The sequence below is a fragment of the Notolepis coatsorum genome, assembly GCF_963971535.1.
Source record: "Notolepis coatsorum genome assembly, chromosome: 12".
NCBI classification, from domain to species: domain Eukaryota; kingdom Metazoa; phylum Chordata; class Actinopteri; order Aulopiformes; family Paralepididae; genus Notolepis; species Notolepis coatsorum.
Genome location: NC_140176.1, coordinates 97,412,392 through 97,484,480, shown reverse-complemented (window position 1 = coordinate 97,484,480; position 72,089 = coordinate 97,412,392). Strand labels below are relative to the sequence as shown.

General features: G+C 44.9%; 1 protein-coding gene across 1 annotated transcript; it reads right to left on the bottom strand.

Moving 5' to 3' along the window:
* Positions 1 to 43,338: 43,338 nt before the first annotated feature.
* LOC311237982 (Y-box-binding protein 1-like) lies at positions 43,339 to 44,130 on the bottom strand (the record flags this gene model as incomplete). Its single annotated transcript, XM_084325953.1, has 1 exon — positions 43,339 to 44,130. The coding sequence occupies exon 1, from the start codon at positions 44,113 to 44,115 to the stop codon at positions 43,339 to 43,341; it is 777 nt and encodes a 258-aa protein (XP_084182079.1). The 5' UTR covers positions 44,116 to 44,130.
* Between the last annotated feature and the right edge of the window lie 27,959 nt (positions 44,131 to 72,089).

Below are 72,089 nucleotides of genomic sequence, written 5' to 3'. Positions count from 1 at the left end.
TGATGGTGTAACAGTCACCTGTAATGAACCTGAGACAGTTATCAGTGATGGTGTAACAGTCACCTGTAATGAACTGAGACAGTTATCAGTGATGGTGTAACAGTCACCTGTAATGAGACAGTTATCAGTGATGGTGTAACAGTCACCTGTAATGAGACAGTTATCAGTGACGGTGTAACAGTCACCTGTAATGAGACAGTTATCAGTGACGGTGTAACAGTCACCTGTAATAAGACAGTTATCAGTGATGGTGTAACAGTCACCTGTAATGAACCTGAGACAGTTATCAGTGATGGTGTAACAGTCACCTGTAATGAGACAGTTATCAGTGATGGTGTAACAGTCACCTGTAATGAGACAGTTATCAGTGACGGTGTAACAGTCACCTGTAATGAGACAGTTATCAGTGACGGTGTAACAGTCACCTGTAATAAGACAGTTATCAGTGATGGTGTAACAGTCACCTGTAATGAACTGAGACAGTTATCAGTGATGGTGTAACAGTCACCTGTAATGAACCACAGTTATCAGTGACGGTGTAACAGTCACCTGTAATGAAGGTGAGACAGTTATCAGTGATGGTGTAACAGTCACCTGTAATGAGACAGTTATCAGTGATGGTGTAACAGTCACCTGTAATGAGACAGTTACCAGTGATGGTGTAACAGTCACCTGTAATGAGACAGTTAGCAGTGATGGTGTAACAGTCACCTGTAATGAACCTGAGACAGTTATCAGTGATGGTGTAACAGTCACCTGTAATGAGACAGTTATCAGTGACGGTGTAACAGTCACCTGTAATGAGACAGTTATCAGTGATGGTGTAACAGTCACCTGTAATGAACCACAGTTATCAGTGATGGTGTAACAGTCACCTGTAATGAGACAGTTATCAGTGATGGTGTAACAGTCACCTGTAATGAGACAGTTATCAGTGATGGTGTAACAGTCACCTGTAATGAGACAGTTAGCAGTGATGGTGTAACAGTCACCTGTAATGAACTGAGACAGTTATCAGTGATGGTGTAACAGTCACCTGTAATGAGACAGTTATCAGTGATGGTGTAACAGTCACCTGTAATGAGACAGTTATCAGTGATGGTGTAACAGTCACCTGTAATGAGACAGTTATCAGTGACGGTGTAACAGTCACCTGTAATGAGACAGTTATCAGTGACGGTGTAACAGTCACCTGTAATGAGACAGTTATCAGTGATGGTGTAACAGTCACCTGTAATGAGACAGTTATCAGTGATGGTGTAACAGTCACCTGTAATGAGACAGTTATCAGTGATGGTGTAACAGTCACCTGTAATGAGACAGTTATCAGTGATGGTGTAACAGTCACCTGTAATGAGACAGTTATCAGTGATGGTGTAACAGTCACCTGTAATGAGACAGTTATCAGTGATGGTGTAACAGTCACCTGTAATGAGACAGTTATCAGTGATGGTGTAACAGTCACCTGTAATGAGACAGTTATCAGTGATGGTGTAACAGTCACCTGTAATGAACCGCAGTTCTGTATCACACTTAGCTCACGCTCAGCGTTTCATGCATATATCTCGCTTCAGCATATATACACTGAATAATTTCACAAATGTACCTTTAATACCCGCATTCATCTGGCCACACCCCCATCCGCTTACCTATATAAGCAGGGATGGTGCCACACACTCATCTCCTTCTCAAATTTCATCACAAGCAACGTGTTGCTCATATGCCCACTTGACGTGGAGAAAAATATTGGCTGGAAAAGCAATGTTTACGAGGAGAGGAAGAACAAGGAGATACGTTGACATCATATCTTTATTTTCTCTCTCACTATTTTCGAGAAAATACGGCGATATTGTCTTCGTCACTGGAGTATCTGGAAGATGGTGATCATTCTAAAACCCTCCACCGGTTTTCGTATTGGGAGCACGCCGCTGCATGCTTCTCAACTGCAGTTCCTTGCTGTGTTGGTTGGGGTGAAACCTTTCAGGCCACAGCTGAACTGTGTGACGCGCCGCTGTTGTGAGGAGCGGTGGGTTTCAGGTTGGGTGAGTACTGTTGCTGGCAGGCTTCACTTGTCTGTTAGTGCTATGGGGGCTAATTGACAATGTTTATGAAAACCGGCCCCAGGCTAGGGTCCTTTGTTCAGCCGCCTAGGCGACAGAAGACCTTGGTCTGAAGACCATTGTAGTTTTAACTAGTGGGCCGCGACCATTAACACTGGTGATCCCTGTGTTTTCTGGACGAGTGGGTATCTCTCTGTCCCGTGTTAAGCCCCATCTTTCATATCCAAATGAGAGTATTCCTTCACGAGGAGATATGTGCATAAGATGTTCGATAGCAGAAGATCTATGTTCAAGTCAGCTACACAGGCCAGTTTGGTATTGTGCTGATTCCGTCGGGTGTTGGTAAAATCACCGTTGTAAAGCTGTGTTGACATCTTGTTTCTCTTTTCTCTTAAAAAGTGAGGAGGGTTTCAGAACGGCGGCCTGTCTGGGTGAGTGTTATATCATTGTGTACAAGTTCAGGTGATAGCTGCTTAGCTTACGGTTAGCCAGTCAGCTGTTAGCTGCGGCGTTAGCCTGCTGGGATCACTGCGTGGCCTACAGAGGAAACGTTAGCTTGCTGCTATCGGACAAGGCCAGCGCGAGGTAGCTCCGGCTACTCGCGCGCCGCCGTGAGCTCCCCTCTGGTCGCGTGTGCCGTTCGCTCGGCGTCTCGCGAGCAGGGGCAGTAGCGACCGACGGTTGGAGCGGCCGTTAGCTTAATGCTACTCTGTTGAACGTGCTTTGATTATAACATGTTTTACACTCTTGACTACGACGTCATCTTTGACAGGGGATGTTCGTCGATCCTGCCCTGAGCCAGGACGGCAAGGATTGCGTCAACAAAGGGACCGTTGCGACGGGTAGAGCGGCGACGCTGCCCAGATCGAACAACGCAGGATGGCTGTGTTTCTACGGTGTCTTGAGACTGCACTTCGCTGATCTACGCTCCGGGTAGGACAAGGTTTGGCCAGACCTTATACGCGTCTTTCTGGCTTTACCTTCTATATGTTTTGTAAATAACGCTGTTTTCCATTACCGCCATACCAACCTGAACACGCCCGATCTCGTCCGATCTCGGAAGCTAAGCAGGTTCGGCCCTGGTTAGTACTTGGATGGGAGACCACCTGGGAATACCAGGTGCAGTAAGAAAACGTGTGTTGCTGCAATACATTTGGGATACGACGCGAGTTTTGTGTGAACTGTCTTGTCACTGGTAAATAGCTTCTCCGGGCAAATCGGGTTGTTGTTACAGATGTGAAAATGATCTGGTTGTTGTGTGAGAAACATCATGTGTGTTGTTATGTACCGTGTACTCACAACTAAGGGGTAACTATGCTTAGTGACAAATGAGTAAAGAATTTTCTTTTCTCAGCCTGTGATGACAATGAACAGTGTGTTCACATATTAACAGGTTTTCCTGTTTTTACTGGCCGTATTAAGGGTAAAGCAGGAGGATTGTGTTTTCCCCCCGGTTCCCTGGGACTTTTTCATCCTCCTATCAGACATGTTGTTGCACTACATTGTGTCTTTTGTGTGGTAGGGATGCGATGTAACCCTTAGCTTGATTGCTGAGGTTGTGCTAAAACTGCTGGAGAAACTTTATTTTCCTAAAAGAAAAGATTGTTTGGTCGCTGTCGTGTGTGCTTAGCAAGGCCTGTGGCCGATACTAATCGAGAATTATGTATTCTCTCATTATGAAAAACGGCGTTCCTCTGTAGAGTGTTTTTGCCATTTTTTGTAGGTGATGATGGGTTGTGTGCAGTGATGCCGGTAACGTGTTACTAAGTAACGCGTTATTGTAATCTGATTACTTTCCCCCGAAAATAGTAATCTAACGCGTTAATCTTTAAAAGCCAGTAATCTGATTGCAGTTACTTGTCCAAGTGGCTGTGCGTTACTATTTCGTTACTATCTCATCATAAATTCATAATGCAGGCGGAATGCAGTATTTTATTTCGTTTTCGACAGTCAAAAATACATTTTGAGCTGTTTTTCTTATTTGGGAGTGACGTGGTGTGGCAGTGAAAGGGTTACACAAGAATGTGTCCCGCGGCGTGACTGGACTCTCTGTCTGTGAGTGACTCTGCTTTGGCCCAATCACATTCCCCATCCACAGTCTGCGAATCAGAGGCAGAGTAGGGCGGGTCTTCACAGCACGTCATGTGACATATGCGCCAATCGTGTGACAGCAGGGCTCCGTTGTTAGAGCCTCGTCTGCATTCGTCTGAGAATTCCACCCCAAAACGCTTGTCTAAACGAAGTGAAACCGCAAGAAGACTTTTGCGGTTTCTGTTCAGACTTCCACCCCAAAACGCTCGTCTAAACGTAGCCTCAGTCAAAATACTGTCTACCGCTAAAAACAGCACATCCAATTGCATTGAAAGCATCTGGAATCACAACACTAGCCGACGCTTCGACTAGGTACAGGAGGACTCGGAGGCCAGCCAAACAGCAAAAGAGAGAGATTGTTTCTTTCCCTATTGATTAATGTATATTTGATGGTGGCAGAGCAAAAGCTCTTATTTGCCAGATTTACAGTTAATTTACATGTTAAAGAGAGACTGATTGTATGTTTATAGAGAGACATTTATAAAAACAATTTAATAGTTACAGTTGATATAATTGAATAGTTCAGCCTGCATTTGTTAGATGTGAATGGATACACTGGTTTTGTAAAACCACTGGCTGGCTGCTCTAATGCTGTGAGCATCATAGACTGTTGCTTTACCATACTTGATGGTACAGAAGCTGAAGCACTAGTTTAACAATTTACGTTATGTTCAGAGAAACAAGTTAAAAACAATTTATGCACTTTCAATAAAGCGTTTAAAAAAAACTGTTGGGGGAACGACGACGACTTCGTAACCTAGTTACTTTCAAAGTAACTAAGTTACTCTGATAATCAAGTAATCAGTAAAGTAACTTGGATTACTTTTTAAAGGAGTAATCAGTAATCGGATTACTTTTACAAGTAATCTGTGGCATCACTGGTTGTGTGTGTCATGTGACCTACAACTGGGTTGGACTGGCCACAGAAGCACATGTGTATGTTGGACCGGGGCTCTTAGAGAGCCCTCTCTATTCTGTGTTTTTTCCTTAGTAAAAATCAGATAGCAGGTTAGCTCATGCGCTGTGTGAAGCTGTCAAACGCTTCATAGAGCTGACTATGACTGTGTCATATTCTCTTTTTGTCATTACATCGTATCATGGGTGTGGGGTCGTAAAGGGGTGAACTGGTAACCTTTCCTCTCCCCCTTGTTTCTGTCGGTCAGGGGTACACCCCCTGTCCTTCAAGGTTCCTGTCACGTTGCGGTTCGGCACGTTACGGGGTGGGGGGGGGGGTGGGGGGGGAGGGAGTTTCCTGGTCCCACGGCCTGGTATATTGGGCGTGTGCACCGCAGAAATCCCCCCGCCATAGAGTACGTCACCGTGCGCGTCTCTGTTGGTAGGACTTCCGTGTGCTGTTCAGGTCCATGTGATGGATCTGTTTCGGGGGGGTGGTCAGGGCTCCTCCTCACCAAGCGCCTATTCGGGCCTTCTGTGAGTTCGGACTCCTCCTTCCATGTGAGGGAGCCTCCATCAGAGTACAGAGCCTTCCTCCTCAGATGGTCAAAGTGAGTGGACCCTCTAGAAGGTGTCCTATTCTATTGTGTATGTATTCGATTCAATTCGATTATTGAGTGTGTATGGGTTCAGTGCCTCTTCCCCGGAGAGCCCTAAAACCAATTTTTTACATGGCTCAAGGTGCAATATATTCTTTTCAATCTGTACAGCTCGCGTGGGAAGTCTCTCTGGGGATCCCCGTCTCCTTCCTATGGGAGGGTGGTGGGATGTAAAAATGTGATTTTTTTTTACCCCCGGCTGTGTAGACTGGGATACATACTGTTGGTGCTTCCTTCTTTTCTATTCAAAAAGTGTTGGAGTTAGGAAGTGTCACACCCCTCTTGTCGTTCCCCTGGGCGCCTTGGGGATTCAATGACAGGTCTAAATAGCCTGTTCATTGATGGGGGTGTGTCCCGACGCACGTATAGTGCTAGCTCGCTGTAAACAGGCGACTGACTGGCACGCCTTGGTTGCTTGAGGTTAAAACGGCGTTTTTATAAAGCAACTGAGATGGGGGTTTTTCCTCTTCCGACGACCACATCCCACGACCTGGGTTGGTTATCGACTGATTCTCGTTCATGTCTGGGGGATGATGACGGAATGGATCTGAACATATGTAGAGGGGTCTCACGCCCTGGGGGTGGGCCACCAAGCGCGGTTCGCCCGAACGTCTGGGTGGCGCCTTCTTTTCATGTTAAGATCGACACGCATATCTGCCCTTTCTCCTGGAGTAGGCATGTCGGTGTGGTTAGGGCACGGGACTGGTTCTGGTCACGCTGGTCCGGATCAGTTGAACCCGTTGTCCGCCGGGGATGCAGATCTGCTGTTCTGGTACCCTGAGGGACTTGGGCTTTTTTCAGGGGGAAAAATGCCAGGTCGGTCCGGGTGTCACAGGGTTAAGCGCTATGGAGACCCTGGTTGGGTACGTTTTTACTCAGCACTGTCGTAATGGCTTACGGCCATGCCAACCTGTACACGCTCGATCTCGTCGGATCTCGGCCGCTACACAGGTTGGTCCTGGTTAGTACTTGGTTGGGAGACCGCCTGGGAATACCAAGTACGGTGTGCTTAGGGGCTGGTTCTCCATTCTTTTTCGCTCCTCTCTCACGCATGGCAAAGAGGGGCCTGTTGGGGTGGTCTTTGACCTCCTCTGGTGACCCTGTGCTTCCCGTATCGCCAGGCCCGGTCCGAAGTAATGTTTCGTCGACCCGTAGGCCTGGGTTAACCCTTTTTTGAAAACTGAAACACTTGTACTGCGGTATAGCCGGTGTATACCCGCAGGTGTGTTTTGGAGTTTTTTCTTGAGGGGTTATAGGAACAACCACCGCATTGGGTAACGCCAAGGTGGTTGATTCCCTGGTGTGTTGGAGCAGTGTCAACTCCCGGGTTCACCGTTTGAGGGTGCCCCTGCACGTTCATGACGTCTGCCAATCGTGTCAGCCTTCTCTGCCTCAACCCCTCTGGGTGGGTTTTTTTTAAATGGAGGCTTGGTCATGCAACACCGCCAGCTTACGCTCCTTCCGCCGGGGCGGCTGTGTTCAGCTGTCCCCTCTGGCGCCTGTCTCGTCCGCAGTCTCCAGGCTAGGGTTAATAGCCTGTTGCCTGGTTTTTCCCTGGTGCGCTGCCTGCTTCCGTTGGTTAACCTTTTTTGTGTGCTTACGGCCATGCTGACTGCCTGTTGCAGGGTCAGTGTGCCAGGCGGTGTACTATTGGGGGGACGGGGCCCGCTCGGCTGAGGGGCCTTTGTCCGAATACGCTGGCGATGTGGGGGGCGGGGCACTACGTGCCCACCTGGTGGGGTCTTGATGCTGGCATCATGGACTTCTCCGGGCCCCCGTTCCAGGGGGTCCAGTCCCTTGGTGGGTCTGGGTCTTCCTTCGCGCTCCGCTGCTACGGCCTTGCCACGGGGTTGGGTTTGCCCTTGACCCCGTGATTCTGGGGGCAGTAACGAGGTTGTTTCGTGGGGTCAAGCCACGGTCAGCTCACCCTGTGCGTTGAGTTGCTTGAGTGCCTCTTCGCACGGTCGGGTCCGTCGCCCTCCCGGTAAACCTCTAATAGGGGCGGTGTCCTCCATTAGGGGGGTTGGGGGGGTTCGGCCCTCCCTGGTCTGATGGTTGTGGGGGGCCTCAGCAGGGTACATTTGTCGAGCTTCTAGCTCCCGCTCAGCTCCTATTATGCATGAAACGCTGAGCGTGAGCTAAGTGTGATACAGAACGTTAGGTTATGACTATAACCAAGTTCTGTTAACACTTAGTGAACGCTCAGCGTCTAGACGCTGCTGCAGGCCCTTGATTTTTCATTGTGATGAAATTTGTTGGGAAGGAGATGAGTGTGTGGCACCATCCCTGCTTATATAGGTAAGCGGATGGGGGTGTGGCCAGATGAATGCGGGCATTAAAGGTACATTTGTGAAATTATTCAGTGTATATATGCTGAAGCGAGATATATGCATGAAACGCTGAGCGTTCACTAAGTGTTAACAGAACTTGGTTATAGTCATAACCTAACGTTAGCAGTGACGGTGTAACAGTCACCTGTAATGAAGGTGAGACAGTTATCAGTGATGGTGTAACAGTCACCTGTAATGAGACAGTTATCAGTGATGGTGTAACAGTCACCTGTAATGAGACAGTTATCAGTGATGGTGTAACAGTCACCTGTAATGAGACAGTTATCAGTGATGGTGTAACAGTCACCTGTAATGAACCTGAGACTGTCATGGGGGGGGGGGGGGAAGAACCCAAGAGCAGAACACAAGGCACAGGAGAATGAAGCGGTTTAGTTGATTTAATAAAAACCCAGGGAATGACAAGGGAGCAGGTAGTGAACAGCTGGGAGTGAGAGGAAACAAACGTGTGTCCATGCGGTCCCGGGGAGGTGCAGGCTGGTGAGGCCCGTAGGTGGGGGGTGAGATCCTACACACAGGAGAACTAGGGTCAATATGGAGTACTGAGCCCACGGATAACACTAGGAGTAACACAGTAATTGTGTATCAGGTTACTAGAGGTCGAGAGAAGAGTCCTCCTACCAAGGGAGGTGAAAACAACACTCGGACCAGGAGTGACCTCTTATCCTGGCTCTGTGATGATGTGATGGTTCTCAGGTGTGCAGGCCTCTTATCCTGGCTCTGTGATGACGTGATGGTTCTCAGGTGTGCAGGCCTCTTATCCTGGCTCTGTGATGATGTGATGGTTCTCAGGTGTGCAGACCTCTTATCCTGGCTCTGTGATGACGTGATGGTTCTCAGGTGTGCAGGCCTCTTATCCTGGCTCTGTGATGACGTGATGGTTCTCAGGTGTGCAGGCCTCTTATCCTGGCTCTGTGATGACGTGATGGTTCTCAGGTGTGCAGGCCTCTTATCCTGGCTCCGTGATGACGTGATGGTTCTCAGGTGTGCAGGCCTCTTATCCTGGCTCTGTGATGATGTGATGAGTCTCAGGTGTGCAGGCCTCTTATCCTGGCTCTGTGATGACGTGATGGTTCTCAGGTGTGCAGGCCTCTTATCCTGGCTCTGTGATGACGTGATGGTTCTCAGGTGTGCAGGCCTCTTATCCTGGCTCTGTGATGATGTGATGGTTCTCAGGTGTGCAGGCCTCTTATCCTGGCTCTGTGATGATGTGATGGTTCTCAGGTATGCAGGCCTCTTATCCTGGCTCTGTGATGATGTGATGGTTCTCAGGTGTGCAGGCCTCTTATCCTGGCTCTGTGATGATGTGATGGTTCTCAGGTGTGCAGGCCTCTTATCCTGGCTCTGTGATGACGTGATGGTTCTCAGGTGTGCAGGCCTCTTATCCTGGCTCTGTGATGACGTGATGGTTCTCAGGTGTGCAGGCCTCTTATCCTGGCTCTGTGATGATGTGATGGTTCTCAGGTATGCAGGCCTCTTATCCTGGCTCTGTGATGATGTGATGGTTCTCAGGTGTGCAGGCCTCTTATCCTGGCTCTGTGATGACGTGATGGTTCTCAGGTGTGCAGGCCTCTTATCCTGGCTCTGTGATGACGTGATGGTTCTCAGGTGTGCAGGCCTCTTATCCTGGCTCCGTGATGATGTGATGGTTCTCAGGTGTGCAGGCCTCTTATCCTGGCTCTGTGATGACGTGATGGTTCTCAGGTGTGCAGGCCTCTTATCCTGGCTCCGTGATGACGTGATGGTTCTCAGGTGTGCAGGCCTCTTATCCTGGCTCCGTGATGATGTGATGGTTCTCAGGTGTGCAGGCCTCTTATCCTGGCTCTGTGATGACGTGATGGTTCTCAGGTGTGCAGGCCTCTTATCCTGGCTCTGTGATGATGTGATGGTTCTCAGGTGTGCAGGCCTCTTATCCTGGCTCTGTGATGACGTGATGGTTCTCAGGTGTGCAGGCCTCTTATCCTGGCTCTGTGATGACGTGAGGGTTCTCAGGTGTGCAGGCCTCTTATCCTGGCTCTGTGATGACGTGATGGTTCTCAGGTGTGCAGGCCTCTTATCCTGGCTCTGTGATGACGTGATGGTTCTCAGGTGTGCAGGCCTCTTATCCTGGCTCTGTGATGACGTGATGGTTCTCAGGTGTGCAGGCCTCTTATCCTGGCTCTGTGATGATGTGATGAGTCTCAGGTGTGCAGGCCTCTTATCCTGGCTCTGTGATGACGTGATGGTTCTCAGGTGTGCAGGCCTCTTATCCTGGCTCTGTGATGACGTGATGGTTCTCAGGTGTGCAGGCCTCTTATCCTGGCTCTGTGATGACATGATGGTTCTCAGGTGTGTAGGCTGGCCCAGGTAGGCAGAGTGATGGTGAGGCGGGAACAGGGAGAGACCCATATAAGGCCGTGGAGACCTGCTGACAGACAGGGGAGAGAAAGGCCCTGGCTGTGGCTGTAACAGAGACAGTTATCAGTGATGGTGTAACAGCCACCTGTAATGAACCTGAGACACTTCATCATGAACCCTGCAACGTTAAAAAAAGGAGGAATCTGTTTATTTTAGGGCTGTCAGTTACCGCGTTAATTAGATTATATTTATTACACAGCAAATTATCGTGTTATGAAAATGAACTCAAAATTTATTAAAAAAATATATTAATATTCTTTTTAATATTTTTTTTATCTCATTCATTCCATAAGAACGTAGAATACACATGTACAGACAGAAATACTGTGTCTGTTACTAGGCTTGAGTAAATTGTAATTAACCAAATGAGATCAATAAAAAATCTTTTTTGATCTTTGACTGTGAATAACACCATGCTAAAATTGACCAGACCTGAAAAATCTAAGCAAATGAATAAATGGAAGATGATTAAACAGAAGGATTTGTAGATACAGTACTGAATTCTGCCATCTGGACACATGCCATTTGAAATATGATTATAGAATATAGAATAGCAGGCCTAAAATGGTTATGCGATTAAAATGTGATTAATTTGATTAATTAATTACAAATCCTGTAATTAATTAGATTACTTTTTTTAATCGCCTGACAGCACTGACAGCACCCCGTCTCTGTCTCTCTGAGTGGATGTAGTGATATTTAGCCTTTATTTTATTATCATATCAGCACTCGTTTTCCTATGTTTTCTTGTTGTTGTTTTTAGCTCTATTTATTTAATACATTTTTCTTTTCTTATGTACCTTAGTTACTATTGCTACCAATATGTATGTATATGTATGTATATGTGTTTCATTTCATGTATATATGCTAGGTTTTAGTGAGTCGTTCCATATTTTCATTGGGGAAAGTCTGGGAGTTTAGACATGTGAGTCTATATTTCAATATAGAATATTCGTTGACAGCCCTACAAGTACAATTAGTTACTGCACTACATCACCCCTGAGTGGAACATGGAAAGCCAAACTGTCCCCCACTGTACCGAAAACCCGTACCGAACCTTGACTTCAAAACCGAGGTACGTATCGTACCGTGGTTTTTGTGTACCATTACACCCCTAGTTTGTATAGATAGAATATACGTTGTGTATGATGTTTAGTCTATAGTTTAGTTTATAGTTTTGTGGGGTGTCAGGAGAACCCAAGAGCAGAACACAAGGCACAGGAGAATGAGGTGGTTTAGGTTATTTAATGGAAAACTCAGGGAAATGACAAGGAAGGCAGGTAGTGAATTGCTGGGAGTGAGAGGGGACAAGTGGGCGACGTGTGTCCATGCGGTCCCGGGAAGGTGCAGGCTGGTGATGGCTGAAACTAGTTTTAGTTTATAGTCTCTAATGTATAGCTTATTTATACAGTTAGCATAGCATAGTTTGTACAGATAGAATATACATTGTGTATTATGATTAGTTTTATAGTTTAGTTTATATTCTATTTATAGCTTATTTAGTTCATAGTTGAAGTTTATATTTATAGTTATAGCTTATAGTTATAGTTTGTATAGATAAATATGTTGTGTACTATGTTTACCCCTCGAAAATGAGATGGTTCATATCAAGGGGTTTATCCTTTCAATAGATACATTTAAAATATTTACAAATCTACTACGGTTCAGGAGCTGGGAAAAACAAGCATCTCACGTTTTCTTTCCTGAATGTACGTACATATAAAAAAGCGGTGACAATAAAATGATCTGAATCTGAACTTATCTTTTCCTGATCCTCCAATCACAACTGTTGCAGTCGTCAGTTGGTCACAGTTGCGCCCGTCAAAATCTAAATGTTGCAGGATGTACTGTACATCCAGGTGACATCACAGGTTTGAGGATACTCTGTCTGTTATAGGGAGGTGGGAAAAAATAAATTGCCGAATTTTATTTCAACCAAAAATGCTTAAACAACAATGTTAGTGATAGAAGGGAACAAATTTTGTGCAAAAATGGAAAGCTTTCCAATGTTCATTACAATAGCCGATAATACATTTTCCCAATGATAAATCCCCATAGGGGAGAGTGGGGTAAGTTGTGCCAAGGGGCAAGTAGTGCCACCCCTGTTATCTAGAAAACCATAGAAGAAGTTGGTCATGTGACAACATATTTTTGAAGAGGCATCCATTTCACTCAACCTGCAGAGAAGGGAGACACCTGGCTTGAGAGGTAAGCACATTTAAGTTCAAAAATTTTTTTTTTGCCCTCCAAAGTAAAATTTGTATGATCAAGGTTTTTTGATTGCTGTGTTTGAACAATTATAGACAACTTTGAAAACAGTTCACACATGTTTTAGTGCTTTAGTAAGCTACACCATGAGTCTATACAGTTAGCATGATGCTAGCTCAAAACAGCTGAGGGATGCATTTTTTTCAAAATGGTAGGCTTGGGGTGATTTGTGCCAAAGGGCCTGGGTTAAGTTGTGCCAGGTGTTCTGTTTGTTAAGTTGCCCCAACTTATAATTATTAACTATATATATGACTTTATTGTATTTTATTGTTATTGTACATTGTATTCTTACATTTGATCACTAAAACTATGTGATATTCTTAATTTTAGACCAAAATCCATCATGCCACGCAGATATACAAACGGAAGACAGACAGGGTTTCAACTCCTCTTGAGAAGTTGGAAAGAGCAGTGAAAGAGGTGCAACAGGGGAAGACTATACGTCAGGTTGGAAAGGAGATGAAGATCTGCAGGATGCTTTTACCGCTTTTGAGATTAAAATGATCTGTTTTACGTAAAATTATCAATGGCACAATTTACCCCAGTGTATTCTCTCTAATGTCACAACTTACCCCGCACCAGGGGCAAGTTGTGCCACAAAACCACTTTTTTCTAAAGCTATATTTCTGAAACAGTTTATTTAAGATCCAAAGTGATTGTTCCCAGGGATGCACAACATCCTAAACTATATGTACATATTTTAGTTGGGGGCATTACTGTAATCCCCTTGCTTTAAAGGCACTTTAAGTAAAAAATTGGCACTACTCACACCACTCTCCCCTACGGGTGGACCTCGCGGGCGGACCAAAGTGACGTCAGACTACACCTCCCTATAGCTTTAGGACAGAGGTGTATGTTCACATTATTGACTAAACTGTCCTGGGGCACAGAAATACTGTGAATTATTAAAATGGGTAGCATTCCTCTTTAAGTGAATGAAACAGGTCTTGAAATATTTAAAAGTGCAAGTGTACACGGCCTCGGTCACAACGTGATTCCCTGCCATCCCTGTGCCTTAAGTTCCTTCCAACAGAAACCATGACACTGTACATACTTCTTGCACAATTGTACATTGTCCTACATTCTATTCCACTGTATTTCTATTCTAATTTAGTGTATATATATATATTAGTTTATTTAGTGTAAAAATACTCTACTACATCCTGCACAATTGTACAGCCCTGTCCTATATTCAATTTTATTCCACTGGTTTGTGACGTTATAGATGTTTGTGATGTCATAGAGGTTTGTGATGTAATTTTATTTTCTTCAGCCAACGTTCGTTGACAATGAACTAGGGCTGACGTTGATTAGTCGAATAGTCGACTAATCGATCGAAAGGAGCCGTAGTCGACTGCCAACCTCTTAGTCGAATGCAAAAATATTTTTTTAAATCATTCTTTCCAAAAGCAAAGAGGCCTAGAAGCGTGGCTAACGCTAAGGGTGCACATACCAGCGTGGCTAACGCTAAGGGTGCACATACCAGCGTGGCTAACGCTAAGGGCGCACATACCTAACTGCCTAAGAAAACGGGCACAGAGGCACTGAAAGAGGATTTCACACAATAGACATATCAAGATGTATCCATCAGTGGACCAATTGAGGACAAGAAGCCTTCAGTCGACTCCTTCAGACACCCCCCACATCCCAAATATATTTTTTTGCATTCAGGGGGGTAGTCGACTATCTGCACATTTCGGCCAATCAAAGTGGATTATACAAATCCTTAGTCTGGGACAGGCCTACAGTGAACTAAACAGCTGTTCCTGTAACATCAGCTGAAGGAGGCCGGTCAAGTCCAGAGTCCAAACCCCCCCCCCCCCCCACCCACCCACCTACCCACCAACCCCCTCCTAATGTACAGTTTCCTCCCCCTCTAATGTATATAGTTTCTGTTAGGATCTCTGGTAAACAGTATATCTTGTATGTCGTAAATGTATCAGTACTGTATCTGTATGTCATGTACAGTATGTCATAAATGTCATGATATATATCTGTATATCATGTATGTCATAAATGTCATGATGAATTGAAAATGGGGGATTCTGAGGTAACCAAGACCAAAGTCTTTCTCTGGTCTGCATCCCCTTAACAATTGTGTGTATTGAGCCATACTGTATTGTACCCATTCTGAAATCTGTTAATAAAGTTTTTAATCAATTCAATCAATCAAGTCCCATTTGGTGGCCGGCTGACCTCATTTTAGCCGTGTATGGATGTGTTGGCCGCACGCCGCTCCGCCGCTGATGTAACTCCACGGCAACCGCGGCATTCAGGCTCCACACGCGCCAGGCCGACCGGGCGGTTATTTTAAGGCTCGACGGAGTGAAAACTGTCTCCGCGGCGACCGGCACTCATGTCTCACCTCCTCCTGTCTCACCTCCTCCTGTCTCACCTCCTCCTGTCTCACCTCCTCATGTCTCACCTCCTCCTGTCTCACCTCCTCCTGTCTCACCTCCTCATCTGTCTCACCTCCTCCTGTCTCACCTCCTCATGTCTCACCTCCTCCTGTCTCACCTCCTCCTGTCTCACCTCCTCATCTGTCTCACCTCCTCCTGTCTCACCTCCTCATGTCTCACCTCCTCATCTGTCTCACCTCCTCACCTGTCTCACCTCCTCATGTCTCACCTCCTCATGTCTCACCTCCTCATCTGTCTCACCTCCTCCTGTCTCACCTCGTCCTGTCTCACCTCCTCACCTGTCTCACATCCTCACCTGTCTCACATCCTCACCTGTCTCACCTCCTCACCTGTCTCACCTCCTCACCTGTCTCACCTCCTCACCTGTCTCACCTCCTCCTGTCTCACCTCCTCATCTGTCTCACCTCCTCTTGCCTCACCTCCTCACCTGTCTCACCTCCTCCTGTCTCACCTCCTCATGTCTCACCTCCTCATGTCTCACCTCCTCCTGTCTCACCTCCTCACCTGTCTCACCTCCTCACCTGTCTCACCTCCTCACCTGTCTCACCTCCTCCTGTCTCACCTCCTCCTGTCTCACCTCCTCCTGTCTCACCTCCTCCTGTCTCACCTCCTCATGTCTCACCTCCTCCTGTCTCACCTCATCACCTGTCTCACCTCCTCCTGTCTCACCTCCTCATGTCTCACCTCCTCACCTGTCTCACCTCCTCATGTCTCACCTCCTCACCTGTCTCACCTCCTCATGTCTCACCTCCTCCTGTCTCACCTCCTCACCTGTCTCACCTCCTCACCTGTCTCACCTCCTCACCTGTCTCACCTCCTCATGTCTCACCTCCTCACCTGTCTCACCTCCTCTCTGTCTCACCTCCTCTCTGTCTCACCTCCTCACCTGTCTCACCTCCTCACCTGTCTCACCTCCTCTCTGTCTCACCTCCTCACCTGTCTCACCTCATCACCTGTCTCACCTCCTCATGTCTCACCTCCTCCTGTCTCACCTCCTCCTGTATCACCTCCTCATGTCTCACCTCCTCACCTGTCTCACCTCCTCCTGTCTCACCTCCTCATGTCTCACCTCCTCCTGTCTCACCTCCTCACCTGTCTCACCTCCTCCTGTCTCACCTCCTCACCTGTCTCACCTCCTCCTGTCTCACCTCCTCACCTGTCTCACCTCCTCATGTCTCACCTCCTCCTGTCTCACCTCCTCCTGTCTCACCTCCTCACCTGTCTCACCTCCTCCTGTCTCACCTCCTCCTGTCTCACCTCCTCATGTCTCACCTCCTCCTGTCTCACCTCCTCATGTCTCACCTCCTCCTGTCTCACCTCCTCACCTGTCTCACCTCCTCACCTGTCTCACCTCCTCATGTCTCACCTCCTCACCTGTCTCACCTCCTCACCTGTCTCACCTCCTCACCTGTCTCACCTCCTCCTGTCTCACCTCCTCACCTGTCTCACCTCCTCATGTCTCACCTCCTCACCTGTCTCACCTCCTCATGTCTCACCTCCTCACCTGTCTCACCTCCTCATGTCTCACCTCCTCCTGTCGCACATCCTCATGTCTCACCTCCTCCTGTCTCACCTCCTCATGTCTCACCTCCTCCTGTCTCACCTCCTCACCTGTCTCACCTCCTCATGTCTCACCTCCTCATGTCTCACCTCCTCCTGTCTCACCTCCTCACCTGTCTCACCTCCTCATGTCTCACCTCCTCATGTCTCACCTCCTCACCTGTCTCACCTCCTCACCTGTCTCACCTCCTCATGTCTCACCTCCTCCTGTCTCACCTCCTCCTGTCTCACCTCCTCCTGTCTCACCTCCTCCTGTCTCACCTCCTCACCTGTCTCACCTCCTCACCTGTCTCACATCCTCCTGTCTCACCTCCTCCTGTCTCACCTCCTCCTGTCTCACCTCCTCATGTCTCACCTCCTCCTGTCTCACCTCCTCACCTGTCTCACCTCCTCACCTGTCTCACCTCCTCATGTCTCACCTCCTCCTGTCTCACCTCCTCACCTGTCTCACCTCCTCCTGTCTCACCTCCTCCTGTCTCACCTCCTCCTGTCTCGCCTCCTCCTGTCTCACCTCCTCACCTGTCTCACCTCCTCCTGTTTCACCTCCTCCTGTCTCACCTCCTCATGTCTCACCTCCTCCTGTCTCACCTCCTCACCTGTCTCACCTCCTCACCTGTCTCACCTCCTCACCTGTCTCACCTCCTCCTGTCTCACCTCCTCACATGTCTCACCTCCTCATGTCTCACCTCCTCACCTGTCTCACCTCCTCCTGTCTCACCTCCTCACCTGTCTCACCTCCTCCTGTATCACCTCCTCACCTGTCTCACCTCCTCACCTGTCTCACCTCCTCACCTGTCTCACCTCCTCACCTGTCTCACCTCCTCCTGTCTCACCTCCTCCTGTCTCACCTCCTCATGTCTCACCTCCTCCTGTCTCACCTCCTCACCTGTCTCACCTCCTCATGTCTCACCTCCTCCTGTCTCACCTCCTCACCTGTCTCACCTCCTCACCTGTCTCACCTCCTCCTGTCTCACCTCCTCACCTGTCTCACCTCCTCATGTCTCACCTCCTCATGTCTCACCTCCTCACCTGTCTCACCTCCTCATGTCTCACCTCCTCACCTGTCTCACCTCCTCATGTCTCACCTCCTCCTGTCTCACATCCTCATGTCTCACCTCCTCCTGTCTCACCTCCTCATGTCTCACCTCCTCCTGTCTCACCTCCTCACCTGTCTCACCTCCTCCTGTCTCACCTCCTCATGTCTCACCTCCTCCTGTCTCACCTCCTCACCTGTCTCACCTCCTCATGTCTCACCTCCTCCTGTCTCACCTCCTCACCTGTCTCACCTCCTCATGTCTCACCTCCTCCTGTCTCACCTCCTCACCTGTCTCACCTCCTCCTGTCTCACCTCCTCCTGTCTCACCTCCTCCTGTCTCACCTCCTCCTGTCTCACCTCCTCACCTGTCTCACCTCCTCATGTCTCACCTCCTCATGTCTCACCTCCTCACCTGTCTCACCTCCTCATGTCTCACCTCCTCCTGTCTCACCTCCTCCTGTCTCACCTCCTCATGTCTCACCTCCTCCTGTCTCACCTCCTCACCTGTCTCACCTCCTCATGTCTCACCTCCTCCTGTCTCACCTCCTCACCTGTCTCACCTCCTCCTGTCTCACCTCCTCCTGTCTCACCTCCTCACCTGTCTCACCTCCTCCTGTTTCACCTCCTCCTGTCTCACCTCCTCATGTCTCACCTCCTCCTGTCTCACCTCCTCACCTGTCTCACATCCTCCTGTCTCACCTCCTCACCTGTCTCACCTCATCACCTGTCTCACCTCCTCATGGCTCACCTCCTCACCTGTCTCACCTCCTCATGTCTCACCTCCTCACCTGTCTCACATCCTCCTGTCTCACCTCCTCATGTCTCACCTCCTCATGTCTCACCTCCTCACCTGTCTCACCTCCTCACCTGTCTCACCTCCTCATGTCTCACCTCCTCCTGTCTCACCTCCTCATGTCTCACCCCCTCACCTGTCTCACCTCCTCACCTGTCTCACCTCCTCACCTGTATCACCTCCTCCTGTCTCACCTCCTCCTGTCTCACCTCATCACCTGTCTCACCTCCTCCTGTCTCACCTCCTCACCTGTATCACCTCCTCACCTGTCTCACCTCCTCACCTGTCTCACCTCCTCCTGTCTCACCTCCTCACCTGTATCACCTCCTCACCTGTCTCACCTCCTCATGTCTCACCTCCTCACCTGTCTCACCTCCTCATGTCTCACCTCCTCACCTGTATCACCTCCTCCTGTCTCACCTCCTCACCTGTATCACCTCCTCCTGTCTCACCTCCTCCTGTCTCACCTCCTCCTGTCTCACCTCCTCCTGTCTCACCTCCTCACCTGTATCACCTCCTCCTGTCTCACCTCCTCCTGTCTCACCTCCTCACCTGTATCACCTCCTCCTGTCTCACCTCCCCACGCAGCTCTCGCCAACAGGCCCCTGGAGTTCCACGAACGGCAGGCAGACAGAGAGGTTTATAACGTGTGTCTAGGTGTCAGTCTGTGGGAATCACTGTGTGTGTCTTCATTTGTGAGCTGTGCATTTAGCCTTATTTGTGAAAAGTGTGTGTGTGTCTGTGTGTGTGTGTGTGTGTGTGTGTGCGTGCGTGCGTGCGTGCGTGTGTGTGTGTTAATGTGTGTGGCCACAGTTGTGTGTGTGTGTCTGTGTTAATGTGTGTCCACAGTTGTGTGCGTGTGTTTGTGTGAGTGTTGTGTGTCCATAGTTGTGTGTGTTGTGTGTCTTCATTTGTGAGCTGTACATTTGTCCATATTTGTGAAAAGTGTGTGAGTATGTGTGTGTGTGTGTCCACGGATGTGTGTGTGTGTGTGTGTGTGTGTGTGTGTGTGTGTGTGTGTGTGTGTGTGTGTGTGTGTGTGCATTGCCGTACTGCAGCTGTCCCAAATTCAGCACATACCCCCCCCCCCCCATCCAGGCTGTGAGCTCACGTTGGGGATGACCTCTGTGTTTGACCTCTGCGGTTGACCCCCACCACACGTGTTTCTATATAACAGGCCGTGGCTCCACCGTTTGTTTGCTCTGATTATTGTGAAAAGTATGCATAATGTTGTGTTTTTTGGGGGAGAAACCCCGCATATATCGGTATCGGTTGATATCGGTATATCGGAAATTAAGAGTTGGACAATATCGGTATATCGGATATCGGTAAAAAAGCCAATATCGAGCATCCCTAGTTAAAAGGCAAACATACAGTCACAATACATAGACACTCACCGCTATAAAAAAAACACCAACTACATCAAAACTACAGTACTTAAAGCATGATATATTAAAATCCATGTGGAGCAGTTCTATATGTATTTAAATAATAAATAATAGTAATACTGTACATGTAAATGTATACCCCTCCACAGACCCCATTCAAAGCCACCCAGGGGATTCCAAATGGGTTGATTTCATAGATGTTAAAGCTCCAATCGGTGATAGTTGCTAGGGAACAGTTCCCTGTGTGTTCCTTGCCCAGGGGTTAGGGAACGTTGCACTGGGATCCAGTCCTGGACTGATTTTCAGGACTCGTGACTCGACTTGGACTTGACTTGAGCACTGATTCTTTTTTTGTAATATGCCCTAATCATTTGGCATAAGATATTGAGGGTTAGTGCATTAATTTGGCTATTGTGTCACAAATTAAATAAACTCCTTTTGAAACAGTGACCGCTGTGTCATTTATGTTTAATGTAGACCTTTTTTTATGTGTACGTCAGCTCTTTGACTGCCAGAGTGGCGTGGACTCAACCTTGATGACTTGGACTCAGACTCGGGTAATGGGGACTCGACTTGGACTCGACTCTGGCTATTCTTTGGTGACTCGGACTTGGACTCAGACTTGAGACTCGAGATTTAGCGACTCGACTACAACACTGACCAGGACATAAACTTGGGTCTGTTTAGAATGTTTATGTCATGGAGATGAAACCGTCCATAGACGGTTCTAAATGGACACGCCTTTATTTCCTGTTGCGGTGTTTGCTAATAGAATAGAATAGCTAACAGGAAATAAACGTCCACTGAAACCATCTATAGGTCTACTTCTACTGACATTAGAATAGAATAGAATATAAGTACTGTATTGATCCAGAGGGAAATTCTGCACTATTATTGTTATGTATTTATTTAAAATAGGAACAGTACATATTGATGGACATATTCATGTAAATATGTCAGATTATAGCCAGAGGCTAATTTATATCTGTAGTCCCTTAGTCAAGTCAAGTCAAGTCAAGAGTTTTATTTGTCACGGCATACAAGTATACAATGAAATGCGGGTGGTCTTGCCCGCAACGATGTGCAATACAGTAGTACAACATATAATAGAATCCAATAAAACAACATTGTGCAATAAACAAGTAACATAGTAGGGCATATCGTAGGTCCCTTTGTAGGTTGATGTTAACAGATCAGACAATTACACATGTACACAACCTTCATAACCACAAGAACAGACAACATGTACAAGTTACTAAACTACACAAACTTCATAATCACAACAACAGACAACAGTACATGTACAAGTTACTAAAACTACACAAACTACATAATCACAACAACAGACAACAGTACATTTTCCTATCATTTTTGACACAACCGGGAGGATACATTTTTTATTTATCTTATTTTTCGGGATTATCTACCACAAACCTGAACATTATTGGCATAAATTAGAAAGCAGTTAGTTTATCTACCTTTCTGTGAACGTTTAGCAAAAATTGGCGTTACAATCTGATGAAAAATGGCGGAGCAATTTCAATTATAAAAAAGGAACTGTACTTACAGTAGATTGCATTCACGGTTTGTGGATCACGCCTGGAGATACTAAATCCAGATTGAGTTCTGCCATTGGAAAGAGGAAATTTGGCCCGATCCATAGATGTGCGACTTGGCCATAATAAGGTCATTTATAGGCCTGATATTCTATATTCTATAATCATCTACAAAGCCTTCTGTTTAATCATCTTCCCTTTATTCATTTGCTTAGATTCTTTCTACACGTGATCTCAAGAAGGTGCTGAATGAGCTCAGTGACAGTTTTATAAATAGAATTGATATTCTCCTTTGGTTCATTACAATTTACTCAAGCCTAGTAACAGACACAATATTTCTGACACTGGGAATACATTCCCTGAGATCCATAGATGTCCCTAGATACCAAAAACACGCAACTGGACCTTGTAGAAGTGGAGCAATCTTCCATTTACTTAGGTATGTATTTTAGGCAGTTTTTCAGAAAATAGGGCTAGGGCTCAAGAGGTTAAGCAAAGGTCAACCGCGCATCTAATGAAAAAGGGCTCTACAGAATAACATGCCGGTTCCCGGCTGTTTACGCCACACTTTGCTATCTTCATATGATCACAGCCGGGCCGATGAACACAGTCTGAAAGAAGGAACATTAGCTCTCCCGAGCGACGGCACGTCACGTCGTTTCACTTCATCCCGTACACACAGGGAACACACTGTCTCACGTTATTATTATGTAAGGCATGACATAATCATCTTTTGATAACAAGGACACAGAGTGACATACATGCTATATCACCGTGCCCTGGTTCAAGATACTTTCACGTTGTGTACATTGTGTGCCTCTGGGGATACTGTACTTCCTACAGGAACTGGTTACTGTAGGTGCTTCAGAACACACCCCCAAACATATGTGTTCATCCTCTATACATACTGTACAGGGAACATGCGGTTTCACTATGTTACACAATGAGCCCTTGATTACTATTAATTACTGCAGAGTATATGACATATGGCTCACTCAGCCCACTTCTGTTCTCTTCCACAGCCCTCTTGCTTTGTCAATACTGTGGTAAAGCTTAGGTGGTGTTTCATATAAGGACTCAGACAGCGTGGCCATTTCAAGTAACGTCTTTATTCATCTAACACAACTGCGCCTGCGCCACGCCTTACAGCAACAGCTATGGATGCCCGTAAGGGACATCCACTACATCTCCCCTTCTCCCAGGAATAAACCTAACCTCCTCAAGTATAAACATCCTCCAGTATATTCAGACATCTACTACAGACATCCATTACATCTCTCCTTCTCCCAGGAAAAAAACCTAACATCCTCAAGTATATGTTGAAATACTCTAAAGAGAACCATAATGATGTAACATTACACAACATCCCTGCACAGATAATACAGGTAAGTGCCTTCTAGCTGTAAGGTGAAGCACTCATTTTTTTTTTTTTTTTACTGAACGTAGTCCTTGAGCCATTCTGGCGGCTTTATCTGCCGTCTCGGAACGTCTCTCACTTTAGTCTCTGTACTCTCTCTCTCTCTAGTCAGGGCGCTTGGCACTATTTCCTCCTCTGTTGTTTGCTCCTCCTGTGGAGTCGGTGTCTCTTGTGGCTCAGGGAGAGCTTGCAGATGAGCCCTGTTCCTCCTCACCACCTCTTCTCCTGCCCGGACCACATAGGAGCGTGGCGTGTCAGCCTTCCTGAGCACCGTAGCTGGCCGTTTTGAGGTGGAGATCCACACCGATTGACCCGGTCTCAGTTCCGGCCTCTGTGTGGCCCGGTGTCTCTCATTAAAGTTCTGCGTCTGTCTCAGTTTCAGTTGGTAGTCCTTTTCCTGAAAGGCCTTCGTTTTGGGCCATTGTGGTTTCAGGTGGGCCGGCGCCTGTGGCAGTGGGGAGCGGAGCTTCCTGCCCATCAGGAGCTCAGCAGGTGATGGTCCATGCTGCAATGGTGTGACTCTGTACGCTAACAGTGCCCTGTGTGGGTCTTCATTCTTACTCAACAGTGACTTAGCCGTCTTGACAGCTCTCTCTGCCTCTCCATTGCTCTGGGCAAAGTACGGGCTACTTGTCACATGAGCAAAGTCATAATCTGTGGCAAAGGCGGCAAACTCCGCTGACGCAAACTGTGGACCATTATCACTCCGCAGGACCTCTGGGACCCCGTGTCTGGAGTACATGGCCTTTAACGCCTCGATCACTCCTTTAGTTGTGGTAATGGGGGTTTTCTCTATTTCAATGTACCTTGAATAGTAGTCTACTGCTAACAGGTAGGTGGTGCCCTTTAGGTAAAACATATCCACCCCTACCTTTTGCCACGGCCGCTGAGGCAATGCCGATGGTATCATTGGCTCTGGATGGCGTGTCTGACTCTTCACACATGTTTCACACTGTGTTACTACCTTAGCGATCTGACTACTTAAGCCCATCCACCACACTGACTGCTCTGCTCTCGCTCTGCACTTAGATATCCCCATGTGTCCCTCATGTAAACGTGCCAGCATTTCTGTTTGCAAAGTCTCTGGTACTACTATCCTCCGTCCTTTCATTAAAAGGCCTCCTGCACAGTATAGCTCACTCTGGTAGATCCAGTAGGGCTTTAGCTGCTGTGGCAGTTCCTCCTGTCTTGGCCACCCCTTTTTGCACTGCTGTATAAGCTGTCTGCAGACAGAGTCCTTTTGCTGTTCCTCAGCAATCTGTTGCAGCTTTGCCTTAGACGCTGGTAGGCCCTGCTGTACTGCCTCAACAAACACCTGTGCTTCTCCTTCCAGCTCTCTTTCCTCCTCTGTCAGTGTGCGCACGATTGGGGCCCTTGATAATGCATCTGCCGTTATCAACGCTTTCCCTGGGACATATACTATGTGGTATGTATATCTCAGTAGCCTAAGCCTAAAGCGCTGGATTCTTGGGGGTAAGTCATCTAGTGCCTTCGTACCTAACAGAGCCAACAGTGGCTTGTGGTCGGTCTCTATGGTAAATTGAAGGCCTATTATATACGAGCTGAGCCTTTCGCATGCCCATGTTACTGCCAGCGCCTCCTTCTCCACCTGGGCATATCTCTGCTCTGTGTCAGAGAGACTGCGTGAGATATAGGCTATCGGGCGCCACTCCTTGTTGTCCTGCATTTGGGTGAGGACTGCTCCCACTCCAAAAGATGATGCATCTGCAGACACTCTTGTCTTAGCATTTGGCCTGTACTGTGCTAGCACCCTATCTGAGGCCAGATGCTAAGACAAGAGTGTCTGCAGATGCATCATCTTTTGGAGTGGGAGCAGTCCTCACCCAAATGCAGGACAACAAGGAGTGGCGCCCGATAGCCTATAGCGCTGACATGGAAACTGTCCGTCTGCGCGCGACCTGCTGCCGGTGCTGGTGCCCCTTCGCCGTCCGACATAGTTAGCTAACGTTAGCTGTTGTGCTATCTCTTGTAATAGCCTGTAATATCTCTCTCGCCGCTTGACCAGTCTCTTCTCTTCGTCTCCTAGGTAACGGGTTAACCCTTCTGACATGGGTTGAACACTTCTGACACCATGTGGTAAAGCCTAGGTGGTGTTTCATATAAGGACTCAGACAGCGTGGCCATTTCAAGTAACGTCTTTATTCATCTAACACAACTGCGCCTGCGCCACGCCTTACAGCAACAGCTATGGATGCCCGTAAGGGACATCCACTACAAATACTTTCTAGGAAGCCTGTGTCTACAGTGTTAACTACTACACCACCATGCTGTGAGGAGACAGTGTTAACTACTACACCACCATGCTGTGAGGAGACAGTGTTAACCACTACACCACCGTGCTGTGAGGAGACAGTGTTAACCACTACACCACCGTGCTGTGAGGAGACAGTGTTAACCACTACACCACCGTGCTGTGAGGAGACAGTGTTAACCACTACACCACCGTGCTGTGAGGAGACAGTGTTAACCACTACACCACCGTGCTGTGAGGAGACAGTGTTAACCACTACACCACCGTGCTGTGAGGAGACAGTGTTAACCACTACACCACCGTGCTGTGAGGAGACAGTGTTAACCACTACACCACCGTGCTGTGAGGAGACAGTGTTAACCACTACACCACCGTGCTGTGAGGAGACAGTGTTAACCACTACACCACCGTGCTGTGAGGAGACAGTGTTAACCACTACACCACCGTGCTGTGAGGAGACAGTGTTAACCACTACACCACCGTGCTGTGAGGAGACAGTGTTAACCACTACACCACGTGCTGTGAGGAGACAGTGTTAACCACTACACCACCGTGCTGTGAGGAGACAGTGTTAACCACTACACCACCGTGCTGTGAGGAGACAGTGTTAACCACTACACCACCGTGCTGTGAGGAGACAGTGTTAACCACTACACCACGTGCTGTGAGGAGACAGTGTTAACCACTACACCACGTGCTGTGAGGAGACAGTGTTAACCACTACACCACCGTGCTGTGAGGACAGTGTTAACCACTACAACACATGCTGTGAGGCGACAGTGTTAACCACTACACCACCGTGCTGTGAGGACAGTGTTAACCACTACAACACATGCTGTGAGGCGACAGTGTTAACCACTACACCTGTCTGCAGCTGAATGATGTTAGGACCGGCTGGTTCCCCACCCCATTCGGTGTAAAACAGGGAGATGTGCTTTCTCCTACTTTATTCGCCCTTTATGTTAATGACCTGGCGCAAGAAATCAAGCAAGCCAATCTTGGTATTCCAATAGATAATATAATCCTAAGTATTTTATTGTACGCTGATGATATTGTTTTGTTTGCAGAAAATGAAGCAAATTTACAAAACATGTTGAATATTATGAGTTCTTGGTGCATGAAATGGAGACTTGCGATTAACAGTGAAAAAACACAGATTATGCACTTTAGGAAAAAACACGAACAGCAGAGTAGTCATAAGTTTCAATTTGGACCAACGCCCCTGATTTACACACATTCTTATAAATATCTTGGTTTCACCTTTAATGAGTACATGTGCTTCATAGAAGGAAGGAAAATAATGTCTGAGTCAGCAGGAAGGGCGCTAGGGGGCATGTTGAGTAAAATGAAAGTGTGCACTGACCTTGGGTTTTCAACATTTACACAATTATTTGATTCAATGGTGGGTTCTGTTTTGTTTTATGCTGCTGGAGTATGGGGTTTTGATGATGCACCTGAATGTAATGCGATCCAGAACCGGGCCATAAGATACTTTTTAGGAGTCCATAAATACACACCAAAAGGGGCTATAGAAGGGGACATGGGGTGGGATTCTTGCTTGGTCAAGCAAAAAGGTGAAATGGTGAGGTTATGGAACCGCCTGGTCCAGCTGCCAAATGGCAGGGTGACTAAAAAGATTTTTAATTGGGACAGAGCACACGGTCATCCCTGGTCAAGAGAGATGTCTATGATTTTTTCTTCTACTGACTTGAGTATGATTTTTATGAACAATTTGCAGTGTAAGGTTCACATAATTAAAACAAAATTATCAACAATCCATCAGGATAAGTGGAAGGTGGAGATTTTGAAAAAACCTAAACTTAGAAAATATATTGCAATTAAAAATAAGTATTTTACTGAACCTTATGTAATGTTAAACTTAAAGAGAAGACGGAGGTCTCTGTGTGCCCAGTTGAGGTCTGGCACCCTGCCATTGGCTGTGGAAGTGGGTAGATTCCAGGGTAAACCTGAGGAGGAGCGGTTGTGTGTTCTGTGTGATCTGGGAGTGGTGGAGGATGAATATCATTTTGTTTTTTATTGCCCTTTGTACACCACTTTGAGGAGGGCTTTATTTGAAAAAATTCAAATTGTAAACCCAGATTTGTTTTGGCAGTCTGAGAGCTGTATGTTGAGTTGTTTTTTTGTGGAGGACATCTTCGGTTTTGCAGGATTTTTGGAGAAGGTATGGCACCTGAGACAAAACACACTGTATCCTATATAATTGTATTTGAATTCACCTTGTTTTTCTGTTTATTTACATTGAGTACAGCTTGTGTTATATTACGTTTTCTTGTATTTTCTTGTATTTTTTTTATGGCCATCTTGGTCTATGTCATTTGTTAAGTAATTGGTAAAGTATATTATTATATACTTATTGTTATGTGTCTTGTAAGCCCATATGGGCTGGGCATACGTATGTAAGACACGAAAATAAAAAATATCAAATCAAATAAAAAAAAAACACCACCGTGCTGTGAGGCAACAGTGTTAACTATATAGACAGTGTTATATATATAGTAAGAATAAATATATATACGATATACACAGCATTATTAGTGTGGGTGACCTGGCAAAGCCAGGTTGCCACCCACACTATAGTTCTTGTTCATCTTTTTATTCTTCTTTATTATTCCACTGATTTTGCTAACACCACTTGTGCCAGAGCGTTCGCGCCCCATACACGTGAAAGGTATCAAAACGACCGGCCTGCCTATGGCAACAGCGTTATTCGAACTCGTAAAGTTTCACCGCACCGTCTGGCTACGAATCGACTTTAAACGGTAAAATTTCGGTCCCATTGGAAATGCATTGCAATTTAGAGTGTAGCAGCTGAAATAATATTTTTTCCACTACCTTGGGTGAATTGCGAGTGTGATCTCAATTTTGGACGTAGAAATAAAACAAACACATCAAAACGATGACACGGCTGTCAGCCCGCTCACAAAAGAAAAATAAATGGAATTGGACATTTCTATCTCAACTGACGACCATTTGTTTGAAGGTTCTCCTCTCCATTGACCGCCATGCAATCGCACTCTAGGAATCTCTTTTTTCACACTCTTTTTTACCCTTCTGTTCCGATCGCCGAAGGAGTGCCACAATATCGCACGAATGCCACAATATCGCACACAACCCTTCGCCTACTCGTTGTAGTGCTCCTGTGCGCGTCACAACGCTTCATCTCTTATAGTTTTCTTTTAATCAACGTGACAATGCAGTCATGCATCTGCCTCCATAGAAATGCATTGGATAGAAAATGCAAGTCATAGTGATTGCGTCACCTGTGTGGCTCGTGGCTCACTCATGATTGGTTCAGCCTAACAGCTGTGTGGCTCGTGGCTGAGCTGCCAATGACCTCATCCACTTTAACCCATCATTGCCCATCACTGTGTTGCAGTACTGAATTGCTGGACTTGCTGGTCTTGCGGGTTGTGTCATTGTACTCAGTAGGGATATCCTCTTTCATTTTTCATTGGTCCATGTTGACCACCTTTCATTGGTCCATGTTGACCACTCCCCCGATCCTTAGACCATGCCCCCTTAGGCCACACCCCCTCAGTGTATCTCTTGAACCGTTTGTCGTAGAGACTTGCGGATTGTGCCATTGGTCGATGTTGACCACCTTTCATTGGTCGATGTTGACCACTCCCCCGATCCTTAGACCACGCCCCCTTAGGCCACACCCCCTCAATGTATCTCTTGAACCGTTTGTCGTAGAGACTTGCGGATTGTGCCATTGTACTCGGTAGGGATATCCTCTTTCATTGGTCGATGTTGACCACTCCCCCGATCATTAGACCACGCCCCTTAGGCCACACCCCCTTTCATTGGTCGATGTTGACCACTCCCCCGATCCTTAGACCACGCCCCCTTAGGCCACACCCCCTCAGTGTATCTCTTGAACCGTTTGTCGTAGAGACTTGCGGATTGTGCCATTGGTCGATGTTGACCACCTTTCATTGGTCGATGTTGACCACTCCCCCGATCCTTAGACCACGCCCCCTTAGGCCACACCCCCTCAGTGTATCTCTTGAACCGTTTGTCGTAGAGACTTGCGGATTGTGCCATTGTACTCGGTGTAATAGTGTAATAGTGTGTAATAGTGTAATAGTGTAATAGTGTGTAATAGTGTAATAGTGTGTAATAGTGTGTAATAGTGTAATAGTGTAATAGTGTGTAATAGTGTAATAGTGTTTAATAGTGTAATAGTGTAATAGTGTGTAATAGTGTGTAATAGTGTAATAGTGTAATAGTGTGTAATAGTGTGTAATAGTGTAATAGTGTGTAATAGTGTAATAGTGTAATAGTGTGTAATAGTGTAATAGTGTGTAATAGTGTGTAATAGTGTAATAGTGTGTAATAGTGTATTAGTGTGTAATAGTGTGTAATAGAGTAATAGTGTGTAATAGTGTAATAGTGTGTAATAGTGTAATAGTGTAATAGTGTGTAATAGTGTAATAGTGTGTAATAGTGTAATAGTGTAATAGTGTGTAATAGTGTAATAGTGTGTAATAGTGTAATAGTGTAATAGTGTGTAATAGTGTAATAGTGTGTAATAGTGTAATAGTGTGTAATAGTGTAATAGTGTGTAATAGTGTGTAATAGTGTGTAATAGTGTAATAGTGTGTAATAGTGTAATAGTGTAATAGTGTGTAATAGTGTAATAGTGTAATAGTGTAATAGTGTAATAGTGTGTAATAGTGTAATAGTGTGTAATAGTGTAATAGTGTGTAATAGTGTGTGTAACTGAGGGGTTACAAAACCCTGACTGTATTAAAGATTGTGATAGATTAAACCACTGCTAGTTATGTACTTTAATTACTGGCCAGACAGTACATCAAATATAGATGGTGAACACCCACAAGAACACGGCATTGACAAAGAATATCCCATGTGCTGCACACAGCAGCATCACACCTGGACAAGAGGCAGGGGAACTATGTGAGAATGCTATTCATCGACTACAGCTCGGCATTCAATACCATAGTCCCCTCCATACTCATAGCCAAGCTCAGGGACCTGGGCTTGGGCTATGACCTCTGCCAGTGGGTCTTGGACTTCCTGACTGGCAGACCCCAGGTGGTGAGAGCAGGCAACTGCACCTCCTCATCCATCACCCTCAACATAGGGGCCCCCCAGGGCTGTGTTCTGAGTCCCCTCCTCTACTCCCTGTACACACACGACTGTGTGGCTCAGCGGAGTAGCAATACAATCGTCAAATTTGCTGACGACACAGTGGTGGTGGGCCTGATCTCTGCCAACGACGAGAGGGCCTACCTGGAAGAGGTCAAGGTCCTGGCGGGATGGTGCCAGGAAAACAGCCTCTCCCTGAACGTCAGCAAAACAAAAGAGATGATTGTGGACTTCAGGAGGTCGGGGGTCAAGGACTACAGCCCCCTCAGCATCGACGGGGCACCGGTTGAGAGAGTCAACAGCTTCAAGTACCTCGGAGCCCACATATCCGAGGACTTGAAATGGACCATACACATTAACAGTGTGGTGAAGAAGGCACGACAACGCCTCTACTTCCTCAGGCGCCTAAGGAAGTTCCAAGTCAGCCAGAAGATCCTTAAGAACTTCTACTCATGTACAATAGAGAGCATCTTGACCGGCAACATCACCTCCTGGTTTGGGAATAGCACTGCAAAAGACCAAAGCAGACTACAAAGAGTGACACGTTCAGCCGAACGCACAATTGGAGGGGGGCTCCCCACTCTCCAGAACATTTACAACAAGCGTTGCAAGGGGAAGGCTAAGAGAATTATTAAGGACTCGAGCCACCCGAACAACTGCCTCTTTGAACTGCTGCCGTCAGGCAAGCGACACAGGAGTCTCAAGGCGAGCACAGAAAGACTCAGAAGTAGCTTCTATCCCCAGGCCATCAGGCTGCTAAACGAACAATGAATGAACACTACACAACAACAACCACCAAACACACATAGCACACACATCCACACGCACACACTCACTTTAAACAAACACACTGTAGCACCCACTACACACACTTTATAGCACACACCCACTTTAAACAAACACACTGTAGCACCCACTCCCCACACTTTATATTTATGGATGAAGGATTGCACTACAACTCGTACACCTTACTGTAAATTGTACCTAAAATTGTACCTCATCCCACTTCTGCTTTGCACTAGATAGTACTGTACATTAGTACACTGCATAGTATTGTGTATTGTATATTATATGGTAACTCAGAACATTGTACATATGTCTATACCGAACAACTGTGACCTCATTCTTCTTCTAAATTCATGCTATATTATGTTATTATGTTATTTGATACTATCTTGTCTAGCACAGTCTCTGGAGCGTAACAGTAAGAAGCATTTTGTATGAAAGTATTCTGTACTTCTGTATGACAACTATTAAAGAACTTGAACTTGAACTTGAAGAAATAGTATTTGAGGGTAATTTATTATTATTAGGCAACATTAGGTTACAGAATGAGAATTAGGGTCGCGCTTGTATGGCGAAGAATATGCGTAAAGTCAGTCAATAGCATGAGTCACTAAGAATAGCAGGAATCCTACGATGGGTCTAAGTTGACACCACCTGTCGTATAGTAGCAACTATATAGGGCAACACTGGTACCGCCTGGAGACAATGGGTTCCCTCCGGGGGTGTAAGGCCTGGAGGGTAGAGGAATGTTCGGGTACTCCGTCTGATTCAATGAGGAATAAAGAGACTCCAGGTACAGGAGTCGGTCCTTGTAAACTCCCTTGATCAGCAGCAAAGCAATAATTGTAATCCAAATGCTCGATAGCATTGATGACAGCTAGCCAGCCTCCATCCACGAGGCCGGCCCGAGTTGTAATCCTCACGAGGTTGAATCCCAAACGATAGTGGAAATCAACGATGCTCTTCTCCGGGTAACACGTTCCAAATCAATATAATCCAACCAGTAATGGTTCTGCAATCGCCGATGCCGATTCTCCTGTGTACATGTCCAACGGTTCTCCGCCTAGGACTCCTCGGGTGTGGGCGACGTATTTAGGCCACACACCCTGGCTAAGTACACTACTAAGTACGAACGAACTGTGGCCGCATGATATACAATAAATGAACGACTATTTACTTCACATTAGATTAGGTCAAACTCGACGTTACTGCATTAAACTCTGACACTTTACTATTCTATTCGCACGTGGTTCTCAACGCTCTGTTAGACGCAAGGTTGCTCACTTCACTGCACGTTGACTCGTGATGAAGGTGGGTAAAGTACTGAACGTAACGGTGTGCGCACCTTGCGCTGTATTTATACTTAAGTGAATATCTAGTCCCAAACCGCAGTCTTTGTCTGGTATCAATACGCTGACTCCGGGCATGTCCTGACATGCCTGAACTTGTCTTTGAACCTGCCGTTGGGGGCCTGCGCGCTGGCGCCTGGGGGCGCTGTCCAATAAGGAGAGCGAATATTACTCTGGTTTGAACGCAGGTAAAGGGATATTCCGTGTATATATATAAATAATATACAAAGTATATCAAACGATAAAGGTAGATTCTCAGTTTAATCTGGCCCTTCACAACAGCCGCCTCCTAATTAGTCCGCACCTAATTAGTTAAGGGAGACAGATTAATAGTCCAGTCAACTGCTCAATGTCTGTTGTGGGGAGTAGGGCAATCTACAAAGTCAGTGGGTCATGATCGTCATCAGGGGAGTTAGGGAGCCTCGGCAACTCTATCAGCCTCGCCACGGGTTGGGTGTAGGTCCGCCCCTGGACAATAACTTCTGCCGCTCTGACCTTTCCGTCGGCACCAGTGATCACTTTGCTTACGCGGCCGGCCGGCCACATAGCTCGGGGTGACTGGTCTATGATCATAACGACTGTGTCCACTTGTAAGTTGTCTCTATCCTTTACCCATTTCTGGCGGGTTTGGAGATTCGGTAGGTAGTGGAGGAGGAAACTGTTCCAAAACTTGTCAGCCAATATTTGACTGTACCTCCACATTCTTCGGCCGTTCGCTTCTTCAGGTCTGTACACCGTCTGTGGAAGCGCGGGGTCCAGCCGCCCCATCAAGAGAGTGTTGGGGGTGACTGGGTCGACATCTGCTACATCACTTGAGACGTACTCGAGGGCGTTGTGCTCGCCACTTGCGACAGTCTAGACGAGGCCGCTGGAAGCGACGTACTGCTTCTCTTCCGTTCAGTATCCAATAGCGACGTCGGATCTCAGCGAAGACTCTCTCTGCCCCAGCGTGGTGCACATCCTCGTCGTATTTCTTTATGATGAGCTCAGTGACCTTGTGTCGGCTGTTGAGGACTATAGGAAACTTGACGTCATCCGTTAAGTCCGGGGCCCGTCTCAGACGACCACCCACCCTGATGAGGCCATGGGTGTCGCGCTCGGGGGCCAAGTGGAGCAGTCTGCTGTCTGACGGGATTGGCTTTGTTCCCTGCAGGCAGTCTAGCTCGTCGGGGAACGAGTCTCTTTGGGCTCGCTGTAGCAGAAGGAGTTCTGCCTCTGGGTAGTTCGATGCGTCAATGTCGGTAGTGGGGGGAACCTCAGGGTGGTGCCACAGGAATGTTTTTAGCTGCGCACTCTCAAAGGTGAGGCAGTCGTCTATGTTAGGGTCAGTGGGGACTGGGATGTGCGTCAACCCACAGAACATAGATTTCTTGATCTCTGCCTCCTCTTGACTAGCCTCCCGAGGGGTGGGGGTAGGCCACTCTTCCTCCGGGAGCTTGAGGAACTCAGGACCGTCACTGTAGATATTGTGACGTGTGAGGTCATCTAGGGACATCCCCCGTGTGATGACATCGGCTGGGTTCTGTTTCGTGTCCACGTACCTCCAGCACGCTGATCCTACCAGGTCTTGAATCTCTGTGATTCTGACTCCCACGAAGACCTTGTATCTACAAGAATCGGACTGGATCCATGTGAGTACGGTCATGGAGTCTGACCACAAGATTGTTCTTTGCACCGGGATGGTGAGTTCACGTTGGATTAACGTGGCGAGTTGCGCGCCTACCAGAGCTGCGCAGAGCTCTAGACGCGGGATCGATTGTTGCTTGCGGGGGGCTATCCTTGAGCGAGCCAGGATGAAGGCTGTGTGTATTTCTCCTCCCTCCTCTCGGGCCCGCAAGTAGGCCACCGAGCCGTAGGCCACTTCCGAGGCGTCACTGAAGACGTGCAGGTCCATCTGGCACGTCTCCAGCCGCACTGTGGGTGGGAAGTAGCTCTGGCGTATGTTCACATTTTGGAGCGAGCTGAGTTCTCTCTCCCACTCTCTCCAGGTGGAAGCTAGGTGGTCGGGTATGGGGTCGTCCCAGCCCTGTTCCTTGTCCCACAGCTCTCGTACAATCATTTTCGCCCGAGTGGTGTAAGGTAGGATACACCCCAGCGGGTCGTATTGACTTGCGAGTGTTCTGTATACGCTCCGTCTGGTGGTCGGTAGAGGGGTCGACCTTCCCTGCTCCGTGGTCAGGGGTGTGTATTTGTAATGGAGCGAGTCTGTTTTGAAGCGCCAGACTAGGCCCAATGTCATTTCCTGTGCTTCACCTGGGGTGGTCGCCATCCAGGTCTCGCTGCTTGCTGCCTTTGTCTCTGGGGAGAGGCTGCGAAGTACTTGAGGGTCACTGCTGGCCCACTGCCGGAGATCAAAGCCGCCTTTGATCAGTGAGGCGCGGAGCTTGAGCAGGAGGGCTTCGGCTTCTTCTGGCGTCGAGACGCTTTGCAGACAGTTGTCCACGTAGAAACTCCTCTCTACACTTTGTCTGACCTCCTCGTCAGCTTCAGGGTCTTCTGTCACATGTTTTTGAAGTGCGAACGTAGCACAGCATGGGCTGCATGTGGTGCCAAAGGGGAGGACCTCCCATTGGTAGATGGATGGCTGCTCATCTTTGATCCTCTCTCTCCATAGGAACCGCAGCAAGGGCTTGTCCTCCTCCACTAGTCGCACCTGCAGGAACATCCCTTTGATGGCCACCTTGTCTTGGCGGAAACGTAGTAATACGCCGAGGAGAGATGGGCCGAGTGTCGGGCCGGGCAAGAGTTCTTTATTCAGATTCTGTAGTCCGATCTGGTAGCTGCAGTTGAATACAATGCGATCCTTGCCGTTGTGGTGGACCTTGTGGTGGGGCACGTACCAGGATTCAATCGTCTGGTCGGCCTCTTGAATGTCAATTTTCTTTATGTGTCCCGCTGTGATCAGCTTGTCGATCTCAGCGCGGTACACAGTGGCTTGAGTGGGGTCTTTGGCTAGACGCCGCTCGGTGTTCAGTAGATATCGCTCTGTTGCTTCTTTTGAGGCGTGGAGGGTGGGCATACCCTCTCGCCTCAAGAGTGGAGTTGCGTATCTCATCACTCCGTTGACCTCGACTCTCTTTGTCTTCTGCTCGAGGAGGGCTATGGCATAAGTGTCTTCCTTTGAGCGAACGAGTTTCTTTACATTCTTAAAGGGCATCGCGTCTAATGTCCATAGCCTCTCGACGTGCTGCAAGAGGGTGGTGTCTTCTTCGTTTATCCTCGTGTAGAGACAGCGAGTGGCTGTCGGTCGGTTGGAAGACCCGGAGAGGGGGCCTTGTAGTGTCCAACCCAGGCGGGTCTCGACCGCTGCTGGACAGCCTCTGGGCCCGATGTGGACCCGGTCCGTTGGGACGATGAGGTGTGCGTGGTCGGATCCTATGAGCAGGGTTGGGGTGGCGTCGTCGATGAGCGGTATAGGTAGTTGACGTAGGTGCACGTATTTCTCCATCAGCTTTGGGATGGGGTAGGTGTACTGTGACAGGCCTATGTCGTGGCTGGTGAAGGCGTTAGTGCACCTTGAGATGCTTGAGGAGGATGGCATATTTGTACGACTCGTCGGGGACATCGGACATCATAGTCTCCAAACACATGCGTAATTCCGTGTACTGTGCTCTGTCCTCGCGCATAAAGTCTGGGAACGTCGGTGTGCCAAGGTACGATGCCATGGATGGCTGGTACATTGGTGAGCGTAGGGGAAGAGGCCTCCTGGGTGAGTCTCCCCGTACGTGTGGTCGTGGGTTAGTACTTGGTGGGTACCAGAGGCCGGGTCCCCAGGTGCTGTTCCTCGGTGCTGACTGTATGTCAAACTCACCCGTGAGTTGGGTCGGGGGTTTGTAGTGCAGTGACTCGGGGCTGAAGTCGGGGCTGTACTGGGCCTCCTGGTCCAGAGTATGTTCGTGCTGGTGGGCTTGATATTCCTCCACTTCCTCTTCTAGGTCCTGGAAGTGCAGCCGGTCGCGCTCTGCTTCGCGCTGCGCATTGGCGGCATCGCGCTGTGCATTGGCGCGGTCTCGTTCGATGTTCTCTTCCGTCTGAAGGCGCCTCTCCTCCAGTCTTATGCGGTCGTCCTCACTCCTTTGTTGCGCCTGGAGGCGCTCTCGTTCAGTTGCAGAGTGTTCGCGCTCACTAAGGGCTTGCGCTTGGAGTTGCGCGTGAAGGCGCTCTCGGTCCGCTGCAGAGTGTTCGCGCTCGCTTAATTGTTGCGTCTGGAGGCGCTCTCGTTGTTCGCGCTCGCTCATCTGTTGAGCCTGGAGGCGCTCTCGTTCCACGGCAGAGTGTTCGCGCTAACTTAATTGTTGCGCCCGGAGGCGCTCTCGTTCCGCTGCAGAGTGTTCGCGCTCACTAAGAGCTTGCGCTTGGAGTTGCGCGTGGAGGCGCTCTCTTTCCGTGGCAGAGTGTTCGCGCTCACTAAGCGTCTTTGCTTGAAGCCGGTCGCGCTCACCCTGGAGTCGGTCTCTTTCGGTTGAGGCTGTCAGCGTGGCGATCAAGGCTTGCGCCAGTCTCTGGTCCGCCTCGCTGGGGGATGACACTGACGGAGGTGATCGGGTGCTGACAGGGCTTGTTGGAGATCTGTTCTCCTGGCGCGCTCCGAGGTCTATCTCCTGGGCGCGGTTCTCTTCTCTTGGTTGTGTGTCGGGTTCTATCCCTGGAGCGCTTTCTTTATCCTGGAGCGCTCCGGGGTCTATCCCGGTGACACTGTCTGGAGGTATAGTCACGTCATGTCCCACTTGGTCCCCCCCGTGAGCTAAGTCAGTTTTGTTTGAACCCACTGGGGTCTCTACTGGCAGGGTCGCCAAGTCGATAGGATTGGACATGCTTAAACTATCCGATTTATCCGTATTTAACGTCTGTTTAGATAAGCTAGGGGGTAGAACGAAAGCGAAGTCCTCCAGATATGGAGGTAGCTGACGTTTGCGCTGCGGGCGTTCTAGCTTAGGGGAGCCGCTTGGAGAGTGTTCACCGCTGGCCATGTCAATATTAATATTATATTAAATATTACACTGATACCCTCCGGCTCGAAGGACCAATTGTAACTGAGGGGTTACAAAACCCTGACTGTATTAAAGATTGTGATAGATTAAACCACTGCTAGTTATGTACTTTAATTACTGGCCAGACAGTACATCAAATATAGATGGTGAACACCCACAAGAACACGGCATTGACAAAGAAATAGTATTTGAGGGTAATTTATTATTATTAGGCAACATTAGGTTACAGAATGAGAATTAGGGTTGCGCTTGTATGGCGAAGAATATGCGTAAAGTCAGTCAATAGCATGAGTCACTAAGAATAGCAGGAATCCTACGATGGGTCTAAGTTGACACCACCTGTCGTATAGTAGCAACTATATAGGGCAACACTGGTACCGCCTGGAGACAATGGGTTCCCTCCGGGGGTGTAAGGCCTGGAGGGTAGAGGAATGTTCGGGTACTCCGTCTGATTAAATGAGGAATAAAGAGACTCCAGGTACAGGAGTCGGTCCTTGTAAACTCCCTTGATCAGCAGCAAAGCAATAATTGTAATCCAAATGCTCGATAGCATTGATGACAGCTAGCCAGCCTCCATCCACGAGGCCAGCCCGAGTTGTAATCCTCACGAGGTTGAATCCCAAACGATAGTGGAAATCAACGATGCTCTTCTCCGGGTAACACGTTCCAAATCAATATAATCCAACCAGTAATGGTTCTGCAATCGCCGACGCCGATTCTCCTGTGTACATGTCCAACGGTTCTCCGCCTAGGACTCCTCGGGTGTGGGCGACGTATTTAGGCCACACACCCTGGCTAAGTACACTAGCTAAAGACACGACGAACCGCTGGGTAATGCTACACACGAACGAACTGTGGCCGCACGATATACAATAAATGAACGACTATTTACTTCACATTAGATTAGGTCGAACTCGACGTTACTGCATTAAACTCTGACACTTTACTATTCTATTCGCACGTGGTTCTCAACGCTCTGTTAGACGCAAGGTTGCTCACTTCACTGCACGTTGACTCGTGATGAAGGTGGGTAAGGTACTGAACGTAACGGTGTGCGCACCTTGCGCTGTATTTATACTTAAGTGAATATCTAGTCCCAAACCGCAGTCTTTGTCTGGTATCAATACGCTGACTCCGGGCATGTCCTGACATGCCTGAACTTGTCTTTGAACCTGCCGTTGGGGGCCTGCGCGCTGGCGCCTGGGGGCGCTGTCCAATAAGGAGAGCGAATATTACTCTGGTTTGAACGCAGGTAAAGGGATATTCCGTGTATATATATAAATAATATACAAAGTATATCAAACGATAAAGGTAGATTCTCAGTTTAATCTGGCCCTTCACAACAGTGTGTAATAGTGTAATAGTGTAATAGTGTAATAGTGTGTAATAGTGTGTAATAGTGTAATAGTGTGTAATAGTGTAATAGTGTGTAATAGTGTGTAATAGTGTAATAGTGTGTAATAGTGTGTAATAGTGTAATAGTGTGTAATAGTGTGTAATAGTGTGTAATAGTGTAATGTGTAATAGTGTGTAATAGTGTAATAGTGTGTAATAGTGTGTAATAGTGTGTAATAGTGTAATAGTGTAATAGTGTGTAATAGTGTAATAGTGTGTAATAGTGTGTAATAGTGTGTAATAGTGTAATAGTGTGTAATAGTGTATTAGTGTGTAATAGTGTGTAATAGAGTAATAGTGTGTAATAGTGTAATAGTGTGTAATAATGTAATAGTGTAATAGGGTGTAATAGTGTAATAGTGTGTAATAGTGTAATAGTGTAATAGTGTGTAATAGTGTAATAGTGTGTAATAGTGTAATAGTGTAATAGTGTAATAGTGTGTAATAGTGTAATAGTGTGTAATAGTGTAATAGTGTGTAATAGTGTAATAGTGTGTAATAGTGTAATAGTGTAATAGTGTGTAATATTGTGTAATAGTGTGTAATAGTGTAATAGTGTGTAATAGTGTAATAGTGTGTAGTAGTGTAATAGTGTAATAGTGTGTAATAGTGTAATAGTGTGTAATAGTGTGTAATAGTGTGTAATAGTGTGTAATAGTGTAATAGTGTGTAATAGAGTAATAGTGTGTAATAGTGTAATAGTGTGTAATAGTGTGTAATAGTGTAATAGTGTAATAGTGTGTAATAGTGTAATAGTGTGTAATAGTGTAATAGTGTGTAATAGTGTGTAATAGTGTAATAGTGTGTAATAGTGTAATAGTGTAATAGTGTTATAGTGTGTAATAGTGTTATAGTGTGTAATAGTGTAATAGTGTAATAGTGTAATAGTGTGTAATAGTGTAATAGTGTGCAATAGTGTAATAGTGTAATAGTGTGTAATAGTGTAATAGTGTGTAATAGTGTGTAATAGTGTAATAGTGTGTAATAGTGTGTAATAGTGTAATAGTGTGTAATAGTGTAATAGTGTAATAGTGTGTAATAGTGTAATAGTGTGTAATCGTGTAATAGTGTGTAATAGTGTGTAATAGTGTAATAGTGTGTAATAGTGTAATAGTGTAATAGTGTGTAATAGTGTATTAGTGTGTAATAGTGTGTAATAGTGTAATAGTGTAATAGTGTGTAATAGTGTAATAGTGTGTAATAGTGTAATAGTGTAATAGTGTAATAGTGTGTAATAGTGTAATAGTGTGTTATAGTGTAATAGTGTGTAATAGTGTAATAGTGTAATAGTGTGCAATAGTGTAATAGTGTAATAGCGTGTAATAGTGTAATAGTGTAATAGTGTGTAATAGTGTAATAGTGTGTAATAGTGTAATAGTGTAATAGTGTGTAATAGTGTGTAATAGTGTAATAGTGTAATAGTGTGTAATAGTGTAATAGTGTGTAATAGTGTAATAGTGTAATAGTGTGTAATAGTGTAATAGTGTGTAATAGTGTAATAGTGTGTAATAGTGTAATAGTGTAATAGTGTGTAATAGTGTAATAGTGTGTAATAGTGTAATAGTGTAATAGTGTAATAGTGTGTAATAGTGTAATAGTGTAATAGTGTAATAGAGTGTAATAGTGTAATAGTGTAATAGCGTGTAATAGTGTAATAGTGTGTAATAGTGTGTAATAGTGTAATAGTGTAATAGTGTGTAATAGTGTAATAGTGTAATAGTGTAATAGTGTGTAATAGTGTAATAGTGTAATAGTGTAATAGAGTGTAATAGTGTAATCGTGTGTAATAGTGTAATAGTGTGTAATAGTGTAATAGTGTAATATTGTGTAATAGTGTAATAGTGTAATAGTGTGTAATAGTGTAATAGTGTGTAATAGTGTAATAGTGCTATGCGACTTGCGGGTTGTGTCGTTGCACTCAGTAGGGATATCCTCTTTCATTGGTCTATGTTGACCACTCCCCCGATCCTTAGGCCGCGCCCCCTTTTTGTATCCTTTGAACCGTTTGTCATAGAGACTCGCGAGAGACCCTCTCCCCCCTTGGCCGGCGGTGCACAGGCGTCACCCACACTTTCACAATTTCCCCCGCGCGGAGTTGTCTAGTTGTACATGCTATTATACAGAGTTATATGGGTTATTTGCAGGTGTATAAGCAGGTATATAGAATGATTGATCTGGGTCTGAACTCCGCCCTGAGCGCCTGGATCCTGCGGGGCCCTCATTTATCAAGTTTTCTTGGAAAGTATTCTATTTTCGTTCTTAAGCACAGAATTTAGAATGTGTGCACGCACAAAAAAAACGGGATTTATCACACGTGCGTACACAGGTCCTACGCACACCTGTCTTCATAAATATCACCTTGCTCCTAAGCTTGAGCTTGTGCATGGTTTTAAGTATTTGCATACCAGAACCGCCCCGATTATCCATATATGGTCATGAAACACCCCCATGGGATGTGAAATAATGGACTGACCCGAGGGAATTGCGTGTTATGGAGAAATACGAGACAGGCTGACAGACATGTACACGTACCGTGATGTCGGATATGATATCTCTTAAAGACCATATTAACTAATAAAGCCCATGCTGGAATATGACTGCCTTTTTTCCGTTTTGTTCGATTAATACCCAGGGATTAAAGTTCTCCTCAATTGTATTCCAAATCGCGACGGATTTTCCGTAAATTTTCTACCTGCTGCATATGATTTCTAGAGGCATACAATATATTTTGATGTCAGTATTGGGTAGCCTATATAAACAATAATACGAGAGCATATACAAGAACAATGAATCTCACTGCCATGTATGATGTAGCCTAAGTATACGCCATGTGTAGCCTGCCTATGCGATAAATACAAACATGAACTTGAATCCCATCATCATATTTACATAGTCTGTCCACTATGTTTATTACTTTGTTATTTCCCCCCCCCTATCTATGTAAAGCGACCTTGCATGGGTCTCTTGAAAGACGCTATATAAAATGAAGCTCTATTATTATTATTATTGTTATTATTATTATTATTAAAATACTGTCTTTTACTGTTAGTCTCAGTGAAGTTTCAACGGAGCGAGGTAATCTATTCTAACCAACAGATTGAAGTAGAAAGCATTTCGTTGTGGCCAATCTTATTTGGAAACATGAAAGAAAATAATAGTATGTCGCTTTTTATTTGAAACAATATTTAATCGCGTTTGGTGGAGGTGGCTGTTCTGTAACCCCTTTCGTGACTGTGATGTAACAAGCTTGAAATAATAAACAAACCTGTTCAGCTATAAAGAATGAGAGTACTGGAACAGTGTTAAATTCAAAGTGTTGTATTAACCAAAAGGAGGATCAAAATAAATGGGGCACCCCATAGCAACGTATGGTACAACAAAAATCATCTCAAACCAATAAGAACGGTCCTGTCAGCTTTACAGTCCATTAGCCCCAACATCAATGTTACCATGTATAATGTTACCGTGTACAATGTTACCATATATAATGTTACCATGTATAATGTAACCATGTATAATGTTACCATGTATCATGTTACCATGTATGTTACCATTTATGTTACCATGTATAATGTTACCCTGTATGTTACCATGTATGTTACCATGTATAATGTTACCATGTATAATGTTACCATGTCTAATGTTACCATGTCTAATGTTACCATGTATGTTACCATGTATAATGTTACGATGTATAATGTTACTGTGTATAATGTTACCCTGTATGTTACCATGTATGTTACCATGTATAATGTTACCATGTATAATGTTACCATGTCTAATGTTACCATGTCTAATGTTACCATGTATGTTACCATGTATGTTACCATGTATAATGTTACCATGTATAATGTACCGTGTATAATGTTACCATGTATAATGTAACCATGTATAATGTTACCATGTATAATGTTACCATGTATAATGTACCATGCATGTTATCATGTATAATGTTACCATGTATAATGTTACCATGTCTAATGTAACCATGTATGTTACCATGTATGTTACCATGTATAATGTTACCATGTCTAATGTTACCATGTATAATGTTCAGGCCTACCAGACCATGCAGCCTGCATGGTAGAGCTAGTAGTGTCCAACAACACTCAAACCTTTGAGTGTCCAAAAGGTGATAAGTCCTGGGTTGATCCACATCTTAATAAGAACAGTCCTGTCAGCTTTACAGTCCATTAGCACCACTGCAGCTGAACTGTCCTTGGTTAATGGAGAATCTTTTAGGAGGCCTGGAAAAATCCCTCCTTCATCTCACCATAGCAGTAGCAAACAAAAACTCCATGAGGCATGATTCCAATCCAAGATGGCCCCCTGATGGTTAGGACCGCCCCTAACTACACCCATACCTGGAATCTTAAAGGTCAAGTGACCCAAATATGCTGACATTGACATATCCTAACATATTGGGCCCACACTTCATTTATCAACACATTGACATCTTCTTCATAAAGTAACACATGTTACACATCCCCCCCACCAAGCGTAGTACCACTGCCATAAAACATCTTCATGTTCTCAACATGCAAGGTTGATGGGTGTTAGGACTGCTATCCATGGCTACTCTGTAGTTCACTGACCCTAAACGTCTGAGAACTGTGGCTGGCCCTCTCCACTTTGGAGCAAGTTTTGCCATAAACATGGCCTTGGCATCCGACAGTGGGTGCAACTTAACCCATACCTCCTCTCCTACTCCAAAGTATGGCGGGTAGCGCCGTCTGCCTGGGTAGGAGGGCCTGCGCTGCTGTGGCTGCATGTCTCCCTCTGGGGCTCTCTCTGCCCCCTCGCAGCTGCTCTTCTTGCGGCCTTCACGGCTCCCGCTACTCGGCGGCTCGCCCTCGCCATCGCTTTGGTAGTTCTCAGGGTATTCTCCATTGCGGGGTGGGCCCCTCCTGCGGGGGTAGCGCCTGTAGCGGTTCCGGTCAGCGGCATACTTGCTCCCCTGGACTGGAACGCCTGCTGGGCCGGTGACGTTGGCCGCCTCTGCTCCCTTCTCCCCTTCAACCACATCAAACTCCACAGTGTCTCCATCTCCAACACTGCGAAGGTATTTCCTTGGGTTGTTCTTTTTTATGGCCGTCTGGTGTACAAACACGTCCTCTTTCGTGTCATTCCTGTTGATAAAACCATATCCATTTCTGACGTTGAACCACTTGACTGCCCCCAAGACTTTTGTTGCGATGACCTTCTTATCCGCCGCGGAAGCTTCGGCTGCCGGGCTGGACGGGCTCTCTGCGTCGTCAGCGGGCTGCAGTGGTTGTTGCGTTTCGGCAGCCTCGCTGCTCATGGTTACTGGTTGGTAATGGTGGTCTTGTACCGGCGGTGACTCTCTAGTGTGTTTCCCGGTGCTAGATAGTAACCTGGACCGGCGGTGGTGGGGGCTGCTGCCTTCGGGCTCTCTGCTTTCCACTCTCCGCTCCCGTTGCCGATCGAACTGGGCTATAGGGGTCGCTGCTAAGTACAGCCCCACCAAGGGCTTCCTCTTTTTATGCGGTGCAGCCATTGCCCCATCCCATAGTGGTGTGAGACCTTGTTCCACAGATTCGTGCTCATTATGCGAATGTTCAAAGAAAGACTCAAACTGGTTCAGCTCACCTGGCTGCCACTGTGGAGGGTCTGGCCCAGGCAGTAGAGGACTTACTCCAGGCAGCAGTAGAGGATTTACTACAGGCAGTAGAGGCAAGGGCAAGGGTCTAGGCATGAAAGGCAGGGAACCTTGCTCCTCAGTTTCCATTTCAATACCACCATGTTCAAAATGTTCTGAAAAGTGAACAGATGGTGCATCATCCCGTACCGGAGTGCTAGCCCTCCTGATGGGGTTTTGTGGTTGAGCATTAAGCTGTTTGTCTCGTCTTTTCAAACAATCCACCATTGACTGTTGGAGGTTATTAATATCGCTCTGAAAAGTCTGTTGTAGTCGTTGACATTTACGGTCAATGTAATACCTGAGAATGTCATCTTGTCTAGTTGTATTTATATGGAAAGCCTGGATCTCTCTTTCCACAGCACTCAAACGTGACTGAAGCTGTGTAATGTCAGTAGCCTCAGCAAGTTCTCCCTCTCCCTGGTTTGAGGAAACCTCTTCTCCAACAATACTCCCTTGAATAGGAGAATGCATAGATGTAGCCATGGTATAGCAACCCCAAACTAACTAATCAAAACAAAAGCTCCTAACAACAACATAGAGAATATTTTTCACTGTTACAGTGATGCACCGAGTGAATCCACAGTCACTTGCTCCTCAATAGGAAACCAACCTAGATTTACCCTGAAGGACTGGTTCTAACCGAACCGTTCGTTATACAAGAATCACAGAGAAATGTCAAAGGTGCTCACATTTGCACGAGGGTTTCGGACAGAGATACGGGATGGTTTGAAAGCTCGGCGTTGCTAATAAACATTTTAAATATTTTTTATAAACTGGTCAACACGGCATTATTTCCGGCGTTGGCTGCCTGGTGTGATCACAGCGCATGCGCATCATGCACACAACGCCGGAAATAATGCAGTGTTGACCAGTTTATAAAAAATATTTAAAATGTTTATTAGCAACGCCGAGCTTTCAAACCATCCCGTATCTCTGTCCGAAACCCTCCTGCAACTGTGAGGACCTTTGAAACGTCTCTGTGATTCTTGTATAACGAACGGTTCGGTCAGAACCAGTCATTCAGGGTAAATCTAGGTTGGTTTCCTATTGAGGAGCAAGTGACTGTGGATTCACTCGGTGCATCACAGTCACGAAAGGGGCTAGTTGGTTGATGGTGGTTGAGAAGTGAGAGAGAGAGAGAACCCTTGTAAGTTCTCTCTATTTATACACTGTGGGGTGCAGTTCTGGAAGGTTCTAGCCTGTTCTAACCGGTATGACATCATACTGAAGCTTAACTTGAATTACACTATGACACGGCGGCAGTTACACTAGGTGTTCTGCGTCTGCCCCCCCTGCCAAACAAGCAAGCCAACTTCTTGTTCGCGCATGAGCCCATTATAATTACACTACTGTCGCTATTTCACAATGAACTATAATGAATTACGGTTCATACAGAACACGCGCCAGTGTCAGGACTCAGAGTAATGCACGAAAGCTTATTTCCGCGTTGAAACTAATGCATGAACTGAGGAGCGCATATGCCGTAGTAATGATATTCTACCACTGGGCCTCAGCTAAGCATGCTCAGAGCTGTGCATAGCCATAAGCACAAAGTCAAGTTCAAGTTCAAATTGATAAATCCCACACTTTGCTTAGAAATGGTCGTACGCACGGGTTAAGAACATATCTGTGCGTACGCCACGTTGATAAATGAGGGCCTGGACTTTCTGACCGACAAGCCCCAGGCGGTCAGGGCGGGTGGACACACCGCCAACTCAATCACGCTGAGTATCGGGTCCTTCCAGGGCTGCGTTCTCAGCCCCCTGCTGTATTCACTGTACACACATGACTGTGTGGCCAGGTTCAGCTCCAACTCCATAGTGAAGTTTGCGGACGACACAGTGGTGGGGCTGATCTCTAACAATGACGAGAAGGCCTACCGGGAGGAGGTTGATGTACACGCTGGTGCCGGGATAACAGCCTACTCCTGAACATTGGTAAAACTAAAGAGCTGATCGTGGATTTTAGGAGAATACAGCAGGGGACACACATGCCACTGTGGATAAATGGGGCTATCGTGGACAGGGTGAGCAGTTTCAAGTACCTGGGAGTCCACATCACAGAGGACCTGACATGGACAACACACATAGACACTGTGGTAAAAAAAAGGCAAAACAGCACCTCTATCACCTGAGACAATTAAGGAAGTTCAGAGTATCAGGGAAGATACTCCTTCTATTCCGGGGCTGTAGAGAGCATTCTGACTGGGAACATCACTGCCTGGTTTGGAAACAGCACGGCCCAGGACAGGAAGGCCCTACAGAGAGTGGTGCGCTCAGCAGAGCGTACTACAGGTATTGCACTACCACCCCTGCAGGACTTATACAACAGGAGGTGCAAATCCAGAGCCTGCAGAATAATGAAAGACCCTCACGACCCCAACAACAGCCTGTTCAAGCTGCTGCGGTCAGGCAAGCACCTCCGTATATACGCAACAAGAACAGAGAGACTAAGGCTCAGCTTCTTCCCCCAGGCCATCAGAGCAATGAACACTGATCTCTCCACACACAAGCACACATAAACACACACATACACACACACAACACAACATTCTGCACTAGCTCACACACAAACGCACCATAGGTCACTTTAAACACACAAGAAAAGGACACTTTAAAGGAAGGGGAAAAGGACACTAACATGCGGGCAGAAAAGTTACCATTTTTGTTTTTGTTTTTGAGGACTGCATACCTTTTTTGCAAACCAGAATACTATACTTTATACTTATAGCACATGCATAAGCCTGGTCTCCTTTGAAAGATAACATTTTGAGGTTTATGATACAATAAAGAAAGATAACTTTTAGTGCTAATTAAATAGAGTAGCATAGGTCTGAACTTGAGTTGTAGAAAAACGTGTTACTCAAGTTAGTAGTCCAGAAGTAGTATTTTCCCCAGAAATTCGTATGGCTTAAAAACTCCTGAGATCCATAGCCTGAAGCCTTATGTAGTACATGTCCAAATTTCATAAAGATCCGTTCAGAAATGAGTGATTAGGAGTGATTTTGGTAAACTGTGTACAAAAGAAAAGCTCAGTTTTCTCATAGACTTTCTTTCTCTTCCTGTTTTCGCTCATGAGCTTTCACCTAGATCCCTGATTCGGACATCCCCAGGTTGGGTATCATTGGAAAGCCACACTCATTGGATACAACCCTGTCAAATAACTTTCGAGATCGCCAAATGATTGACGGAACTAGAGCCCCAAGAGTGATATTTTGCGCAATACCGTGTACTTTGCACAAGCCTCAAATATCGGCATGTAACTCGAGAACCGCTATATTGTATTACAAAATATGCACACCCGAGCCCCTAATGGTCGCCAAAGTGCCAGTGGGAAAATCGTCCTAAAAAGGGCCCACATGCAGCTTATTAAGAAAATTACTTGCTGTGATTGTTGTATAGTATTGTTAGTAACAGCAAGTATAGGGACATAGAAGTAAAACTGCACATTGTATAGGTATGTACATAGGATCCAGTGCCTCTAAGTGATTTATTAACATGTCTATTTATCATGTCTATTCTAGTCATCGTATTATTATTACTACTATTAGTATTGTTTTATTGCACAATCGTAGCAGGCATGGCCAACCGCATTTCACTCTATGCCCTGGTATGTATGTGATGAATAAACTCTTGACTTGACTTGACTTGATTATTTGCAGGTATATTCAGACAGATATGGATATATATGTGGTAAATATAAATCTATATGTATACAGCACTACTGTACTACTGTACTTGCTACTGACTATAGTATGAGGTAGATAGTTGTGATTATTATAATTACTATGATTACAGTGTAGGGCAGTTGTAGACAGTGAAAGCAGTAGGTACAGTAGGTATAAATTGACTATTGGCAACAGAGTTCAAAGTTCGTACAGTATGGGTAGGTACCAGAGAATACAAATTACATTGGGTGTCATTCACCAATGGACTTAAGACAAAAGATCAGACACACAAGACATTTTCGGGCCAATTTTGGGATTCACCAATGGTCCCTTCTCCTGGATTCGGTCCTAACTAAGAGCAGGATTTAGGAGCGCTGAAGAGCAGCCGTAAGTCGGACAGACTGGTGTGCGCCGTGTTCTTAAGGGCTTTATTTGGGAGCAATCATGGTGATTTCGTTCATGTCAACTCTACAGGCCTCCTTTGAATTAATTCATCATAATAATAAATATGACAATATTTGTATTATAAAAATAAATTTGTTTTCCATTTACAGCCATGCCTCATTGTTCTTGGCAGGTATTTTCTCTATGATACATCAGAATGTCTCCACTCACAGCTGCGTTAGCCCTGATCTTAGATCAGTTGCTGTTGTTTTGCCAAAGTACATCCTCCGCTAGCTCTGGTAGAAGCTTCCCTGTGATCTTATGGTCAAGTTTCACATCGTCGTGCTGCCCCGTCAGACGCTTAGTCATATTAGATGTGCTATTTTCTGCGGTGGCAAACCCTTTGCTCCCCACCACATAGTTTAAAACAGACGGCCATTGAACCTGTAACATTACCTCTCTCCATGCTGCTTTTTGGCTACTAGCTGACAGGACCTCACTCTGACCTGCCCGCTCGCACACGTCATCTACCAAGGACCGTGTATCAAATGTAATCTAACGTTATAGGAGACACACAAAAAAACACATTGCATTCTGGCAACCATGTAAGTAACACAGTAACTGTAACATAATTACTATTTTGGAAATTGTAAAGCCTTACTTTACTTGTTACTGGGAAAGTAATAGGGCTGACCTCGACTAGTCGACTAATCAATCGAAAGGAGCCGTAGTCGACTGCCAACCTCTTAGTCGAATGGCAAAAAAATTACAAAAAAAGTATATTATTATAATAATTTTTTTGTCATTCTTTCCAAAAGCAAAGAGGCCTAGAAGCGTGGCTAACGCTAATGGCACGCATACCAGCGAGACTAACTGCCTAAAAAAACAGGCACAGAGGCACTGAAAGAGGATGTCACCCGTCTAATGAACACATGACTAGACAAATATCAAGATGTATCCATCAGTGGACCAATTGCATGCATTCGCCGAGAACAAGAAGCCTTCAGTCGACTCCTTCAGACATTAAGCACCCCCCCCAGCCCAAATGGAATAATAAAAAAATAAAAACTATAATAATAATAATCATACTGTCCCTGCTGGCTACACCTCTGGCTAAAGGGTTATTGCAGAACAGCGATTCTCAAATTATGGGTCGCGACCCAAAGTGGGGTCATGGGTAGGTGACAGTGGGGTCGTGCAAGTAAAAAAAGAAAAATTGAAAGAAAATAATTCAATATTATTATAAATTCTTTTACTGTTCTGGCAACATATTTTGGCTAAATATGCCTCGTTTTATAAATGTGTATTGATAACATAGTGCTGTAATTAAATTGTCTAATAAATATGCATGATCAAGTTCATCAACGTGTGCTTTTATTTAGATATTCCTTAATTCCAGGTTGAAATTAGGCGATACATTAAGTGTGGGGTCGCCAAAAGAAATCCTGAATAAAATGGGGTTGTGGTATAAAAAAGTTTGAGAACCCCTGCACTAGAAGATTCCTGACATTGAAAACTTGTATCTATTTGTCGACAGACATGCTTACCCTGTAAGACCCTCGGTTGCAAAATATCAACATCACTTAAAAAAAGTCTGTAAATGTTCATAATTTTATTTTATTTTTTTGCACATTTACATAGTCAATGAACTGTGGTTCAGCCTCATAATGCTATTGGATAGTAAATGTGTATTCACATGCTGGCCTCTGAAGTTGATAATGTCAATTTGGTTTGATTTGGGGCTTATTGGATGGGGTTCATTCAAGCCACTCATCAATCATACTACAGTCGTTAAAATCTCTCATGGGGGAGCCAGCCTCTTTTCGATCAGAATCACAAAGGTCTTTATTGCAGAGTAGAATTTGATTTGGTCGTTTCGTGCGACATTAACGGACAGACAATTATTAAGGTCGAATAAAATAAAAGTTTGAATAAAATAATATAATATAATTATAAAATAAGATAGGCCAGGGCTGTACAATTGTGCACGATGTGGTTGAGTATATACACACTATAACACTACATATGGAATATGGAATATTTAACATGGATGAATTAAGTCCAAGTCAGATTCTGGTACCTACTCAGACGTTCACCCTCCAGTCTGGGCTTTGGCTGACGTTTAGTTAGGAAGGTGCTGCGGTTACACTATTGGCCAGTTTTCGTTTAGTTTTCAGGGTCAGTTTCGCTTTTCAGAACGCAACGTAATGGCAGGCAAGTTAGACATGGTTTTTGCCTCTTGAGCACAGTGATGTATATACATGTAGTACAATGCCAAAGCAGTAGGTGGCAGTAGGTGGCGATGTAGTTCAAACATGGAGGGCATTTTCAACCAATCAGAAAAGTTGAATGTGCCAATGCACTTCCTGCTAAAAATCAACAATCCACCATCTTTAAATGCCTCGCGTGAGCCATTTAGCCAACGTAGCATTTATTTTTCAGCAAAGAAAGTGCAATGAAAGTGCAATAAACAAAACGGATACATTCACTGTGTGTTCTGCCTCATTTGTTGATGAAACAAAACTAACATCAACACAATTGACCACCAAGAGCGGAGTTTAGTCTCACAAAAAGATCGTCGCCGATGTTGTTAGCTTACGTGCTAACGTGATTGGGATATGCCAGTATAATAGTATAGCATTGTGGCTAGCAGCGAAGTTTGTTAGCTTACGTGCTAACGTGATTGGTATATGCCATTATAACAGTATAGCATTGTGGCTAGCAGCTTGGTAACGTTAATGCTAGCAGAATGAATGGATGTAAACTTTATTTAACAGATTGCAGAATGGGTACAATACAATACGGCTCAATACAAACAATTGTTAAGGGAATGCAGACTGTTGTAGCTTGGACTGGGCTCCTTATAACAATAACTTGACAACACATGGTAGCCGCAGCTACTTAGGACAGCTCTGCTGTAAACACTGGAAATAACCGTGCGGGTCTCTACTGCGCATGGGCATTGGGCAGAACGGCTCCGTATCCGGCTTGCACAGATTACATGGCACCATTGTTGGCGAGTATCCAAAACGGAAACACCTTTTCAGCGTTGCCAGTAGGACAACGCGCTTTCCTGCCAAAACGGCGTTTCTTTTGAACTTGGACAGCAAACGTAATCATTCAGCAACAAAAACGTTGCTGTATTCCCCAGTGTAACCATGGCCATTGCATGGCAATCACCCCCAAGGTTGAACAATATACTACTCCTCTGATCACTCTTACTTTAATCACTGTTCACCCTATTCAAATCAAATCAAATCAAATGTATTTGTAAGGCCCGACAACACACGCTAATGTCCCCATGGGCCGGACACGTCTTCTTTAAACAAGTCAAGAATAAACATCACAATAAATCAAGAACAAAACAAAAACACCATGAAGTCCAAACATTTTTAAATAAATGAATGCAACACTCCCAGACATACCCCCACGCGAAGGTAAGGAAAAACTCACTAAAAACCTATAGCAATAGGAAAAAAAGCACCACAGGCAATGTGGAGGAGAGAAACCTTAGAAGGGCCGTTCAAGGGGGGATCTCCCTTCTTAGATGTCGGTGATAGTAGTGTTGCTATAAAACAGGCGAAACAGTTGGTAAGCATGCACATATACGTGTAATGAAACACAAATTCATTCATTAGTTCATTCATTCATTCATCATTCATTCATTCATCAATTCATATTCATTATTCAAATCATACCATACAACCTTATACCACTACATCTGATCTGATCTCACTCCAAGATATTAGATTTAGAAGCTCCCTTCAGAAATGTGATCATGTAAATATATTAGTTCTGCAGATGGATCCTGACATGCTGGCGTTGAGTGAAACTTGGCTTAAAAGGAGCGTTAATGACGTAGATGGTGTAGGTCCAGGGGATTACGACTTGTGGACAGAACTGGAAGGGGAGGAGGGCTGGTTATATTTCGTTATAGCTTTGTATATTATGTTAGGTCTGGTTTCTCTGTGACAGTTCTAGATGCTATACCTGAAAGCTTGTGTGAATTAAACAGGGACACGGTGGGCTCAGTTCTAAAGCTTGAGTGAAGATATACAGGGGTGTAAAGTACTTGAGTAATTGTACTTCGTTACAATAGTTAAGTACTGTTTTGGGGGATTTGTACTTTACTCGAGTATTATTAGGTTTGTATACTTGTACTTTTACTCAATTACATTTCAGAGAAGAAAAACATACTTTGTACTCCTTACATTTAAAACGCAGACCTACAAAGTACAAATCTCGCAGGTCCAACCATTTTATTCATTAGTATATTTGTTTCTCTGGCCGAACTAACGTTACGTTATTAATCCTGCGGCCGCGCTTTATTTAAAAACAGCCAATCAAATCCCCATCAATGGACCATTGTCCAGCCCATACCCATGCTGATTGGTCCTTGTGCAAGACTAGAAAGTGGGGATCTTTGATTAAACACCTGCTATCAGAAGAATAGACAGGTGTAGCGTAGCGGAGATTGCGTTCGTCACCAAACGCCGGAGACGCTGGATTCGCCTGTTCGAATCCAGGTCACAGCTCCGGCGTTGTCACCTGCTTGGCTGGCCGTTCACACTAATACAATTGGCAGTATTAGAGGGTGGGAAAGCTGGCGGGGTGGGTCCGGGTCGTTGTAAACAGCGACTCCTACAGTTCGGTCGGGGCGCCTGCTCAGCGCGGATAGGATCTAAGGGGGGTAGTGTGATCCTTCCACACGTTACACCCTCTCAGTGAGAGTCCTCGCTGCCAGGTGAAAAAAAGCGGTTGATTGGCTAGACGTGTGTCGGAGGAAGCATGTGATAGCCTCCACTCTCCCAGACCGACTGTGGGGGGTAAGTCCGCAGCGACCAGGAAGGGGATTGGGAATTGGCATAACGACTAACATTGGGATGGGAGAAAATCGGAGGAAAAAGGAGGGGGAAAAATATCAATAAAAAAATAAAAATAAGAATAGACTGTCAGAAAAAAGGTTTTTACTTTTACTTTTTAGTATTTAAGTACATTTTAAAGTAGAAACTTTTTTACTTTTACTCAAGTGTGTTTTAAGCCAGATACTTTTACCTGAGTATGATTTTGAGACGGTACCCATACTTTCACTTAAGTATAATTTCCTACTACTAGTATCTTACTGTCTCATGTTGTACTAGTATCTTACTGTCTCATACTGTACTACTAGTATCTTACTGTCTCATGTTGTACTACTACTAGTATCTTACCTCACCCCTGCCCACTTTGACAACCTAGGATGGCTTAGAGTAGACGGCAGAGTACAGCAACTTGCAATGGGCCTGGTCTACAAGATACACTACGCGACCAAGGTACCCATGTACATGTCAAAATACTTCCCAAAGGTCAGTGAATACCACGATCACAACACCAGAGGGAGCTCCACAAATCATGTTAAATCCAGATTCGGCTCAAACAAGGGACTAAACACGTTTAGCAATTATGCCACATCAATGTGGAACGCCCTACCCAAAGCTGTAAAGGAATGTGAATCACTACCCACTTTCAAAATCACTCTCAAAGAACACCTACGGGAGACTGCAATTCTAAACTGGCCCCTGTAAATGTCCTAACCCAACCCCCTCCAATGTACAGTAAATGATCAAGTATGGTTTTGTCAATATTCCAATGTACAGTTTTGCTTGTACAGTTGTACAGTGTCCCCCACCCACCCACCCCTCCTACCTAACCCCTCCCCCCCTACCCCACCCACCCAACCACCTCCAATGTACAGTCCCCCCCCACACCCCCACCCACCCAACCCCACCCCACCTACCCAACCTCCTCCAATGTACAGTTTCTACGTCAAATGTATATACTCTCTTTTCTGGACTCTTTTTGTATCACAAACAGTACTGTATTTGCAAATCTGGTATGTCATAAATGTATAGATGTAGCAGTACTGTCTATCTGTATGTCGTGTATGTCATATATGTTATGATGAATTGAAAATGGGGGACCCTGATGTACATTTACATTTACATTTAGTCATTTAGCTGACGCTTTTATCCAAAGCGACTTACAAGTTCTGTACGACAGGTCATCAGGAAGGGTACAACTCTATCAGCTGAGTAACAATATTCATCAAAGTGTTGCGTGTTACAGTGTAGGTTTTTTTTTTTTTTATTATTATTTCTGATAATGGTTGAAGAAGTGCGTCTTTAGTCGACGGCGAAAGATTGGACGGGATTCGGCTGTCCTAACTGGGGTGGGTAGTTCACCATTTTGGGACAAGGACTGAGAATAGGCGGCCTCTCTTTGATGACCCTCCGGGAGCTTGGATAGGAGTAGGTCTGAGGCGGCCAGAAGATGCAGAGCATAGGGGTCTTGAGGGTGTGTAGTTAGAGACCATTGACCGGAGGTAGGCAGGAGCGGTTCCCTTTGCCGCACGGTATGCTAGGTCGAGGGCCTTGAAGCGGATACGTGCAGCAATGGGGAGCCAGTGCAGGTCCCTAAGAAGTGGGGTGACATGGGCCGACTTCGGTAGGTTGTAAACAAGACAAAAGTATTTCTCTGGTCTGCATCCCCTTAACAATTGTATGTATTGAGCTGTACTGTACTGTACCCATTCTGCAATCTGTTTTCAATCAATCAACCAATCAATGAGAATGGGCTCACTGGAACCACAAGGGACATGTCTCCTTTTTACAGCCAGGCTAATATCAAGTTCAAGTTTCAAGTTTATTTAATAGTTGTCATACAGAAGTACAGAATACTTTTTCTTTTTCTTTTTTCTTTTTTTCTTTTTTTTTTATTGGTTCTGGGTCCTCCCGGTTGTGATTTCAACAACGTTTATTTATTCAACAGAATAATCAATCAATCAATCATCATCATTGTATCATCATTCAGTTCAATTAGTTACATTACTTTAATACATTCAATTATAATTCCATTCTTGTTATTAATTCAAAAGCATATTCATCATTGCAACACACATTCTACCCTTTTAGGATACCCTGGTTCACTTCAATAGCATTTTCCTTTTAAATGTAGTTATCCAGTATTATATACTGTACATTGTAATTACTTATGTCTTTATACATATTTGGCATCTTAAGTATAAGCATGTGAGAAGGGAAACATTCTCCTGTTAACCTCTGTCTAGGCATGTCTAGGCATGTTGGAAGAGACCATCGTATGTCTTCTTTTAACAACACTGTCATTCTCATTGTCTGTCAAACAATTCCTTATATCACCAATAGCTGTTACCTTTATCATCATTAGTTTTTCATCAGTCATTTCCACTATTCTCTAGTGTACAGAAATACCTCAACACCTCAGTGTTACTCATATTTGTGTTCCAGTTCAAGTTCTATTGCAACTCAAACGTGCAATGAAAGTGCATTTATATATATATATATATATATATATACATACATATATATACACACATACACACATACATAGGCGCCCACTTAACGGAGCAGACGATGCACGTGCTCCAGGACTATTGAACTTGGGGGAGCAAGCTTGTCTCTTTGCTCCCTCACTTTTTGATCATATCATATGATATAAATATCCCCCCCCAATATATAGATCTTATCTAACCATAACTACGTAATTTCAATCAAATTAATAATACGCAATGACACTTAATAGCAAGTTTTTAAGTTTCCAACGATTGTGTGACCCCCCACTTTAATGGTTTGATCCAGTGCCCACGGGCCACGGTTCGTCGGCATGACGTATACGACATGTTGGGGGAGGCGGCTTTTTCGAAAGCCCTTGAAAAATTCAGGCTGGATATTGGATAACATTGTGACTGTGAGGATTATTCTTCTGCGTTTACATCAAAATGGAGCAAATCATCACGTAAGTCGAACACTGTGACTGTATACTAAATGCGCAAACAGATTGAAACTGAATATTTCTCGTATGGTGAGCCTCGGCGCTGCTGCGCTGCACCGAGTGAATCCAGAGATACAGGATGGTGCGCAGGCGCTGTGATCACCCAACGGCGGAAATAATGCCGCTTTGAGCAGTTTATAAAAAAATATAAAAAATATTTATTAGCAACGCCGAGCTTTCAAACCATCCCGTATCTCTGTGCGAACCCCTCGTGCAACTGTGAGCACCTTTGTAATGTCTCTGTGATACTTGTATAACGAACGGTTCGGCCAGAACCAGTCCTTCATGGTAAATCTAGGTTGGTTTCCCATTGAGGAGCAAGTGACTGTGGATTCACTCGGTGCAGCACAGTCACGAAAGGGGACCCTGATGTAAACAAGACAAACGTCTTTCTCTGGTCTGCATCCCCTTAACAATTGTGTGTATTGAGCCGTACTGTATTGTACCCATTCTGCAATCTGTTAAATAAAGTTTTCATTCATTCAGCCGCCGCGCTCACTGGGGCTATTGATAGCGTCAATTAGTTGTTGTTGTTGTTGTTGGTGCTGCGGATGTGAACGGGGCTGGAGGGGCTTTGGGAGGATGGGAAAGTTATTATTATTATTATTATAATAGTAATTGGCTATCATACGTGCCTAGCTAGCGTTAGCTAAAAGAGCCCTCGCAGTGAAGTTATTATTATTATAGCTATCATACTGCAATATAAACTGAGTTTTATAGTGAAAAGAGCAGCTTTATTTTGGTCAAGATTGAAGACTCTATATTGCAGGAAATTGCACATACAGGTGTTCATTAAATGTAAAAAAATCTGCCGTGGAGGGGGTCCCTCCAAACCAGCCCTTGCAAAAAATAAAAATAAAAAAAATGTAAAAAAAAAAAGAATACAAAAAAAAATTGCACCCCCACTTTCAACTATAACTAGGCGGCCATGCACACACATATATATATATATATATATATATATATTAAGGCTGTCAAATATATCGCGTTAATATCGCGTTAACTCCCGATTCTATTAATGCCACACATTTTTTTAACTCAAGATTAACTAAAATTTTTTTTTTTTTTTTTTTTTTTTTTTTTTACTAGACTTCACTCAGGTGTATTATTGATGCTCTCATTGATACTATGTTTGTTTCTGAAGTGTGTGTGTGTGTGTGTGTGTGTGTGTGTGTGTGTGTGTGTGTGTGTGTGTGTGTGTGTGTGTGTGTGTGTGTGTGTGTGTGTGTGTGTGTGTGTGTGTGTGTGTGTGTGTGTGTGTGTGTGTGTGTGTGTGTGTGTGTGAGATATAGAGAGAGAGGGGGGTGAGAGAGATGAGGAAGGGGCAAAAGAGAAAAAGAGCTGGGAGAGTGTGTGTGTGAGGGAGAGAGGGGGGTGTGTGATTAATCAGCCCTTGTGTGTGTGAATGTAACAAGTTCCTAACGTTTTCTTTCCCCTATTATTTCATGCACACTTTATTCATTGTTTTAAATTATTATTTTCTTTTAAGTTATTTTGTGCATCACTCTGTTTTGAATTTGATGCAAATTTGCAATGCATGAGGGTCATCCTTTTGTGTTAAATGGCTGCACAAAGCAAGCATTTGTTGACTCGCATGTTGATAAGAGTATTAAAACTTGGAACTTGAGGGGTGCTCCAGTAGCACACCATGTTACCGCGCTGCGTCGCGGGACTCCGTGCTGCGTCACGGATCTGGTTGACTCCGAGTTCGATTCCCGGACTCGCCGTCATTTGCCGAATGTCTCCCCCTGCTCTCTCTCCCGTTTCACCCTACAACTGTCGGTCATGCTTGACCAGAAAAGCGATAAACGCTAAAAAATAAAGTAAAAAAAAAAAAAAAAAAACACTTGGAACTTGAAAAAGATCTGTTTAAGGTAAAAAAAAAAAATGCGATTAATTTGCGATTAATCGCGAGTTAACTATGGACAATCATGCGATTAATCGAGTTAAATATTTTAATCGTTTGACAGCACTAATATATATATATATATATATATATATATATATATATATATATATACATATATACATATATATATATGTATCTGGCCGTTCTCAACCTTACTAGGAATTTGCTAAACCGTGACCATGGTGTAACTCAAGGGAATAGATTTATATTTACATTTAACGGAGAGCGGGATATAGATAGAGAGAGAGAGAGAGAGAGAGAGAGAGAGAGAGAGAGAGAGAGAGAGAGAGAGAGAGAGAGAGAGAGCATGTGGGACAGCTCCGGTGTTGAGCTAAAGTAATTTCCCTCTAACCGTCTTCAATACTTGTACACAATATACACATTTACTAAACAGCAGTTTAACCCAAACAGTATGTACTTCAAAACATAAACCTTTATAATCCCCTTGGAGATACATAACTCCGACACGTTATTGATTAAATGGGTAATTGTATTTCAACACTATATTTCAATGTACCACGAGACACGGCGCCATCAATAGACGCTCAACTTCTAAACCACGTTACTTGTCGTCTTAAACTTCTTAAACTTGACTCAAACATCGACAATAGTCACTTCATTGGACCCTCAAAATTGCATGTATCCTTGTTTTTTTTTTTTTTTTTTTTTTGCACAAATCTCTCCAATATTCAAAACATCTCTTTCCACATCACCATATGCAACTTCCAAGATTTGCCTTTTTCTTTTTTGTAAGAACATACAAAACATGTAAAGGACTCATACAAATACATTAACAACTGACATGGAAAATAAAAAAAGACTTACGAAAAAAGGAAAATACTATACTATACATTGTGCGTATACATCCCTGATATATATACTTTGCATGTAGACCGATCTACCTTCGAGCAGGTATGTGCTGCATCCTCTATCGGGATGCCACCCTTCTCCATATTGCATGTGAGAGAAAGCGTCCCAGATACATGTAGGTGTGCATGATAGTGTGGGATATTTGTAGATATCCTGATGAAGAATGTGCTCAGTCAACCGAGGCTTGGATAATAACAAGGGTTTATTAACCAAACAGATAGAATACATAGAGAGAATGGCTGAGGGTTTCCCCCCAGGTGATCAGCTTAATTACCCAGGTAAGAAGACCTTGGATAGATCTCAAGAGGAGATCTATATAGTTAACAGGAGGGGGTGTGGTCCCATTTGATAGGTCAGATGGGGGGGGGGGGGGGTACAGGTAATGGGGACACAGGGGAGGGGAGTGTCTTATTCCACAGAGAGGGGGGGGGGGCACAGGTAAGGGGATATAGGGGAGGGGACTATATTTACATGAGAACATTAGATATTATACCACAATACTCACTTTTCTTTCTTATAATGTGGGTGAGATTAATGTATAATATACCAGGATTGTTTGGAACAGGTAAAAGTGAAAATAGAAAACAATTTGTTGGCATAACAGTTTAAAATAGAATTATTTACATACATGATTCATGACATGATCGACTGGACTGCGGTCTGTGTTATTTTGATATCAGAGATGTGGGAATAGATATCACCTTTTTCTTTTATTAATCGCTCAAAATACCTATATCAATGAGTGGTCCTCATCTCTGATATCAAACAACAATTAACATAATCATTAGAAGCTATCGCTGTGCAAATATCTTGGCATACCTTCAGTCGTTCATGTCGTGACGTGATTGTTGTGCATACAGGCATCGTAATAATACCAATTAAATACATGCACTGTCTCTGTGTGGTCAGAGTGCACAGGGTGAAAACAAAATTGTGTGCATAATTATTAGGAATATTTACACATAAGGCTAATGTGTACAAAAACGTTTTAACAACCGTTAACCTGGTGGTTAATAAAACTAACATGATTGATTATGGGAAACTGTTCACAAATATATATATATATATATTTGCACATTTTATGATGATTCTTGATGAAATTACTTAGGATCCAGTTGTATTTAATCTGAGTTTGAGTGTCACTTTCATCTGTGATTGCCTCAGCTTTGTTGGTCTTTACTTAGAATCAGGCAATTTTCTCCATTTCTTCTCTATAAATGAGGAGATAAAACGTCTTATGCATCGCTTCTGTATGTAATTCTAGTGCATATACTATCAATGGTTCACCATACAGGTGCAAAACAACGTTACATGTCCTCTTCTATGAGAGAATAAAACAACTGATTCTTTCTTGTCTGACAATACAATTTTGTAACCTAAGTAATTCAAATGTGATGTAATACAGTAACACAGTAAAATTTAAATAAATACATAATAATGTGGAAAATGTGGCGTTCAGAAGTCTCTTGGTCCACAGGTCTCTGATGTGTCTCTTCTTGACGATGCAGTCGGGAATATTCACTGGTCGCCGTTCATTCCCTGTCAAGGGTCACCTGTAGCAGTCAACTATAGTGGTTTTGCAGACTCTTTTCCTGGATTCTGCGTTGTTCTCCATCACCACCACACATCCGCCACTGTGCTCACGCTTGGCCCCTATCAGGCCTAGAGACATGGTGGTCAGGGCGTTCTTGAACGTGCTGTGTGGTGGTTGGTCCCCCCGTTCCTCGTCATCGCGGTACTAGAGGGGCGAGGGGGCGGGCGTTTTTGAATGTGTTGTGCTGGTTTCGCTGTCCTCTCCTCGTCATTGCGGTACCACTTGATGGAGGGCGAGGGCCCGCCGGTGTAGTGGCTAGTCAGTAGGACGCTCTCTCTCACACGGATGACAATCTTGTCATGGGAATCCACCTTGATGGTCGGGGCTTTGGTTCCCATCTGCAGGTGATGGGTTTGGTCTGCCGTGGTCTGCAGTGCCGGGGTGGAGGCCGTCAAAGGTTGATCTCCTCTTCGTCAGTGTCTCCTTGGTCAGTCTCCTTCGTGGTCCCCTGCTCCACTTTCTTGGGGATGTCTGTGGGCTGGGTTGGATGGCGGTTCTCCCACGTTTGCTGTCGTCGTTTCTGGTTGTGTCCGCAGCTCCTTGGCGGCGTCCCTGGTGGTAGTATGCTGTCGTGGGTCGCTCAGGTCGCTGGGTTGTGTTCCTTGTCCTGTCCTCTCACCAATTCGTGATCTGAGGATGATAAAAACTGCCTTAGAAAACTCCTCACATAAATGATTCAACGCCTTTCTGCTACAGAGGAAAATCATTTAGGGTTAATTCAATTTATTGTAAATAAAATCACTTAATTGAAAATAGGAAATGCAAGCCAATTGCATTAGCAGTGATTCCTTGTGTCAAGAAGGTCACATTCACTACAATCTTATCAGATCTTGTATCTAACTAGATCTTACAGCATTAGGCTTTAAATAAAATTAGTAAATGAATGGCCAAAGTCTTGAATCAGATAAAATAGTCTGTGGTGTTAAATTGAAGTTGATCTTACCTCAGGATGCGTTGGGTGTGCCTCAGGATACTTACCTCGCCACGACTTCTCTGGCGTTATTCACGTCTCAGTGTGGCTCGTCATAATTTAGCATGGGGAAAAAACATAAAATCTAGGTAGTCAGTTAATTTTGCATGAAAAACAATCATTCGTTTTGTCATCTAACCCTAACTAACCTTACTGTCATGCATTTGTCCTAATAAACTAACCTACACTGTAGCACTCAACACTTTGATGACCATTGTTACTCAGCTGATAGAGGTGTGCCCTGCCTGATGTCCTGTCGTACAGAACCTGTGAGTCGCTTTGGATAAAAGTGTCAGCTAAATGATCAATGTTGTTGATATCTTGTACATTTAGATAATTGTGCTTCAATTTTGGTGGTTGATAATTTGCAGTCATGGAAAGTACTTGAAATTTGCAAGGAGTTAGTGGTTAAGCAGAGAATAGAAGGAGGGGATAGTATGTTTAAGTTGTTTTCATCATTGATCTTTCATCTCAGGCACTTCTACTTTGTTTGGTGTTATTCAGACATCATATCTCTAATTTGTGTGCCTTCTTGAAAAGAGAGAGATGAAAACAACTGGTTAGTTATTCTGTTAGTATGGGAAATATGGTAGCCTTTCATAACTGCAAATTCATCGCCTGTGTCTAATTCATGTCAACTAAGTGGCTCTCTTTTGCCATCCACCGCTAGGTGAGTCCACCAAGTCTGGGGGTACGAGTGCAGGCATTTGCATTGCTTTGTCTCTCAAGTGTCCACTCTGAAGAAATTTACATGTGGGTGTTTGGATGCAGATCCGTTCCAAATGGCCAATCGATTGTCTCTCAGTTCGGAGATACTAAGTTGGGTCTCTATAGGTGTGGTCAGACTGGCTATTTGCATTGTCTTTCAACTCCACATCGTCCTCAGCTGGTTTGCGTGTTCAAATGTAGATTATTTGGGTCCTCAATTTAAATGATTGTAGCTGGTCTCACTTTGTGTCTTGTCTGTGTTCAGATGCAAATCACTGGAGTTTCAACTTTTGTGATACAATGTGTTTACACCCATTCTGCATCTTGACCCAGAGCCAGATCTCTTGGTTGTCTGTAAACACAAACACATGTTAATTTCCCACTCTTTTCTTTTATTCTGGGTGAATCCTCTTTAACTGTCTGTGTGCTCAACAAACATTATCTAGTCCTTCTCTATTTCATCATCTCACTCATCACTGTTACTGTGGAAAAAGGGGAGGCATGATTTTGGCCTCATTTAAACATTATCTGCATTTATTCATTATCTCTAAAGAAAGGATGTTATTCTTTCTTTAGCTTTTAGATCAAATCTATCCAATTGATTAGAATCCTATTTAAAACTAGCTTTGGTCAATCGATTGTCTCTCAGCTCTGCACTGTCTCTCGGTTGACATGCAAATTGTTGGATTTTCTGTCTTTTGTGATACAATTTGGGTGTAGTCATGCACTGTTTTGCATCTCGCCTCAGAGCCAGATCTGTAAATACAAACACATGTTAATTTTCCACTCTTTTCTAAGACCATCTGAGTGGGTTCTCCTTGATTGTCTGTGAGCTTAACAAAACATCAGCTATTTCTCATCCATCCCGTCCTAGGATGTAATGATAGTGTTATCATTTATCAATCATATCGCATATGTACACAAGCATCATATGAATGTGGAACCACACATTTTGAATCATGTTTAAAAATGTCTTACAATGGAAAGGGCTTGTTATCTTTCATTGGTTCTTTAGATAAACACATTAACTCAAGTGAATATAACCTAAACCTCTTACTTTTAAACATGATCTATGTTGTTTGTGCTCAAGTTTTTTAACATTAAAAGCTTATATAGCCTAATCTAACGCTGTTTATGTGGACTACAATTCCTATACTGCCGTATACTGGAAACCGGGAGTGTTTGTTTAACTCTCCGTTTTGGTCAGTATGGCCGGTACGCCCACAGATGTATTATAATTCTGAAACAGACATTGTAATTAGCTTTATGTGACTTATAATGTGTAAATTAAAGCAACATAAACACTCAAGTGATCTGAGATAGTTGTAATTTGCTGTAACTGAGATGATAGTTGTGTATATGTACAGTTTCTACGTCAAATGACTCCCTTTTCTTGACTCCTTTTGTATCACAAAAGTACTGAATTTGCAAATCTGGTATGTCATAAATGTATAGTTGTAGCAGTACTGACTATCTGATGAATTGAAAATGGGGGACCCTGATGTAAACAAGACAAAAGTCTTCCTCTGGTCTGCATCCCCTTAACAATTGTGTGTATTGAGCTGTACAGTATTGTACCCATTCTGCAATCTGTTAATAAAGTTTTCAATCAATCAATCAAAGCATCTATATTTATGATTTTCATACTCACCGGGGAAAGCTGCAATGTTCGGTTCGTTTCTCCGGTGGTCTGGGATAATGCAACCCGCATCTCGCCACCGCAGCTCAACATTTTCCAATGGCAGCGCGCACATACATATACAAATAAAACATATACTACAAGTGGATTTCACGCACCTTCGGCCTTGGGCACATTAAACTTTACGTTTGCCTATGGATAGTTTAATATAAAATCATAACTTAACGGCGCGCATAGCGTCACGTCATTGCTCCATGCAACGTTCGTGTGTTCTCATTCGCCTCGGAAATAACGCTTTGCAATTCATACAGTATTTTTCCCACGAGCTCTCAATAGCCTGGAATTCCTATACCAGCGTTTTGTTACCGAATGAACGCGCCTGTGCATATGTGAAACGTAAACAAACTGAAACGATAAAACTATACTTCCCCAAATGGTTGTTCCCGTGGGCCGTTTTGTTGATTCCGGCCTAGTTTGTCGCGTGAACTGCACTTCAATGTTATTCTCTATAACGGTACTAGTCTCTCAATGCTCGGCGCACGCAAATACAAACGAGACTTTAAACAGACAAAACAACAATAATACATATAAGTTAACGTGCATGTATATCTGACTGTATTGGATCGCTGTACGTTTAGTCGGCCAGCACCCTGCTGCGACAAGGCATTTATCCCTTGATATATAACTATACATCGTTATTAAAGTCATAACGACCGAACCTGACTTCGAAATTTACCAGCGATATATTAGATTATATATACCTTTTAATCATACTCTCGGCCCCTTCAACCCGCGACTAATGTCCTGTTTAATGTACTTTCATGTACTACTAGGACATCGCGTGATCATCTTCCCGCTATCTGTATTGATCAATCGGTTAATTTAATCCAAAATACATCGTTTTCAGGAATGGAAGAGATTGTGGGCTTAGTTTGAGGTTGAAACAATGAATATTATGACGCTACTCTGGTAATTTCTAATTATGATTCCATCAGCTTCTCGGTCCTACTTCCCGCCTCTTTGCAAAGGAATCACAGAACGTTTTTAACAGAGTAGCGTTTTCAAGGATATCACATCATAATAAGCTCACGTATCTTCTTTTGTTGCCTATATTTTTAGTCTGAATTAGACTTGGGTTAGCAATCCGACAACCTTACTGTGTGCCTTAGCTTTTGGTCGGCTCCGACTCGACCAGGAATAGCACTTCAACCTTTGTGCCTAAACTTTTGGGACTAGCACATATAACCCATCCTTTCAGAACCGCCTGATAAGGACCCAGGTGCACGCGCGCCCTGGTAACGATTCTCAATACAGATCAGATATATTAATGCACATTATTCTTACTCAGCCATGATCTCAATATTTGACAACATTCTGTAATGTTCACCTGGCACAGAGAAAAGCGGGAAGGTTTTAATTCCTTTCCATACAATTTTGGTCGACCATCCTATTATACTCACTTTTCTCTGTATAGTTGAAATGATACAGCACGCCGGGAGGACGCAAAAAGTCCGTCACAAGTTCGTAGACGCCAATTGTGGGATATTTGTAGATATCCTGATGAAGAATGTGCTCAGTCAACCGAGGCTTGGATAATAACAAGGGTTTATTAACCAAACAGATAGAATACATTGAGAGAATGGCTGAGGGTTTCCCCCCAGGTGATCAGCTTAATTACCCAGGTAAGAAGACCTTGGATAGATCTCAAGAGGAGATCTATATAGTTAACAGGAGGGGGTGTGGTCCCATTTGATAGGTCAGATGGGGGGGGGGGGTACAGGTAATGGGGACACAGGGGAGGGGAGTGTCTTATTCCACAGAGAGGGGGGGGGGGCACAGGTAAGGGGATATAGGGGAGGGGACTATATTTACATGAGAACATTAGATATTATACCACAATAGCATGCATGCATGTGTGTCTCCAACACACGTATGTGGGTACGTGTATCACGTAAGCATGTGTACATGCCTCACATGTGTGTGTGTGTGCATCTTCCAGGTATGTGACTGTACTCCTATCTCTTGTGTGTGTCTCGTATCCATGTGTGCCTCTGCCCCCTATGTGAGTGTATATCTCAGGTGTGTATATATATGTGCGTCTCAGCTACGTATGTGTGTGTCTCCTATGTACATGTGTATCCCCCATATGTGTCAGTGAGAGCCTATACTTCAACTATGTGTATATGTAGGTGTGTGTATGCCTATTTCCTATAAGTGAGTATGTGCATGTATGTGTGCCCCTGACATGTATAACTTATCCTTGTGCATATGAGTGTGTGTAAACCTATTATGTACACATACGAATATGTGTATCCTAGATACTTGTATGCGGCTATACATGCGCATATGTGAGTGTGATAGAGACAGTGACCGTTCCATAGATACACCATCCGGACATAAAATCCATGCACATACATACATAATACATTATAAAGTACAAGTACCATCAGATCAGATCCCCTTTTTCATATTCATCCTTGATATCATTGTAACCCCACCTTAATCATTTGTCCCCAGACCGTTCAGTCAGGTGTAGAAAACTGTCCCATACCTCAGCGAAAATATCCTCTCTCCCTGCGACTCTATACGTCACCCTTTCATATGATGCTGTACGGAACATTAATTCCATCCATTCTTTAAAAGTAATATCCACGGGTGATTTCCAATGTCGTAATGCAATTCTACATCCTGATATCATGGCCATTCTATACCACATTCCCCGGTATTTAGGCAGTTTAATCCCTTTCGGCACCACACCCAAAACACATGCCAATGGGGAGTTATTTATCTTCACATTCAGAACCTTACTTAGGAATATTACAATTTGATCCCACATTTTTCGGACCTTCTCACATTCGTACAGCATATGTAGTAAAGTGCCTGTCTCCTTCTCACATCTCCAGCAGATGTCAGTGTCCCTTAATTTTAGTCTGGCCAGTTTACTAGGCGTCCAATAGCTTCTGTTCAACACTTTGTAAAAGATAAGTTGTGATTGCGCCTCCTGAGAGAATTTACTCCATTTGGACACCAGCTTCTCCCACATTTCCTCAGTAATATCCTCACGTACATCGTTCTCCCAGCTCAACCTCAGACCCGCCAATTTGGGTGCATTGTATTCTCTTACGGGGTGGAGGCACTGGCCTCATGACATCTCCTTCATGGGCTTCAAACCTAACCCAACTCCCAGAACTGTCACTCTCCTCCCTCGAATATCATGCAGTATCTGTCTCTAATCCTTTCAATCTCACCATTGTTACACTCTATCGCCCTCCAGGTCCCCTCGATCACTTCACAGATGAGCTGGACATGCTTCTAAGCTCCTTACCGGAAGATGGTACCCCGCTCCTTCTATTGGGCGACTTCAACCTGCCTGACTCATCTCAGTCGGTCCCAGTGGTCTCCCTCCTACAACAATTTGACCTGACTCCCACTGCCATGCCTCCCACCCACAAAGCAGGCAACTCCTTGGATCTCATATTTTCCCGTAACTCCAGCATCATTAACACCACGGTAACTCCCCTACATGTATCTGACCATTCCTTCATATCCTTCTCACTAACTCTCATGCTTAACCGAAAAGTCTTCACCCCAACTCAAACCGTCTCACTCAGACGCAACCTGCCCTCCCTATCCCCCTCCACCCTCTCCTCTGACATAATATCCGCTCTACCTTTGAGTGACACCTTCTCTGCTCTCCCCACAGAGATGGCAACCTCCACCCTCCTCTCAGCCCTTGCAACCTCCTTCGACAAGCTCTGTCCCCTCGTTGAGAAACCTGCCCGCCGTTCCCCACCCAGTCCATGGCTGACGGATGCAGTGAGAGAACAAAGACAGGTCCTGAGAGCGGCTGAGAGGAAGTATAGAAAGTCACGCCTCACTGCTGACATCGACACATATCACAACCTCTTGTTAACATTCTCCAAAACCATTACTAATGCCAAAGCTTCTTTCTTTCACCATAGGATCGAGGCCTCTGCCAAGAATCTTCGCAAACTGCATGCTACCATGTCCTCCCTCCTCACTCCCCCCCCACCTCCTCCTCCCTCATCTTTTTCTGCCGAAGACTTTGCGATCTTCTTTGAGGAAAAAGTGGAGAACATCCGCAGCTCCTTCTCCCAACCCCCACCCATTCCAAACGCTGAATCGAGAACCTCATCCTTCACTCTGTCATCTTTCTCTCCCATTACAGAAGCCGAGACCCTGACACTGGTAACGTCGAACCGTCCGACTACATGCCAGCTGGACCAGCTACCCTCCCCACTCCTCCAGACCATAGCACCGGACATCCTCCCATTCCTAACTGCAACCATCAACTCCTCACTCAACTCGGGGGTGGTCCCCACCTCCCTAAAACAAGCCAGAGTCACGCCCCTCATAAAAAAACCAACCCTGAACCCCACCGTCATAGCCAACTATCGTCCTGTCTCTCTTCTCTCCTTCCTTTCTAAAACACTTGAACGTGCTGTATCCAACCAACTTACTGCTTATCTCTTACAGAATGACCTCCTAGACCCCAACCAGTCTGGCTTCCGGACTGGCCACTCCACAGAAACGGCCCTCATTGCGGTCACAGAGGCACTTCACTTAGCAAAAGCGAAAGGCCTCTCCTCTGTCCTGATTCTCCTAGATCTATCTGCAGCCTTCGACACAGTCAACCATCAGATCCTCCTCGCGGCCCTCGCAGGAATGGGAGTGGCTGGATCTGCGCTGACATGGCTGACATCATACCTCAATGACCGCTCCTACCAAGTGTCATGGAGAGGGACTCTGTCGGCCACCCGCCCCCTCCGGACGGGTGTCCCCCAGGGCTCGGTCCTAGGACCCCTTCTCTTCTCCCTCTACACTAAATCACTGGGTAACATTATCACGTCTCATGGCTTCTCATATCATTGTTATGCCGATGATACTCAACTCTTCCTCTCCTTCCCTCCCTCAGATATCCACGTCTCTGAGCGGATCTCGGCCTGTCTGTCCGACATCTCCGCCTGGATGACGACCAACCACCTCAAACTGAACCTAAGCAAAACAGAATTGCTCCACCTGCCGGCCAAATCCTCCCCCCTGACCGACCTCTCCATCACAGTCGAGAATGCAGCTGTGACCGCGTCGCCGACCGCCAAGAACCTTGGTGTTGTCCTCGACGACCAGCTGAACTTCTCTGCTCACATCGCAGCGACAACCAGAACCTGCAGATTCCTCCTGAGCAACGTCAGAAGGATACGCCCCTTCCTGACAAAAGAAGCCACCCAACTCCTCGTCCAATCAACAGTCATCTCCCGCCTCGACTACTGCAACGCACTGCTAGCTGGCCTCCCGGCCACTGCCACCAAGCCTCTTCAACTCATTCAAAACGCAGCGGCCCGCCTGATCTCAAACCTACCGAAGTCGGCCCATGTCACCCCACTTCTTAGGGACCTGCACTGGCTCCCCATTGCTGCACGTATCCGCTTCAAGGCCCTTGACCTAGCATACCGTGCGGCAAAGGGAACCGCTCCCGCCTACCTCCGGTCAATGGTCTCTAACTACACACCCTCAAGACCCCTACGCTCTGCATCTTCTGGCCGCCTCAGATCTACTCCTATCCAAGCTCCCGGAGGGTCATCAAAGAGAAGCCGCCTATTCTCAGTCCTTGCCCCACAATGGTGGAATTAACTACCCATCCCAGTTAGGACAGCCGAATCCCGTCCAATCTTTCGCCGTCGACTAAAGACTCACTTCTTCAACCATTATCTGAAATGATAAAAAAAAAAAAAAAAAAAAAAAAAAACGACTAACCTTAATGTCATGCACTTGTCCTAATAAACTAACCTACACTGTAACACGCAACACTTTGATGAACATTGTTACTCAGCTGATAGAGTTATACCCTTCTTGCTGTCTTGTCGCACAGAACTTGTAAGTCGCTTTGGATAAAAGCGTCAGCTAAATGACTAAATGTAAATGTAAATGTCTTATAACATCATAAAATCTTGACGCACCGCCTTTCCTACGCCATCCTTTATAGAATATTTCTTGAATTGCAGTAATCGGGCCACACTTTGGCCCTCCTATTGATGACGATATACAATGTCTAATCTGTAGGAATTTATAAAAGTTTTTATTATCTATATCAAAATCCTCTTTAATATCCTCAAAAGGCAAAACCCCATCTTCCCCGGCTATATCACCTAGTACATGTATCCCCCTTTTAATCCAATCGTCCCATATGACTGATTTCTTACCAATCTTTAGTTTTTTATTATACCATATAGAGGCTCTTGTAGTTAAATATGGGCTATCACCAGTCATTCTGTGCGATTGATTCCAAGTTTCCCTGATAAATGCCATTAAAGGGTTTTTAAAAGGTATAGGTCTGTCTGATTGTGTCAGGAAGGATTCCAGAGATGAGGGATATATCATTTCCTCCTCCATCTTGACCCAAGCAGGTGCCTCCTCAGTCGAGTGATTCAGTTTGGAGAGCTGGGAGAGCGAGAATGCATAGTGATACCAGTCTAGTTTAGGCAGGGATAAGCCGCCATTTTCCTTTGCTGAATACATTTTGGCCCGTCCAAATAGCGGCCTTTTGCCCCCCCACAGATATACATTAATGACTTTGTCATACTGTTTGAGTAACTGGGTCGGGAGAGTCAGCGGCAGCATATATAGGATATAATTTAATTTGGGAGCCAATATCATTTTTACTAAGTTTATCTTCCCCAGGAGGGACATATTCATCTTGGCCCAATTCTGGGTCAGAGCACTAATGTGTTCGATTATAGGGGCAATATTGGCTTGCATTAACTCTTTCAGACCTGGGATCAGCTTTATTCCTAGGTATATCAACCCTGACGGCATCCATCTGTATTGCCACCCCCTCCTGATAGCAGGGGGACAACATTTAGAGAGAGGCATTGCTTCTGACTTGCTCCAGTTGATTGTGTATCCAGATATTTCGGAGAAGGACTCGATAATAGTTCCAATGACCCCAGCTGCTGTTTGGGGATTGCTGGATACCAATAAGATATCGTCCGCATATAAAAATTATTTATGATCTACCTGCCCCGCTATTACCCCTTTGATGTCTTGATTAGTCCTTAGTGCGATAGCAAGTGGTTCGAGGAAGAGCGCAAACATTTGGGGAGAAAGCGGAGAACCTTGCCTCGTCCCCCGCCCTAGATTAAAGGGCGAGGATACGATACCATTGGTCAATACTGATGCCATCGGATTTGTGTATAACAGTTTTACCCACCCAGTAAACGATGGTCCGAACCCGAAGCGCTCTAGCGTGTGAAATAAGAATGCAAATTCCACCTGGAGGCCTTTTCGGCATCCAATGAGAAGGCCACTGTAGGTTCTGTATCATTCCTGACCTTCCACATTATGTGTAGGAGTCTGCGGATATTATCAGCTGAGTTTCTCCCCTTCACAAAGCCCACTTGATCTGAATGTACCAAAGTTGGTAGTACATCTTCTATTCTATTCGCAAGTATCTTTGCCAATACTTTTTCTTCCAAATTGCTCAGGGATATAGGCCTATAGTTTCCACAGTATTGAGGGTCTTTGCCCTTTTTCTGTAGTAACGTAATAGTGGCCGATCTCAAGCTAGTGGGCAATCCCCCTTTTAACAATGAATCCTCATATACTTTTAATAGTCTCGGAGCGATTATATCACTGAATTGTTTGTAGAAATCGGGAGTAAACCCGTCGTCTCCTGGTGCTTTACCCAATTTAAGGCTGTTGATTGCCGCGTGTATTTCCTCTATCGAGACCCCCCCCTCCATTGATTTTACTTGTTGTTTCGATAACGACGGTAATTTGATTTTGTCGAAGAACGCGTCCATTTTTACCTGATCCACCGCCTTCTGTGGGGTATATAAATCCTGGTAGAAGCACCTGAAAACATTATTAATTTCCTTTTTGTCTGTAATAATCTTGTCATCTTTATTACGCATTGAGGATATAATATTTTGATTTTGCATTTGTTTAACCCGATTCGCTAGTATTTTACCCGCTCTCTCCCCTTGTTCATAATATCTTTGGTTGGTC